Consider the following 70,106-nt stretch of genomic DNA (forward strand, 5'->3'; position numbering starts at 1 on the left):
CAAAGACCTTGTAGCTTTTCGTAGGTGAATCTTCATTGCAATGTTATCGATGTTTAAAAAATTCTAGAGTTGAATAAAAATAGGACTCATCAGAAAAACATTAACCTAGGTATGTAGGAGCAAGTTTATGAGCTCAAAAAATATGGGATTTAAGAAAAAAGAGTCCTAGAAAAAAAATGACATGACCATTGATTTTTCAGTAAAGCAGTCTGAGAAAGCAAGAAAGAGAGAGAGGGAGAGAGAGTGTGTCTCAAAACCATTTTTCTGTGTTGCAGCCCAGGGGTTAAAAGGGACACTTTTTTTTCTTTAGTCTCAGGTTGGTTCCCCCGCTGGTCCCACTGATCTTTTCCAGTTTACGTTTCAATGCACGCATCAGTATGACCTGGCCAGGGAAATTGCTGCCTAAGGCTTTTTAAACAACCACCCTCCCCTGCCCCAATAGTAATCATGTCAGGTTAGGATGTAGAAATTACCAAACATTATTATGCTCCTTACCGAGACGTGCCATTGGCTGAAGGGTTGGTGGGGTTTAAGGGAGGATATTGACCAGTTGTGCCCCTAAAAATCTCTTCGGAAGGAGAATAGTTGCCTGCTGCTTGGCCCTTCACCATCCTTATAACCAGGGGCTCCTCTGATGTAACAGGGGACTTGGGAAGCTATCTGATGAACCGAGGGGAGGGGTGTTTATCCCTGGGGACACTGCCCACAGTTGAGACAGGGCTTGGCAGGGACCTTGGATTTTGACAAGCTTTTGTCCGATGTCCAGTTTGTCCAATGTCCATTGGAAACAGGACCCAGAAGATGCCTTAGAGGGTCTGATGGGGCCGTGAACAGCAGTGGCTTTGGGTCTAGGGATGGCTGAGCCTGGGAGCTGATGCTTTTCTTTCTCCCACTTAGCCTTATCTTCCCCATTGCTAAAGGTCTTAAAAGCAGTATTTAGAAATTGCTTCTGGAAAGCTTTGACCCTTCTTTCAGTGTCTGAACTTCTTGTGGATGTCAGGTGCAGATCTGCTGATAAAGCAAAATGTATAGGGAGACTGCCAGCAGGGCCGTTGGCTTCCAAATTTGTATATTTGGTGATTACCTCAATAAGTTGGGCCAAAAATAGGGCAGGGTTTTCATTACACCCCTGGGTGATTTCCTTTATCTTTTCCCAGTTTACTTGGGTGTGAGAATTTTTTGACTTTCCCTTGAGGAGGCAAGTGACCCTAGGCTATAACCTGATAACCCCAGGGTTGTGGGGTTGGCACCCAATCAAGTTCAACTGAGGGAACAGCAGTGTCTGCCGCCCGGTAGATGGGGTTTCAGCCATGCAAGAGATTTGCATGATCTCTAGCTGCCTTCCAAATGTGGGCTCGTTCATCACTGGTCAGGGTGGAAGTTAATTTATAATATGCATCTGCCCAAATGAGGTGATTTACCTGAGTCAGACGGTGGATTCCTTCCTATACTTGGCAGGGTTTTCAGAAAATGAGCCTAATTTCTCCTCTATTTGGGACATATTTGTCCTGGAGAAGGGGATATATATGAATTCAGACAATTCCTTCAGCCCTGCTACTTCCCGGAGGAGAGGGAACATATGTCTTGCTGGGAGCGTTTTGTGACCCTGTATGGGGGAGGGGGTGACAAAGGGAAGGGAGAGTGTGGAGTTTGTGAGGGGGAGTCTGAGGGGGGCTGTAGGACTCTGGGCAGGAGGATCTGATGGGGGAGTGACAGGGCTTTGGGGGAGCCTGCAGGGGAGGGGAGGCCTCAGGAGAGGCTATGGGGCCCGGGAATCTGTAAGGAGAGGGGTCATCAACTGTCTCCGGGGCTGTGAGTGAGGAAGGGGATTGCAAATGTGTCCCCAGTAACTGTGACAAAGTACAAGGTGGCTATGGGGAAGGGTTTGTGTGGAGGAGGATAAAGGTCTGAGGCAGGGGAGGTCCAAGTACTTGCCATTTCAGGTTAAATATTTTTCTAAAGCCCGTAGAACCTTTTTATCGAGAGTTCCATATTTGGGCGACGGGTGCTCGCTATCTAACTTGTACCGTGGCCAGGTTTGAGTGCTGAGCCTAATGAGGCATTTAATTTCGAGATCAGTATGGGAATAAAGGGTTTTAAAAGTGGTGGAGAGACAGCCCAAGTGGTTGTCCCTGGGAGTTGATTGGGTAGTTCCCATGTTGGGAGAGGCTGGACAGAGAAGGTGGCAATGTTGAGCAAAGCATCCCCTGCATGCTTTATGTCACCGGAGGTGCCAGTCATGGACTGAACTTCCCCAAGAGGGACTGGGGAAATGCCTTTCCCTTAATCCCAGTGGTAAGGGACAGGGTCCCATTTAGCCTAAGGGCAGCATCTCTGTCCAGCAGAGAGGAAATGAGTGAGGGCCAGGGTCCTGGTTGATGAATGGGGTCTTGCCTCTCCTAAGAGATAAGGCTGGTGGTGGATGCAGAGGCGAAATGACAAGTAGGTAGGACCTGGATTCGTGAGGCCTGCTGGGTGTGCAGGGGAAGGGAAGATTGGGGAGAGAGCGGAAGAAGCCTCTTTTAACGCCAACAAAGGGTGTGATATAAGTACCTTCACTGCTCACGTGGCATGAAGCCACAGCAGGTTAGGAGGCGGTTGATGTCTGGTACCCTGGGGGCTGTCGGAGTCAGGTCCCGGACTCAAAGCCCTCATGCAATGCTGGAAAGTCCATCGCCCCAGCCAGGTGCCTTCAGCTGCGTTTGAGCCTCCCTCCCGTCTCACGCACCAAACTTCCCCACACAGCAGTGGACCTCTGGTACCCCTAAGGGCTGTCAAAGTTAGATTTCAGACCCAAAACCTTCGTACAGCACCAGAGAGCTGCCCCGGCCGGCTGGACTATTGTCTGGGTCCCTCCATCATCTCTCACACCAAAGGCCTTCCACCTAAAGTGGACAGCAAAGGGCCCGAGAGGCCCAGGTTCAACGGGGGGGGGGGGGGGGGGGAGGCGGGGAACGCAGTCAGTCTGGAGATTCAGCCGTAGCTCTGGGGCTTCCACTCTCCAAGGCTGGAAAGGCCCAGGGCGTGTCTGTAGTCCATTTCCTTGAAGAAGCCCAGGGTGCAAAGCGATCCAGGTGACCTGAGTCCAGAGCCCACGACCCTACCCCCGCTCGCTGTGGACTTCTGACACTGGGCCAGGGGACCTGCGACCAGAGCTGGTGGCGCTCTTGCAGGAACCCCAGCTCCTGGTTGGTCATGGGCGCCCCCCGCTTCTGAGAAAATGCAGCTTAGGGTACATCACAGTCCTCGTAACGATCAAAATAAATTTTCGCTATTACAGAGAGAGGTTTCCCCCTCGGGGTGAGTAGGCTGCACAGAATGGGGTAGGCCCAGATTTAACATGACATTAAATGCTAATCGGAATACACAAAAGTAAACTGTGAACCGAGTGATTGGCGTCCTCAAAATCAAAGTGCCGCACTCTCTTGAGTGTCCTGCTGTGGAAACGCCTGGTCCCTAATCGTAGTTTATATTAAGCTTAAATTCAGGATCCACGGAGTCGCCACATCTTAATTTGAAAACACGAGGAGGCAAGCTCTGTGAGCGTAGCGGGAGACTACCGGGGGCAGTTTGCACTGAGAGGCGACTGGGGAGGGACGTCAGATGAGTGTCCAGCGCAGGTCAAGCCAAAGCTGGAGAGAGCGGTTTGACAGGGTTGAGCGGGAGAGACCCCTGAGCTCAGGTCCGCCCTGCTCTGTGACAACGCCTCTCCTGGTGGCCATGGGTTTCCTGAGCAAAGGATCTGGGCGTGCCAAGCCCCGATGCCATTCTCCTGTCTGCATTAGACAATGTCACGACCCTAATGTCCATCTCGGCAAGATGCAGGGCTCAGGGGGAGGGTCTGGGGAGGCTAGTGGCCTGGCATCTGTCAGATGTCACATCAGCTGGGGACCGCCTCAGAACAGAAGGAAAAGAAGCCACCAACACAGCACACCTGTGCCCCAGGGCAGCGAATGGCCAGAGTGGTTCACGCAGGATCACATCCCAGATGTGACAAACACCCCCAGGACCGCGTTGCAGAGGCCACACTGACAGAGGCTTACCTCGGGGCTTGCCAGGGTTCAGAGGAGGCCTTGAAAACACGCTGGGGCTTCTGGCAGGCCAGGCACAGGACCTAAATGATTACTTCTGCCCGCCCAAGCACAGGGGCGCCTCCGAGTCCTTGATCTACGCGAAGAGGAGTATGCAACAGGGATCGGGACCCCCTCCCCACCGCGAATCCCCTTATCTGTCTCAGGAAAGAAGGCTGGAAGGTGGCTGCCCCGGACAGATGTCCCTTACAAGATAGTATCTGTGCCCGGGGCTCATTCAGATTCTAAGGAGGATGCAGCCCTGTGGTCAGATGTGCTGGGTTCCACACACACACACACACACACACACACACACACACACACACACACACTTCTAGAACCATTCATTACCCAAATAATCATTTATAAGTCCTCAAAAATGCCTACATTCTACATTCTCTTCCTGCTTTTTAGAAAAAATGACATATAACTTTATGGTGGGAACACCTGTAATCCCAGCAGCTGGGAAGGCTGAGGCAGGAGGATGGCACGTTGTGAGGCCAGCCTCAGCGACTTAGCCAGACCCTGTCTCAAAATAAAAAATAGAAAGAGCTGAGAGTGTAGCTCAGAAGTGAAGCACACCGGGTTCAATCCTCATTGCCAAAAAGCAAAAGCAAACATACAAAAAACAAATCAAGAAACCCAGAGACCACTCAAGTGAGACTCCAGGCAGAGATGCCAGAGGAGGCCCAGCTGGGCAGCCAGGGAAAACGGATCCTGTAAGCACAGCACAGCCCACGGCAGCCGGGCTCCCCTGGCGGGGACAGGGAAGTGGCCCACCCACCCTCCAGGGGAAAGGAGGCCTTTGTTGCCAGGTGGATCCAGGTGCAGTGCAGCCCCCATCCTCTGTATTTGGAAAGTTCCAAAGTTCCAGCTGCATCTTCATTTACTCAACCCCCGTCTCCCCCACCCAGGGTTGGAGATGGAACCCAGGCCCTGTGCATACTGGGCCTCTCCACACTGAGCGCCCCCGCCAGCCCTGCCCTGTCCAACAGGAGTCGTGTGGAGCCCCTGGGTACGGAACTCAGGGCCAGGGCTGCCAGTGTGAGGCAGGAATGCTTCTTGTTTCCCCTTCTTTTCCTTTTCTTCTCCTTTTAATTATTTCATTTCTTCTCTGGGGCAGGATTGCTCCCTGGCCACCTCCCACCCTCCGCTCTACCCACCCCCCAACACTATCTGTAGTCCTCACCCAGCAGAAGGGAGGGCAGGGCTGGGGGCACTGCGGTGACTCCAGTTGTGCCTGTCCCTTCCCGAATCTGCTGTGACTTCACATTGGTAGCTGGACATTGGCCAAGACACAGAAATGGTCCAATGCTACAAAGCAGGGGCATTTTTTGCCCAGCGCATCCCCGTGGGAAACGGTGTTAGTTAGCCTTGGTGGAGGCTCTGTTGGCTTGAGGGTGAGAGCCAGGGAAGGAGGCTGCCGGGTGCACTGTTAGGCCGGCCAGCGATGGCGGGCTGGGCAGAATCTGAGCCATGGGAAGAGTCTCCTTTTGCCAGGCAATGTGGCCACTCTGGGGAGGCCAGTGCCCGTCTCCCTAGCTGGGACCATGCAGTAGAGGATGCCTCCTGCCAGAGCCTGCAGTGCAGCCCCCATGGCAGAGACTGTGTCCCCTGTGGAGAGCAGGCAGCTGAGGGAAGGAGCAGCATCCCTCCTGCAGCCTCCTGGCTGCCCCAGCCTGCTCCTTGCCCCACTGTCCCGAGCTGGTCAAAGCAAGCACTCTGAGAGATTCCCTTCCTGTCCCAAGGCACTGACTGCCCTGTGGAGTGTGGTTGAGGACAGGGCCACATCCACGGAGAGGCTGGGATGATAGGGGCTGGAAGACTAGTTGACCTTCCTACCGACTAGATTTTCCATTGAAAGAGCCCAGCGCACAGCCACAGGCCAGGAACCAGGCAGCTCTGGTTACCTGCCCTCCTGGGAGCTCCAAAGGTGGCAGTTCCAGTGAGAGCCCGGGCTGGGAGCTGCTCACGGGCTCCTGAGGCCTTCTCCCCTGGGCTGGGAGCTGCTCACGAGTTTATGAGGTCTTCTCCCCTGACCTTGGAGCTGCACACGTGCTCCTGAGGTCTTCTCCCCTGGGCTTGCAGCTGCTCACGGGTCCTGAAATCTTCTCCCCTGGGCTTGCAGCTGCTCATGGGCTCCTGAGGTCTCCCCTGGGCTGGGAGCTGCTTACCGGCACCTGAGGTCTTCTTCCCTGGGCTTGCAGCAGCTCACGGGCTCCTGAGGTCTTCTCCCCTGACCTTGGAGTGGCACACGGGCTCCTGAGGTCTTCTTCCCTGGGCTTGCAGCTGCTCATGGGCTCCTGAGGTCTTCTCCCCTAGGCTTGGAGCGGCTCACGAGTTTATGAGGTCTTCTCCCCTGACCTTGGAGTGGCACACGGGCTCCTGAGGTCTTCTCCCCTGGGCTTGCAGCTGCTCACGGGCTCCTGAGGTCTTCTTCCCTGGGCTGGGAGCTGCTCACAGGCTCATGAGGTCTTCTCCCCAGCCCCCAAGAAGAGTTCGATGACAGCCTGCTACCTTCCAGGTCACAGCATGCCACATGCCACCTCATACCCACAGAGACAGGCGAGTCATAATCACCAAGTCCACTGAACACATCAAGAAATCGGAACCCTTGTCTATGGCTAGCGGAAAATGGTGCAGATGGGTTATTTCCAAAGGCAGTTCCTGGAGTCACCAGGGGATCCAGCGATTCTGAAGCAAGAATCTCGGACAGACAGTTAGTGTAGAACAGGGAATTCGGTCAAATCGAGGCATGGAGGCCATTAGAGTCTGGGAAGGTGGAGACCACCCCTGGGCGAATGGATGGTCCGTGTCCCTTTTGATCACCAAGGTTACCTGTCTAACTGCCCTTCCCAAAAAGCTGCAGGCAGGGAGATGCTCATTAATGCCCCCTGGGCCCCTCCCTGCCTGAGCACACCCTGTGTCCCTTCCCCCTGCCATCTGCAGCTCACCTTTTTTGTCATGTCACCGGGATCTCCTGGGCCTAGTCATGTAGGCAGAAGGAGATATAAGGGGCAGTGAACAGAAGGAAGGAGACCCTAATCTATGAAAGGTGCGGGGTGCGCCCACTCCTGGGGGCTCCAGAACATCAGCCACGGCCTCTCCTCCCAGGAGAAGTCTGGGTCACTACTCTCAGCTCAGCACATGCTTGCCTGGCCTGCTTCAGCGTCTGAGGACGCAGGCCTCACCCGAAGCGGCTGTCCGCATTCCACGCTCACAGAGGCCCCCAGAGGATTCAGGAGCAACACAGGCACAGGGCCTCATGGCAGCACGTCCCCCAGCCGCCAAGGAGCAGAGGCCTTCACTTCCAGGCACCATGAAGGGCGAAGGAGGTGTGATGGTCACAGTGACCCCGTGGCCATGGACAGCGATGCCCAGGAAGCTCGCCGCTGAGTGAGAGAAGCCAGACACCACAGGCCGCATGCCGTGTGAGTCCCCTCATGGGAACTGTCCAGAATAGGAAGTGGACCCAGAGGCAGGGTCGCAGCTGGTGCAAGTAGGGTGAAGGAGACCTGGGGGTGACTGACGGCCAAGGGGCATGGTGGTGGGACGTTCTGGAGCTGGGCAGGGTAGACGGCTGCGTGGCCCTGAAGGCTGCACAGTTGGACAGGGTGAGCTCAGAGGCCACAGCCAGCCCCGGGGTCTGGGCGCCAGCCCCAACGCCACCGCAGACCAGAATGAGCTGTGCAGCGCGTGAGCCACATCCCAGGCTAAGGGAGGGGAGCAGCCACGTGGAGGCATCCTCTTGGTCTGCAGAGAGGGCTGGACAGCCCAGAGCAGCCCAGCAGGGAGGGGCCGGGACACCGGGAGAGCTGATCCCAGAGAGCTGATCCCGGAGAGAAGAGAGAAGCTCGGGGCGGGAGGTGCCCAGTGCCCCCTAGAGGACATCATGGGTGCAGGCACAGGCTGTCCCCACAGGGCAGGGGCACGCCTTGTGCTGGGAAGGACCACCCGCCCAACGACGCCTCCCCTTTCCACTCCGGCTCTCTGAGCCCTCTGGGTTTCCCTTATCCTCCCACGTAGCCTGGCCAGCCCACGCTCCGCTCTGCAGCTTCAAATCCAAGGGCGCTCTGACAACATTAAAGAGAAACAAGAACAGACGACAGACAAGGCAGCGAATGTGGATTTTATTGTGGGGCAAAAGCTGACCTCCACTCTGGCCCGTGCAGGGGTCACTGGGCATTTCATTTTATCTGTAGTGCTGGGGGTTGAACCCAGGGGTGCTCAGTTGATTATTATAAGTCAGGGTCTCACTGAGTTGCCCAGGCTGGCCTTGAACTAGCAATCTGCCTGCCTCGGGCTCCTGAGTGGCTGGCACCACTGGGCATTTTAGAGGTAACACAGGAAGGAGGGGTCTAGGGCTCAGGGAAGTCAAAGAAGCAAAGAATCACACAGCCTTGTCCAGGGACAGTGTGATCAGCCCAGCGCGTCTCTAGCTGGCAGTGACGGAAGTTAGGGTTCCACCGTCCCCCGAGACTTGGGGGCAACGGCCCCACCCTTCCCGATCCAAGTCAAAGGAAGGGCCCCAGGTCCTTGAAAGGGACGTTCCTGAGTTGCAGGCGTGAGTTGCCCACACACCTCACAGGGACAGAGTGGTAATCCCTTTCTGTAGACGCTCTGAGGGAGGTCAGCTTCCGGGGCAGGTGCTGTCTGAGCGGTCAGTGTGTCCACCATCCCTGGGTATGGCCTCCTGCTGCTGGAAGCCAGGCTGGAGTCCGGCCGTCTCACAGACATTTGAACTAACGCCTTAGTGACGAGTGTTCCACAGTTCTGACCAGAGACTCTTTGACCCCTGACCTCTGACCCCTGACCCTGGATGGCTCCTGCTCTGGGACCCCTGACATGATTCATGCCAGTGACAAGTGGCCATTCCTCTACTGTCTCCATGGTGGGTGGAGGCCGTGATGGTCCTGCTTGCTGCTTTGCTGCGTGACCAGAGCTGAATGAATGAGTGAATGAGTGAATGAGTGAATGAATGAGTGAGTGAGTGAATGAGTGAGTGAATGAGTGAATGAATGAGTGAGTGAGTGAGTGAGTGAGTGAATGAGTGAGTGAATGAGTGAGTGAGTGAGTGAGTGAATGAGTGAGTGAATGAGTGAGTGAATGAGTGAGTGAATGAGTGAATGAATGAGTGAGTGAGTGAGTGAGTGAATGAGTGAGTGAATGAGTGAGTGAGTGCGTGAGTGAATGAGTGAATGAATGAGTGAGTGAGTGAGTGAGTGAATGAGTGAGTGAGTGCGTGAGTGAGTGCGTGAGTGAATGAGTGAGTGAATGAGTGAGTGAATGAGTGAATGAATGAGTGAGTGAGTGAATGAGTGAGTGAATGAGTGAATGAATGAGTGAGTGAGTGAGTGAGTGAATGAGTGAGTGAGTGAGTGAGTGAATGAATGAGTGAGTGAATGAGTGAGTGAATGAGTGAGTGAATGAGTGAGTGAGTGAGTGAGTGAATGAGTGAGTGAATGAGTGAGTGCGTGAGTGAATGAGTGAGTGAATGAGTGAGTGAATGAGTGAGTGAATGAGTGAATGAATGAGTGAGTGAGTGAATGAGTGAGTGAATGAGTGAGTGAGTGAATGAGTGAATGAGTGAGTGAGTGAATGAGTGAGTGAGTGAATGAGTGAGTGAGTGAGTGAGTGAATGAGTGAGTGAATGAGTGAATGAGTGAGTGAGTGAATGAGTGAGTGAGTGAATGGACGAGTCTTCAGTGGGAAGCCTCTAGGGTAGGGTGGGCTTAGGCAGGAAAGATGGGGGAACGAGGGGAAAGGACAGACCCAGAGAACCTGCTACCCGTCACACCCTCTGCGTCAGAGGAGCAGATGTTCGAGGGGTGATAGGAGCTGTGGGCTTCTGTTCTTATAAATGTGTGTGTTTTGGGGGGCGCTGGAGACAGAGCCTGTGCATGCTTGGCAAGTGCTCTACACCGAGTGACCCCGGGTCCAAGCTGTCCCGCTTAGACTTCCATCCCGGGCAGGCAGCCCCAGGCTGGCCTTTCCCTGGAGTCAGAGAGGGACCACCAATAACGGAAGCAGTTCATTCCACACTGCTTGGTGGACAGGGCTTCGTCCCTCCCTCTCCCCCTTCCCACTGTCACGCCCGCCCCCCTTGGACAAGCAGTCAGTCACTTTAGAAGACACAGGATTAGCCGGAGAATCGGCTCTTTGTGGGAACCCATCAAAAGGACAGACGACCTCAGGCTTGGCTCCGAATCTGCGAGAATGGATCTCTGGGGTGTGGAATAACCTGAGCTGTGCCCGGTCTCCTCCCTCTCCGGGCAGGTGGTGGACAAGGACAGATGAAGAACACCCGCTCCCACTTCCCTGGGTTTTAAGCTCTTTTTGCATGGAAATCCTGTCCAAGTAATTAACAGAAGTAATTAGGGGTCAGATGGTCACAAATGGAAACCACTCAGTACCCAGCGCTGGTGCCAAGGCCAGCCGTGCCAAGGGCATGGGGCTGGCCTGGCAACATGGCGGTCGGACCACGGCTCTAGGGGGGAGGCCAGGTGTCGCAGGAGCCCAGGTTTGACAGAGATCGGCAACTACTGAAGAAGGAAACGTAGGAGCTCGCAGAGCCCCGGGCTCAGGGCTGTGCCCTCCGGAGGGCAGAGGGGGGTTTTCCTTTAATGTACCGGGTGTGACTCTCCCGTCCATATTCCTCACACTGAACTGTAGATTTAATTCCTTGAAAAGGGTAGGAATTTATCACCCATCCATTCCCTACCCCTCACCTACCCATGCACAACCCACCATCCGTCCATAACCCACCCACCCACTTACCTACCATCCATCCATAACCGACCCATCCATTCAGCTACAACACCCACCTATCCAAACCAGAGAGAGAGGTGTCAGCGGGTTTGTTAGGGGAATCGGCTCAGGTGATTATGCCCGTGACAGGCAGTCTGAAGCTCAGAGTCCTGGAGCCACCAGTGCAGGTCCTGGGGTCAGGATGCTGGAGAACCTGGGGTTCTGATGTCCAGGGTCAGGAGGAGGGGGTCAGCTCCAGAAGAATGGGCCGGTGAATTCTGCCTTTTGGTTCAGTCCAGGCCCTCGACAGATGGACCAGGCCTGTCCACACTGGGTGGGGGCCACCAGCCACTGACTCACACGCCAGGCTGCTCCAGACACACCCAGAAAGGACGCCATCCCAGCCAGCTAAGCGCCCCTTAGCCCAGGCGAGTTGATGCCTCAAACTAACCAGCACGGAGCGGGGCAGGCTGGGACTGGCAGGGAAGCCTCTCTGGGTGACCTTGAGAGAAGACCTGGGTGCCAAGACAGAGGAAAGAGCTGAGGGAAGCATCCAGACAGAGGGACAGCAGGTGCAGCAGCCCTCTGGCTGGGACCAGCTGGGGTTATGCAAGGACCCCGAGGTGGGTGGAGGGACTTCAGGGTGCAAGTGATGGGCAGAGGGACAGGAGCAGGTTGGCAAAGCCTAGGACCCTCAGGGCCGGTGGAGTGAGCAGCAGGCCCCCAAAGCTTCGGGTAAAATGGGATACTCTTCTGTGCCTGGAATGTTACTCTAGCACCTAACATTGGGTACAGAGTCCCCACTACCAGACCTTCACTGTCTACAGCTTCAGTTGACTGTAGTCAACCCTCGTCTGACAATATTAAATGGAAAATTCTAGAAATAGACACTTCAAAAGTTTTAAATAGCATTTACTTATTTATTTTTTGTACTGGGAATTGCCAGAAGTGCTTTACCCCTGAGACAGGTCCCCAGCCCTTTTTATTTATTATTCTGAGACAGGGTCTCGCTAAGTTGCTTAGGGCCTTGCTAAGTTGCTAAGACTGGCCTCAAACTTGTGATCCTCCTCCCTCAGCCTCCTGAGTCTCTGGGATGACAGATGTGGAGCACCATGCTTGGCTAAATAACTTTTATGATAGTATATTGCTAAAATTATTATGTCTTATTAGGAGTATGGCTAATATCATACTGTGCCTAGTTTATTTGTTTACAGTCCTGGAAATTGAATTGAGAGCCCCATACAGGCTAGGAAAGCACTCCACTGAGCCACGCTCCCAGCCCTTTTTATTTTATTTTGAGACAGGTCCTGCTAAGTTGCCCAGGCTGGCCTTCAGTGTGCGATCCTCCTGCCTCAGCCTCCTGAGTAGCTTGGGTTACAGGTGTGCGGTCACCGTGCTGGGCGCTGTGACTGATTTGTAAACTAAAGGCTGTCGTAGGTATGAACACGTAGGAACCTACGTGGAATACGTAGGGTTGGGCACCAACCCAGTCTCAGGCCTCCTCTGAACAAGGGGGCTCCTGCGATACTTCCCCAGATGCCCTGCTGGACACTGTCGTGGGCTTCCGGGAAGGACAACTGCGTGAGCTCCGCCTGGACCCAGCTGCCCTCAGCCTGCCTCCTCGCTCCCTACAACTGTGCCCTCCAGGGGGCCACGTGCCGCAGCCCTCTTCTGCCTGGGAACCGTGTGTCTGCCTCTTCATGTCACCGTGGTGGCCTGCCCGCCAGGCCGTGGCCAGGGTTGTTATTCAGTGATGAGTGACACCCTCAGCTCCGGCCTCATGGGGCTTAGAGTCTCCAGGGCGTCTGTGGGGACAGAGGATTCCACAGGATGGAAGGGACACATCCCCGGGAGCCAACATAGAGCCCCTGAGGAGGTCCCTGCGTTCCCCACCCTCCTGGGTGATAGCTCAAGGAGCGTGCAGTCCACAGCCTCCCTGGGAACAGACAGAACTTTCCGGCTTCTCCGTGTCCTGCCTGATCTGGGATCTGAGGCTGCTGCTTCGCTGGCTGGTGGCAGTGTCAGCCCTGCCCTGGGGAAGCTGCTCAGGTTTCTCAACAGAAGTGGAGGAAGCCCGAGGAAAGCGAGGTGTATTGTCCAGGGAAGAGGTGGAGGGAGGGGGCCTGGTCCTCCGCCTGGCCGTGGGACTAGGTCTGGTCCCCATTTCTGTGGGGAGCCGTGTGGCCCTGTGGTGTGGTGGGGCTGGAAGGTGCTCACTGTGTGAGCGCCCCCAACAGGCAGCTTGGGACTCAACTCCTGGGCGGGCAGGGCTGGACTGAGGAGGGGGCCCCACGGGGCCAGAGCAGGACGGTGGCAGCCAGGCTGACCCAGGCAAAGGCAAACAGACCTGATGGCCTCTCAGCCAAGAAGTTGGCGTCACTGACCTCCAAGGAGGTGCCTTGGCTCCAAGAGGGTCTGCAGCCGGCCAAGGCCACTGGGGTGGGAGGACAGGTTGGTCACTCCCTGGGAGCTCCTCTGGAGACCACGGACATTCATTTACTTCCCTGCGTGATTCCACTCTGAGGCCGATGGGGCCGGTGGTCTGTGCTGAAGGATGATTTCCTGGAAAACCAGCTCTGGCTCAGGTTCCAACGGGACTCAGAGCAAAGTGTCCGCGTGTCCGCAGTGAACAGTCCTGAACGTGGGTGTGAAGATTTCCCAAAAAAGGACATGGTATTTTTCCAAGGCCAAAATATACTAAGTCACATCCTGGGAAGGTATGTTTATAAAGAACAGATCCCATTTGTAAACAGCAGAGAACAGTGTTCTTTCTCCTTTGTAAATTCTTTTTTTCCATGGAAAAACCATTTACAGTTTGGACGTGTGTTTCTCAGCCTGGGGGCTTACAGAGCAAAGCCACCTTGTGGGTTGCAACAGAGGAAATTCCCAGGGCCTGCAGATGCGGCTCAGCGGTAGGGCCCTTGCCTCACGTGCACAGAGCCCTGGGTTCCACCCCCAGCACGGCGAAGAAAGAAAAGGAAAGAAAACCGAGGGGTGTGAGCAGATCGCTTACGCAAATGATAAATCACTTAACCCTTGAGGCCTAAAAAGGAGTTTATGGCCAATGTACCCAGCTGGTGGCTATCTTGGTAGAGAAATTTTTTGACTGAGAGATATTTTTCTTCAATTTGTCATTGTTTGATGTAGCTCTTCCCCTGAGCTCCATCCCCAGCCCTTATTTCTTATTTTGAGACAGGGTCTTGCTATGTTGCTGAGGCTGGCCTTGAACTTGGAATCCTCCTGCCTCAGCCTCCTGGGCAGCTAGGATCATAGGCGTGTGCCACCGCCCCTGGCTGTGAAGGATAGTTTTAAGACAAAATACTAGCACATTTTTAGAACACTGGTTTGTTGGCTTGGCATTTTCTCTGTCTGCGCCAATTGTTATTATAAAAATCATAAAAGTAAAAATCCATTACAATATCTGCACTGTGTAACCAGCAGTCACCTAAACAAAAGCTAATTTCTATGAAACCATTAACTGCATGTACTTCTATTTAGAGATTCAAAATTGCCTCAGTTAATTGGATATAAATAGTGGCATCTATATGTTAAAGCAGAAAATCCCCCCAAAACAAGGGGAAATGTTATATATTTTGGTCTAACTGTTCCGAATAATAACTTCCACTGCAGATAAAGGAAACCATTCTTGCTGGTAAAAACTCTACAGAGCAAGTAGAAAATGGACTGAGTAAAAACACAGTTAATCAGAATCTGCCACATGCCACTTCATTAAGTGGGGACACCATTTATGCCCCCAGACCACTGGGTGCTACCGCTAACCCTTTGCTGCAGGGCCAGCTGCAAAGTTTCAATGAAAAGACATGAAAAGAGACCAGTGCTCTTTGTTTCCCTTTTTTTTTTGGAGGGGTGGCGGTTGGAACTGGTGATTGAGCCCAGGGCGCTTTACCACTGAGCTGCGTCACCAGCCCTTTCTGTTTTTTATTCTGAGAATAAATGGGTCTTGGAATGTTGCTTAGGGCCTTGCTAAATTGCTGAGGCTGGCTTTGAATTCATGATCCTCCAGCCTCAGCCTCCCGAGCCGCTGGGATTACAGTGTGTGCCACCGTGTCCAGCCATCTCTGTGTCCTTTTTATCTTTCCTGTTTTTTTTTTTTTTTTTTTTTTTTAGAGACAGGGTCTCACTAAGTTGCAGAGGCTGGTCAGGATCTTACCATCCTGCCAGCTTCCCCAGGTTGCTGGCATTACAGGTGTGCCCCACCTTGCTTGGCTGGAGGAAGCGACTTTACTCAGACCTCAGAGTCAGGAAAAAAAGTGAACTTGACTCGAGCACTTAGCTCTGCTAATACCAGGAACCTGCACTGTGACCCTCAGGCTTGTCTTCAGTGCTGGCAGGCTCTTGGCAAGAAATCCAAGTGTGGATCTGAAGATTCTTCTGGAATCTGTGAAGCCACCTAAGTCACCTCTTTCCCCAGAACTAATACACGTGGAAGACCTTGAACCTCAGCTTTCTTCTTCAGTAATAAGTGAAACCAGTGCTGAGATTGCCTCTCCTCGGGACTTAGCCTGCACTCTCCCCTGAGTGACTATTTCTTGCTTTACCCCCAAGGCCTCTCTCTTGGGATTTCACCTTCTCCATCCACCATGGCGCATGATGATCCATTTCAGTGAGCCTGTAGGGTTTCCTCAACAGAAGTGCTACCTTCCCCGCTGGCTGGAGCCTACTGGGTGGCTCCCTACGGTGCTGAGGTTACCATGGAGACCAGGAAGATGCCGCTCACTTCCCCCCTTGCCCAGGGACTGAGAGAAGACAGCCCCTCTGAGCCAAGGATCCCTGCTCGTGGCCATAATGCTGGACCGAGAGTCTCCTCCAGGTTGAAGAGGGTAAAGAAGAGAAGACAAAAATAGCAGAAGAAGAGGAAAGCAAGGAGGTGAGGAGGTGAGAGAGGAGGGAGGCAGAGGCGTTCTGGAAGGGGACGTTCAGTTCTACGTGTTGACTTGACTGGGCTGCAGGGTGCCCAGATATTTGCTTAGTTCTACGTGTCCACTGAGGGTGTCGCTGGTTGAGATTCACATTTGAGTAGCGACTCAGATGACCCTCTCGTGTGTTGGACGCCATGCATTCCACTGAGGGCCCAAAGGACACACAAAGTCGAGAAAGGGGAACTTTGCTCCCCGTCCCCCTGACTGCTGAGCTAGGGCTTCTCCTGCCCTTGGATTCAATGTCTCCATCGGCTTCCGGCTCTGCAGCCGTGGATCATGCTTCTCAGCCTCCGCAGCTGTGTGGACCGATTCCTTAGAGCAAATCTCCTTTCATATCTCAGAGACCCCTGAAGAATACACCCTCTAGCTGCTCTGGAGTGCTCCCACCCTGCTCTCTATCACGGGAGCTCACTGATTTTCTTCATGGAGAGTTTCTCTACGTGTGATGATAATTTTGGTTCCTTGTCCTATGTCCATAAAAATATAAGGCCTGCCAAAGAGAGCAGGGACTGTCTTTCTTAACTCATGCAAATCTACAGTGCCTAGGCCAGTGCGGGTCATTTAGCAGACGCACGATAATTACTTTTGGAAGCAAAAATAGGGAGCAATGGAGGAGGAAATCTCACAGGTTATTATGAAGCTAGGTGCGGTGGGCACGCCTGCAGTCCCAGGTCCTCAGGAGGCTGAGACAGGAGGCTCACAAGTTAGAGGCCAGCCTCAGCAACTTAGAACCTTAAAAAAGGGGTGGGGATGTAGGTCAGTGGGAGAGTGTTCCTAAATTCAATACCCAGTGCTGCAAAAAAGGGGGGGAAAAAAAAGAAGATATTTATTATGAGAAACAAAAGAAAAATGGTTCCCCAAAACCTTCTAGAGAGCCTCTAGTCCAAGACTCTGCTGCAGCCCAACCCAGTACCGCTCGTGTGACAGCCTGCATCAACCCCTGGGACACACGACTTGTCTCATATTGTCTGCGACCGAAGTTCTGCATTCCACGTCCTGGAAAGCGCTGCCAGTCACAGCACACGCCAAGGAAAGTCTTCCAAATATCCCAGAGAATGCGTGAGGCTCTGTACCAGCCTGCAGCGTGTGCAGCCGGACGGGCTGAGGAGGGCTCAGGAGGGGCTGCGAAGGGAAGCACCTTGACTCCACTTCAAAGGGAAGAAGAGCGACTCTCAGCAAAGCCACCCTCACGACAGGACAAAGGGACCGTCCCTCCTCTGCAAGTAGCTGCCTCTCAGGACGAGGATTGAGATTTGAGTCGTACCAGTGAAGGTTTTCCCAGTGAACGCCCTTTGGCCAGTTCTTATCTCTTTCCTTGATACCATTTTTAAAATGTATTTTTCAGGGTACTAGGGATTGAACTTGGGGTGCTTTAACACTGAGCTACATGCCCAGCCCCACCCCTCTTTTTCAAGACAGGCTCTCATGAAGCTGCTGAGGCCGGCCTCAAACTTGTGATCCTCCTGCCTTAGCCTCCCGAGGAGCCAGGATTACAGGCATGCACTACTGTGCTGGCTTCTTGGTAGCGTCCTACTTGAGCACAGAGTCCCAGTCTGTCCTAGATGAGCAGGGTGTCCCAGGCTGGGCCCCTATAACAGAGCACCACACACTGGAAGGTTTATAAACAACGCATTTATTTCCCACAGTTCTCAGGACTGGAAGTGGGAGAGTGGGGCGCCAGGGTTGGGCTCCCTTCCTGGTTCATGGAGGCTGACTTCTTGCTGTGCGCTACCTGCTCAGGGAGTGAGGGGTTCCCTGGCATGTCTACTCTGAGGGTGTTCAGGAGAGCCCCACCCTCTGACATCCCCAGGCCTTCACCTCAGCGCCCCCCGCACACACTGGGGATGAGGAATCCACACACGGACGTGGGGGGCGGGGACACACTCGGTCCATTGCACGCAGATTCACGTGTCCTCCATACAACGTCCCGAAGTCGCTGAGGCCTGCTGCTCTGTAGAGAGAACCCTGCTTCCCTGGAGAGTGATCCACAACCCAAGTCCCTGTCTGCGCAGCCGCCCTCCCTTGGGGAAGAGGATGGTCCTGGTCTCCCAGCACGGGTCCCAGAAGGAAGGCCGGAAGATGTAGTCTCCACCTGGCCTCCGCCCAGCGGGGTCCTCCGCTCCACAGCCTCCACTGGGAGTCGGCCCTGCTCAGGAACGCCCGCCCATCCTCCCTGGGCTGCTCTGCTCTGCGGGTCCTAAGCTCTGCGCTGGGCGGTGCCCGCGGGCGCACCTGCGTCCCCGACGTGAGGAGGCGCGGTCCTGTCCACGAGGGTGGCCCCTGCGTCCGCGTCTCCGAGATCCCCCTCCCTGCCTTGGAGAGGCGCCTCCCGCCCCGTGCAGGCCAGCGAGCCGCCAGGGCGGTGGCTCAGTCGTCCTCGTCCTCGTCCTCGTCCTCCCCATCCTTGCTGGGGGCGCATCTCTGGAAGCACTGCACCACGGTGGCCAGGAAGAAGCTGGAGATGATGGCCGCCACCGAGACGGCCACGCCCGAGAAGATGATGATGAGCAGGTCGGTGAGCGACAGGCGGAACTTGCACTCGCTGAAGCTGGCCTCCGACAGCTCCCGCAGCGCCACCCTGCGGTGCTCCGGGGGCACGGAGCACTGGATTTCGTCCAGGCCTGTGGAGAGGCAGGGGCGCGAGGGTCAGCGGCGGCACCCCAGCCCGCAGCCTCCCTGGCCTCCCGTCGGGTTTGCAAGGTGAGGCTTGGAGTCAGGGTGGGCGTGGAGGGGCGCTGCGCTCCTCTTAGGGCTGAGGGCCCCAGACCTGGTGGCGGCCAGCCATGGGGGAGCAGTGCCCACCGGGGCGGACCCTCCAGGCTGCAGGGACGTCCCCTCACTGGACGCCACGCCTCTCCATCCTCAGGGCAGATGACAGGAGAGGCCCCAGCATCCGCCCCAGGAGTGGGGAAGAAGAGGTGGCGGCTCAGGGGGCCTTCGGGTGGCATCTGGTACTGGGTTTTGTTTTGTTTTAGTACTGGGGACTGAACCCAGGTGCTCCCGCACTGTGTTACAGGTTTCACCAAGTTGCTGAGGCTGGTCTTGAACTTGGGATTCTCCCGCCTCTGCATTCCCGGGATTTCAGGCGTGGGCCCCCGCGCTCAGCTAGAGTACTTGGTACTTGGGAACTTGGGTGAAGCTTCCACGTGCTGAAGAGTCACCTGGAGACTGCTTAGATGCAGGTCCTGGTGGGCCCCCTACTCTGCATTTGGGGGGAGGGAACTGAGATGGGAGGGCGCTTAACTGAGCCACATCCCCAGCCCTTTTGTTTACATTTTATTTAGAGACAGCGCCTTGCAAAGTTGCTTAGGGCCTCCCTAAATTACTGAGGCTGGCTTTGAACTCACAAACCTCCTGCCTCAGCCTCCTGAGCTGCTGGGTTTACAGGTGTGTGGGCCCCGGCCCAACCCTGCATTTTCTAATAACCAGGTGATTGTGCTGTGGCCGAGGCAACTTTGAGAAGCTTCACCATCTAAAGGTCCAAGGAGGGGGAGGGGCCTGAGAACTCAGAGAGGCCCACCCCTAAGAAGACCACAGGAGGCCTCCTAAACTCTGCTCCGGTGCCGGGGTTGACTGTAAGATTTCACTGAAGAGTGTTGGACTAATTTCAGAAGGAGCCGCAAACCCTGCAGTCTAGAAACTGCAACGGCTGAGCACGCGCGGAGCAGGGTTTTCTAATAAAACCAGCAGCACCACCATCTCCACAAGAAATTCTGCCCAAACCCGCAGATGTCTGTTCTAAGCACCCGACATAAATTCATTCATTGAATCCTTACAGCATCTCCGTGGGCTAGGTCTCAATATCACCCCCACTTTTCCATGGGGAAACAGGATCAGACAGGTGAAGTCACTTACCCAAAGTTGCACAGCGAATAAATGGCTGAGCCTGGATTCCAACTCTAGCAGTCTGGCTCTGGAGTTACTATGCCTCCAAAAGGAAGAGAGGGGCCAGGGGTGAGAACATGAGACACTGACACTTCCTCCCCATGGCTGCCACCATGTGGTCACCTGGGGTGAGGGACACAGGGGCTAGGGTCAAGGATTCAGAACGTTTTTAGAGACACCTCCGATGACCCTCCCATTTTGGTGAGCTGTTTCTCTTGGGGGACCCTGTCCGCCATCAGTGAAGTAGGAGGTGTGTGTCAGAGCGGCAGGCAGGTGAATTCTATCCCCGCCCTCGATTTATGTGAGTCTAAGGGGGACATGCCGAGGCACTGGTCGCTCTCTAGACACCTACTCATTGATGCAACAAACACATGTTGAGGATTTTGTCTGTGACAAGGGATTGATGACAAGCAAGGAAAATAAGGACACCCCCCCATCCAAGAGCGTAAATTCTAGTGGGAGAACAGGCGCTCATCCAATCACTCAACAAAAATTTTTTTTCAAGTACATAGGAATGTGCTAGGTCCCGGGGCTACAGCAGAGAACCAAAGCAAGCCTGGCTTCCGGGCACCTGATTTATGCATGTATGAATGTATTTTGAGACAGGGTCTTGCTGCATTGCCCAGGCTGGCCTTGAACTTGCAAACCTTCAGCTTCAGCATCCCAAGTAGCTGGGATTACAGACCTGTGTCACCGTGCCTGGCTGCAGCTTGTGGTTTCAATGACAACGGAGTAGATCAAGAAGTACATCAAACTGTTGAGATGCAACATCAGCGGGAAGCAGTCGAGAGCGAATGGGAGAAAGGACGTCTGTGAATGAGGGTCAGGGGCACTGTGTGAGCTGCCGTCTGAAGAATGGGTGGAACCAGCCGTGGGAGATCCTTCTAAGCTGAGGCTGGGACAGGGCTCAGCATCTGAGAATCATGGCTTAGCCAGCAGAGTGAGCAAAGGAGAATTCAGTATGAGCTGAGCTGGGAAATGGACGGGTATTGAGATGAAGCCTCTGACAGTCAAGGCCTCTGAGTGAATATTATGAAAAGCCTTTGTCTCCACCAAACCTCACTGGACATGAACTAGAGATATAGTGAAGTGCTGAGCCACTAAGGACCACTTGTTACCAAGCACATTCTACCCATCCTGACTGACACATGCACAAAATGAGCTATGTACCAACCCAAATGGCTGCTGTGATTCCACAGACCTCAGACAGAAGGGAACATGTGATATTAGAAAATGCAAAGAGCCCAGAGCTTGGTTCTGACCCAGAAGAGGAAGGAAAGACACACAGAGCAGTCGTAGCATCTGCACTGCCCTTACCCTCTGCAGGCATGTTCTATGCGTGGGGGCAGGGTGGGGTCATAGCTCCCTGGCAGAGTGCTTGCCTGGGATCCATGAGGCCTCGGATTGGTACATAGTTCATCTTGTGCATGCACCAGTCAGGATGGGTAGAATGTGCTTGGTAACAAGTAGCCCTCAGAGGCTCAGCACTTTGCCAGTCTGTCTCTGGCTCATGTCCTCTGAGGTTTGCTGGTGGAGATGGAAGGCTCTGTTCATTAAACCCAGGACTGCCAAAAATGGGAAAAAATTCCCAACCTAAATGCTACCCATCTATTAACTCAATTCTACAGCAACACTGTGAGGTAGGTACAAGCACTAGGCCCATTGTACTAGGACAGCATGATGACCAGGCTTTCTCTGGCAGCAGGGCTTCATGGTGGCAGTGGCAAAGTCAGGGTCTGAGCCTGGCGTTCCGCTCCAGAGGCCCACTCTCACCCTTGGGCTGTCTTTCGCAGCGAGATGTGAGGACATCATCCTGACACTGAACTCACCTGCCTTCTGTCACTACCTCCCAACTCTCAGGAGAAGCTTCTCTGGCTCTTTTCGGTACTTCCAGATTTAAAGAGCTGAGCCTCACCCTCTGCCCACCACGCTCTGAAAGTCAAGATGAGCCTTCCCACCCTCTCATCAGCCCCCTTGAATCCTGCCAGGAGCAGCCTTCTAATTGCCCGGTGTCCCTGCGACGCCCTGGAGACTCCTCACGGTGTCTTTTCTTCTCCAACTCAGAAGCAGAAATGAGGGGAGCGGGTCTGAGCATCCTCCTTCCTTCTGTCCTGGCCAGCCCACCAATGCTCTCCTCCCCTTGGGAACTGTTGCCTAGCAACCCAACTCCGCCCTCTCTCCTCCCCAGGAACTGTTGCCTAGCAACCCGACTCCGCGACTCCGCCCTCTCTCCTCCCTGATCGGCGACTGGAGCAGACCTCCGTGGACTCCCCTGGCTTGCGCCTGACCACAGCTTCTGACCGTTCCTTTTTCTTATTTTTTCGATCCTGGGGATTGAACCCCCGGGTGCTTCGCCATGTCCAGCCTGTGTCTTTTTCTTAAAGAAGCCGAACTGATCCAGGTACAGTGGCGCCTACCTGGAATCCCAGCGGCTTGGGAGGCTCACAAGGGAGGATCCCAGGTTCAAGGCCAGCCCCACCAACTTAGTGAGGCCCTCAGCAGCTTAGCGAGTTGCGTCTCAAAATAAAAAATAAAAAGGGCTGGGGGTGTGGCTTGATGGTAGAGACCACCTGGTTCAATCCCCAGTACCAAAAAGGAAAAGGAGCGAAACTTAAGCCTACGTCTGAGCATTTTAAATGCTTTTGAATAAACAACAGAGCCGTGAGCACCTGCGTCGGGGTCCCTTGCAGACATTGATTCTTCCTTGGAAAACCAATCGCCGGCCTCCTAACACCCACCCCTGCCAAAGATGCAAGAAGAGCAGATGCCAGGGACGCAGGGGGAGGCGCGGAGCCCCGCGGAGCTGGAGGCCGAGATCTTTTGCAGCCCTCCAGCTGGTGACAGGCCTTGATTCAGATGGAGGGACTTCCTAGAAATCCTCCTCCCGGTGACCTGCTCTGGGGCTCCAGCGTGCGTGGGCCGTGGACTCCCCAAGTCAACTCTGATTTCCACGGTGTTCCCTGTGGCTTGAGATTGGTCTTGGCGTTTTTACAAAGTGACGATTTTAGAAATGTCGCCTCACATTCTCTGTGGCTGGAAGAGAAGGGCTGGTTTGGAAAACGCCACGCCAGCCCGGCCGATGCTCCCTGCAGCCGTCACCATAAGATGCGCTGACTTAATGGCTTTCTGTGGCTCACAAAGGGCAGAGAAATAAGATGATCTGGACAGAGTCACTGGGTAGACGGGCCCCGCGGCAGGGGTCAGGGGGCGGCTCCTAGGGCCATCTGCAAAGGCACCCAGACTGACACAGAACTCCGGGGGTGGGTCTCTGACCCTGGGGTCCCCTCTCCTCTCCTGCAGGACCTCACTGCAGATTGGGTTGCTGGACTCCAGCACTGTGAATCTTGGTTTTGGGGGGCTGTCCCGTGCCCTGTGGGATATTTGGCAACATCCCTGCCCTTTACCCCCCAGATGCCAGAGCAGCCCCACCCAGAGTACCAGTGTCCCCCGGTTGGGGACAGCAAAGCTCTCTGCTTAAAACTGAAATGCTCTGCTAAGCAGGTAATTCTTACGTACAGGGAAAAGGGACTCTTCCCACCCCGCTCTGACCCAGCACCCTAACGGAGGGCTTCTGTGACCCCGGAAGCTCAGGGCTTCTTCCGGCCAGCAGGCTGTGATTCTGCAGGGGACATCAGATGGCCATCCTCACACTCAGGGTTCAGTTCTGACACTACCTTCCAGGAGGCAGCAGCAGGTCCCAGGGTTGAGGCTCAGTCCCCAAGTCTGCCCTGAAGTCAGGTGCCAATCTCAAGCCCCAGGTGGCTCTCCCCGTGCTTCCGAGGGGCCAGCTGGGAACCGACCTCCTGGAACGCCCCCCTCAGGCTGCGCGGATTTGCCCCAGAACTTGGGGCAACGCATTCCCCCCACAAAGGATTTTATGCAGGATGCGGATGCAGAGCTGCAGAGGGAGGTGGGGAAGGAGCGGCTCATCCCTACCCAGAAGCTCCTGGACTCTGACCTCTGGGTCACAGAGACCTGAGGGATTAAAGCCTCAGCCACTGGCAGTCAACTTGACCCTCAGCCCCAGGGCCTGGGGGGTCAAAGTCCCAACCCTCAGATCCGCCTTGGTCTTTCCGGTGACCCGTCCACATCCTGCAGCCCCCTGGGGGCTGCCAGCCAAGGTCAGCTCACTGGCATAGAAAAAGACACTCTGGCTTCAGAGCCCACAGACGGAAGGGCCGCGCCGGGAGTCGGGACCAAGAGAAAAATGTCTCCCAATATGGCAGTTGCGTCTCCCCAAACCCGTGGGTTGAAGCCCTGACCCCCAACGCGACTGGTGCTCAGAGAGGTCACGTGGGGCAGGGGGCTGGGGCCCCACAGTGAGATCGGAGCCCAGTGAGGACAGGCCCGGGGCTCCCCTCGGGCTGTCTGACGGTCTCCCCGCACGGGAGGACGGTGAGGGGCGGCCCGCGCAGACCCGGAGGGAAGCGCCCCAGAGCCCCACGCTGCGGGCCTCCTGAGCTCGGCCCTGCAGCCTCCGGGACGTGAAGAGCGACATTTCCTTTGTTTAAGCCCCTGGCCTGTGGCCTGGTTAGGCAGCAGCCGCGGCGACCAGACAGCAGCAGGGGACGCAGGTGCGCCTTTGCGCTAGGTGCCAGGCAGGGTGCAGGGAGAGGGGGAGGCGGGAGGCCTGGGAGGCCCTGGGGCAGGGAGGCTGGCAGGGGGCCCTGTGGTCCCCTGTTGACTTGCCCCTCCCCAAAGCTGTCTGAAGTACACACAGATCAAAAGGTCACACTGTTCCCTCTCCATAGACACTGTTATTTGTTGATAGAAGGAAGACATCTGAAAAACAGAACAGCCACAACAAGGAATAGCCCGCAGACACATCCTACTTCCTTCCCCTCACCCCATATTTTTCGGCACACAGCCAGGTTGGGTGGGTTCCTCATTATCTGTGGCTGCTTCTCGCCACCAGCAGCAGAGGTGAATAGTTGTGACCAAGCACAGACCCCCTCCAAGGCCTAGCGTTGACCCTCTGGTCCTTTACAGAGAAAGTATGAACTCCTGTTTGACACTCAGCTCAGAAAACACCTCCTCTGGGAAGCCTGCCCGGATTGTTCCTGGTCTCCCCCTGCCCCTGACTCAGACCTCCTCCAAGCCTGACCCCTTCTCCAGGGAGGCCTGTGTCCCCCAGCAGTCAGGGCACAGGAATGGAGAAAATCCAGAACAAGTCGCAGCAGTCCAGCCAGGGAGCGGAGGCTGGGCCAGGAGTCTGAATGAGTCTGGGTGTCTGGTCCAGGCCTGTCTGTGGCAGGCCACCCGGCTGGCTCCTCACGTGCAGTTTGTTTTGTAGAAAACTCTCTCAAACCTGGGGAGGTGGGGCCCGTTGGCATGGTGGGTCTGAGTGGCAAAGTGTTGGGAACCCTCCGTGTTCACGATTCCTCTTCAGGGAAGCGGGTCCGTGTGCCAGGTGCCCGTCCCGCCTGTTTACTGCAGATTGATGCGTGGGGTCGGTAACGGTCCCAACTCTCAGAACTGAACTGAGTAAGAGAGGAGCTGGGAATCAGGAGGAGGGGCCAAGCTGCCAGTCCCTCTACTGGGGAGACTGCTAGAGCCTCCAGCTGCCTTCCAGCCTCTACCTTCCAGATTGCCCGGATTCCCCTGGGCAGCCAGGTGGATCTTTCACAAAGAAACCTACATCCCTGTCACTCCTCTGCTCAACACCCCACCCCTGTGGCTCCCTATCTCTCCTCTAAAAATAAAACCCACCATCCCCTCCTCTGTCCCCAAACCCCTCCCCACTACCTTGTCTGCCATTCCTCAAACGCCGCAAGTACGGGTCTGCCTCAGGCCCTTTGCACCTGCTCCCTCACCTGACACGCTATTTTATTTTTTTATAGTACCAGGGCTCTCTACCACTGAGCTATAACCCCAGCCCCTTTTATTTTTTTATTTTGAGGCAGGGTCTCACTGAGTTGCCCAGGCTGACCTCGAACTTGTGAGCCTCCTGCCTCAGCCTCCCAAGTTGCTGGGATCGCTGGCATGTGCCACTGTGCCTGGGTGCACCCCACTTTCTTCAGGTCTCTGTTTGGATGTCGCCTTATGGGACAGGCGTCCTCTCCTCCATCTGAGGCAGCCACTCTCCCAGCCTCCCCTTGTTCTCCGTCCCCACCCCAACCTGGCTTTACCCACACCAGCTGACATACCTGCAGGTATTTATTTCCGCTTCCCTGCCATCCCACTCAAATGTCAGCTTGCCCCGGCCCATGCTGCAGGGCTGAGCGCTCGCACACGGTACAGTGGACGTTTGAATAAGGGCAGCTCAGAGCACGTGGCTCCCAGCCCTCCTCCCTGCAGAAAGCTCTCCCGCGGCCCAGGGTGCGGGAAGGCACAGTCCCCTCCTGAGGACAGAAGCCCTTTCCCCCAGCGTGGTCAGCGGGAGGAGGAAGGCGCGGGGGTGCTTCTCCCCTGCTTTTCCCTCCTGGGAGGTGGGAATCCTCTTGCTCTTCAGAGGCAGGTGGAGACCAGCAGAGCTTGCGGCCTCTGGCAGCCTCCCCTCCGGCAGCCTCCCATGAGCTCACCTCTCCCGCCGCCTTGGTCCCTTCATTTCTTAAAACACACTCTGTGGCTGGACTACAGTGACCCTGGGTCACAGAGGAGGGGACGGGACAGGTGTGTGACTCACTTAAAGCTGTCCACTCAGGTGGGGCCCTGCGCCATCTCTCCCCGATGGCCTGGGCCCGGGTTGCTCACGCTGCCCCTGGGAGGCAGGGACCCAGGGACACAGGACTGCCCAGGGCTCTCGTCCCCCTGAGAGCAGGCTTGGCCCCACCACCCCTGGGCGGCCTGGGCTGGCTGCACCCGGGGCACTGCCCGGCCTCTCTGAGGGTGTCCTCGCTCTTATTTGCTTCTTAGGTAACTGATTGCCACCAGCTGGTGGCTTAAGGCCTCTGGAGACCAGAATCCTGAAATCAGGATGGAGCCGTCAGCCAGGCTGTGAGAGTCCGAGCTGAGGAAGCCCCGGCCCCTTCCAGCTCCTGGTGCCCCAGACGATCCCTGGCTTGTCCCCACCGCGGTTCCGCGTGGCCTTCTGCTCTGTCTTCTGGTCTCCCTCAGCCTCCCTCAGAGGCCGCCTCCCTGGATTTGGGCCGCGCCCTCCAGATTCCCCACGTTGATCACATCTGCAAAGATCTCCAAACAAGGTCGCCTTCATGGGTGCCAGAGGCTCAGCCTTGAGCCAGGCTTTCTGGGGGACACACGATTCAACCTGCTACAGGGACACCCAGGTGACGGTCCCCCTTGGCCCTTCGGCCTCTCACCATCCACCTCTCCTCACTGGGGGGGCGGCTCCCAGGTTTCCTGGGGGACCGTCACCGCTTCCACTGAGCAGGTTTGGGACGACCTTTCAAACACACAGCCCCTTCCTGGCCGGGGTCAGCCGGGCCCCACCCCGAGAGCTGGCAGGGGTGCTGCCCCGGCCGAGCCGCCTGGTTCTGTCTGAGCCTGCGCCCCCGGCGGCTTAGGCTTCAGAGGAGTGGGAGGACCAGCCGACCCCCGTCCTGTCCGCATGGCCTAACGCAGCCCGGCGAAGCCGCGTGCTTGGTGGCTCGAGGGTCCTGGAGCCCTGGCTGGCGCCGGGCAGCCCGCCTCCCCTCCTGGGGGACAGCTCCCCGAAGGCCCCCCGGTGGACGTCCCTCTGCCTCCACCCTGAGACGGTCATTCTCCAGCCCTCGCCAGGGAAACCACAGTGGGCTCCGTCTGGTTCAGGCCCCAGAGGGACGGAGCCCAGGCTCCCTCCTTTGTGACCGCCCGACCTTCCCCGGGCCACACTCAGACGGGACGGGGTGGCTGGGGGTCCTGCCTGTCACCCCCGCCCGCCTCGCTCCCCTTGACTGGTGGCTTCTCCCCGGCGGCTGACAGCTGAGCTGGACAGGCTCAGGAGCCGCCACCCTCCAGAAATAGAAGGTGACACAGCAGATGGAGGACTGAGATTAAGCTCTCGCGCCGCCGGCCCCTCGCCAGGAACAGCCTCGGCCGGGGAGCCCCAGGGGCCTTTCTCCGGGGGCCCACCAGACCCGCAGCAGCCCGGGGAGCATGCGTGCGCACGGCCTGCCTCCGCCCGAGAAGACAGAAGCAGGAGGACGTCCCAGACCCGCCGGGAGGAGAGCCGCCCGGGCTGGGAGCGCCATCTCGCCGTCCACACACTCACGAAGGACAACTTTTTCTTTTTCTTTTTTTCTTTTGCACCAGGGATTGAAGCCGGGGGCGCTTAACCCTGAGCCACATCCCCAGCCCTCTTTATTTTTTATTTTGAGACAGGGTCCTGCTAAGGGGCTGAGGCCGGCCTTGAACTTTCCATCCTCCTGCCCCAGCCTCCCCAGTCACTGGGATGACAGACGTGCCCCACCGCCTGGCTTCATTTCTGCGTCTGTGAACTGCCTGCCCGAGGTCTGTGCTGTGGCCTTTGCAAGTTTTCCTGTGGTACGAGAGGGGCTGAGGGGCAAGGAGGGCCGGGCAGGGGGCAGCGGGCAGGGAGTGTGCTGACCCAGGCCCTTCCTCCATGGCTGCGTTCCAGGGCGGCGGCCCATCCTGAGGAAAGGCGGACCTGGAAGGTTCTCCTGGGAGCCCTGGATCCTGCTCTTGGCAGGAGCTCACACCTCCCATGACTTGCCTGCCACCCCCTGGGCTGGAGAGACTCAGCCCGGGCGGTGAACCCCTTCCCCACCCTCCTGCCTGCCTTTGTGTTTTGGTTGTTTTGTTCGTTTTTAGAGAGGCCCAGAGAGGCAGGGCATTTGTCTGCGGTCACCTGGAGGCTGGGCTGGAGCTCAGTCGCGGACTCCTGTTCTGGGCACCAGCTCTGAGTGCTCTCTGACACCCGAGAGGGTGTGTGCGCTCTGGCTGCAGCGGCAGCCGCTTCGTGCCGCAGAGGAACTCCGCCCGGGAGACGGGCGAGCCCGCGGGGCGGCTCCTGCTCCTGGGGACACCGCCGTTAATTTCCTATAGTGCTGACCTTTGTTCTCCACCGTCACTTTCATTAAATATCTGCGGCCGCCGGGAGGACAATTCCCAATTATCCTCCCTGTCTGCGCGGCAGACACTTGGTGTGATTAAGTAATAGGCTGATTTCATGAAGAGCACGCCTCCTCTGCAGCCTCAGGACAAGGCCCTTGCTCACCACTGCTCTGCAGACGGAGGGACTGTGCGGCGTGGGTCACACAGGACACTGGCCTCGGTCACACAGGAGTTTGGGAAAGGCCACAGACCCCCACGCAGATCTCCCGGCGTGTCTTCACCTGGTGGGAGATGAGCCGAGGGTAGTCACGGGGGGCCGGAGTGTGGCCCCCGGAAGGCAGCCTGAGTCCCCACCACGGCCACCAGCCTCAGGTGGCAGCCACCATCTTGACTCTTGCTGCCGCCACCATGGTGTGGTCCACCTCCCCATGTCCACTGCCACCACCGCCTGGTCCAGATGGTTCTGCCTCCTCCATTCTGACCGTGGCCACATTTGCTGAGTTGGGTGCTGTGCTGAGTACTAGGGTACTGGCCCGTGTCCAGTTATGATTGGTGATCTGGTTGGAAGGAAGCTTCGGGCAAGACCAGTGTGGGTGCTCAGACCCGGATTTGCCATCACCTGAGGTCCCAAGTCTGTCCCCCGAGGAGGGCTCGCTGGCCAGCCGGGAGAAGGGACACGCCAGGTGTGTGGGGAGGAGGGGCCGAGCTGCGGCCCCTCCCACAACGGTGTCCTGGTGAAGTTCCCTGGGCGGAGTCCTCACCGAAACTCCCGTCGATCCGGAACCACGGCAAGTCCCTCAGCAGTGGCCAGCTCCCTGAAGCTCTTCCCTTTGACCTTTTAGAGCAGTGGTTCTGAACTGCAGTGACTTCACCCCTGGGGGACATTTGTTAATGTCCAGTGGCACTTTGAGTTGACACACCCGGTGCATGCTGCTCGAACCCAGGGGGCAGACGACAGAGATGCCGCTGACACCCAGACGCACAGGGACCAGCCCCACGGGGACGAGCCAGCCCAAAGCGCCGGCAGTGCTGGGAGGGAGACACCCTGCTCTGGGCTTTGCTTTCTCTCTTCTCTTCTTCTCAAAGCCATGCAGCACCATTCTATGTCCTGTCTCTATGAATGTGACAACTTCAGGGACTTCATAAGGGGGACTCTACAGGATTTGCCCTTTGCTGACTGGCTTACTTCACTCAGCCAATGTCCTTAGAACTCATCCACGTTATAACATGTGGCAGAATGTCCTTCCTCTTTAGGGCTGGGTAATATTCCATTCTAAGTATAGAATATTTATATTTTTTGGGAGAGGGTACTGGGGATTGAACCCAGGGGTGCTTAACCACTGAGTCACATCCCTGGACCCCTCTCTTTCTTTTTTAAATTTTGAGACCAGGTCTCACTATGCTGCTTAGGGTCTCACTGAGTTGCTGAGGCTGGCTTTGAACGTGTGAACCTTCTGCCTCAGCCTCCTGAGTTGCTGGGATTATAGGCGTGCGCCACTGTGCCCAGCTCTCCAGCCTTTTTTATTTTTTATTGAGAGACAGGGTCTCACTGAGCTGCTCAGGGCCTCACTAAGTTGCCGAGGCTGGCTTTGAACGTGTGATCCTCCTGCCTCAGCCTCCTGAGTTGCTGGGATCACAGTCGTGGGCCACAGTACCCACCCTGCAGCTCCGTGCACTCTCCCCGGACCCACTCAGGATGGGTTTGGCTGAGTTTATACCCCTGATGGTCTCAAAATGTGGACAGGTCGACACCAAGCAGATCCACCGTTCTCTTCCTATAAAAGATGCAGGGCAGGGTGGGCGGGTGCGCAGGGCAGAGCGCTTGCCTAGCACGGTGAGGCCCTGGGTTCCGCATCCAGCAGCACAAAATCTGGACGCTCAGTGCTGCTGCCCCCTCACTCCTCCAGCCTCCCCTCCCCTCTGGCTGGGGTAGCCTCCCTCAGGGCCCTCCATCCTGGGCCGAGCAGTCCCCACGGGTGCCTCCTTCCCCCCAGCGCCGGCCTCTCCCCCTGGGCCCCCGGGTTCAGCTCCAGCTCACCGGGGAGAGCAGCTGGGGACCACATTGCTCTGGGTTTCCTGCCTGTCCACCTACGCTTCTTCCAGCAGCAGGACCAAGGGGAGGCCTGAGGTCCCCACGGCAGACGGCACACCTGGTGGCCTGGGTGGGTCCTGGCCGTGTGACCAGCGCCGTCACTGGGTCCAGGGTTGTGGTGCTGAGCAGGAGGGCCGGCAGGGTGGCCGTGGGAGCTGGGGTCTGTGAGAAACGAGGCTGTGCAGGGGGAGGGGAGCCTCGCCTCGCCTGCCCCTCCTGGTTCCCAGGGGAGGGACTTCCCAGCAGCAGACAGAATCAAGGCCCCCGAGATGTCCACAGTCGAATCCCTGGAACCTGCGAATGTGTCGCCTGTTAGGATCTCAAGAGGGTGAGATGATCCGGGGCCACCCAGGGAGCTGACTGTCACAAGGTCCTGGGGAGAGGGTGGCAGGCAGGTCAGAGCTGCAAAGGAGACGTGACCAGGGAAGCAGAGGCAGAGGGATGTGTCTGCGGGACGCAGATGGCCTCCGGACCCCAGAGAAGACGCAGAGGGTTTGATCTTAGCCTGACAGGCCTGTTCGGACGTCCAGCCTCTGGACCTGCAAGTCCACTGATTTGTCATTTGAACCCCTAGGTTCATGGCGGATTGTTCCAGCAGCCAAAGGACATCATACAGAGAGCCAGTGGCAGAGCTGCGTGTGCCCTGGAGCCAGGTGTCTGTCCACGCTCAGTTCCCTTCACCTTTGGGGATACCACATGGAGACACTGGCTCAGAGCAAACCTCGGGACGGGCCCCCTGAGTGGCAGTGTAGGTGTGGGTTGATCAGGTGCCATGGTAATAACAGCAGGGCACTGATCACGTGCCTCCTGTGTGCCAGGCTCTGTGCCAACCACTCTCCAGGGGTTCTCTCTTTGACCCTCACAATAGACTTATTATCATCCTTGTTTTATATAGTAGAAAACTGAGACACAGAGAAGTTAAGCCATCTACCCAGGCTCACACAGCTAGCAACTAAAGGAGCTGGATTCAAACTGCGATGGACCTAAATCCAAGACCATTGCTCTCAGCCACCGTGCTAGGTCCCCATAATGATGGCCATGCAATATAAGGGGACTAATGTTCGCCCAGAAACTGGGGGGCTTGGTTCTGGTCTTGGCTTTTCCCTAGTCTCCTCTGTGGCTTTGGGCAAGTTACTCAGTCTCTCTGAACCACGGTTTCCTCCCTGAAATGAAGAAGGGCAGACGAGATAACCCTCCAGTCTCAGCTTTTCTGAGTCTTCCAGAACCTTCCCTCCACAGGAGCAGAGCTTTGTGTCCTGAGCCCTGAAGCTGGATCTGCTTTCAGGAGGGGTTTGCTCTGCTCTGGTTTCTCTTATTACCTTCAGGGCGCCTTTGGTCGACACCCTCCAAGGCCAGGTTCGCACGCAGAGGCTCCATGGCCAAGCCTGGCTGGGAGCCTAAAGCCAGTGCTATGGACCCCAGAGGGTGGGCTTGCGGCTAAGGGACTCTAGTTCCTGGCATGAGATTAGAGACGCTGCAGGATGGTCAGTGACGGATTCCGGGGTCTCCCTGCTCCGAGAACTCCAGCCTCTCTGGAGCCAGACAAGCATGACAGACGTCCGTGAATGAATCAAACAGCCTGGTGGCGCGGGCCCTGGTGCGTCCAGAAGCCCAGGTTCCATGGGCCCACAGGGAGGCCACTGGGAGTCAGTGTCCTGGCCCCGGGGCAGCTGGACGTGAACTGGGTGTACGCGGTCCACGTTTAGAATCCGATCTGGTTGCTGGCAGGTGATCTGGTTTCCAGCCAGGGTTGGGCGTGAGTGAAGAGAGGCCTGAGAGGGACGGGGGCAGGTGGCTTCGCCTTTCCTTCTCAGCTGCAGGCCTGGCGGCTCTGTCTTCTCAGAAAGACGCGCGGCCGAGTGAGGGAGGGAAGGTGGGCGGACAGCCACTGTCCTGGGCAGGGGCAGCCCAGAGCCTCCTAGGACCTGCTCCTTCAGCCGGCAGCACCAGGATGGGACGAAAGGACCCCAGAAGGTCAGGACCAGACGGAAGCATCCGGGGGAAATCTCACCCAGACCCGAAGCTCTGAAGCAACGCTGAAGGGTGGCCACCTGGCCTCTGCTGACTCCTCCAGTGGTGGTCACCTCCCTTGGCAGCCCGACAGCCTGCAGTTCCCAACCACAGGCCAGTCTTCTGAGGCCAGTAACAAGTCTCCTGCGTTCAGTGACTGCCCCTCAGGCTGCGGAGACAGGACTGTGCTCTTCCAAATCTCCACTTTGGACAGTGAAACATGGACTTTCAGAAAGACCCGCATGTTTCCTGTCTGGACGCAGCGAGCCGCTGCCGTCTCCCAACAGACAGGAAGCTCAGGCACCTGCTTGCAAGCTGTGGCTCAAAGGGGCCTCGACCCTCTTCCCAGATGCCCCCCACCCATGCCCTGGAGATCAGGAGCCCGGAGATGCATTAGACTCACAAATCCCCCGGGATTCGGGAAGACGTGCCTTTCCAAGCCCGGATGTCTGGGCGCCCCTGGGAAGGGCTTCCTCTGTCCTGAGCGCACCGCCCGGCAGTGCTCAGCCGGCCCCTCCCCCGAGGCTGCCAGCGAGGAGTCGCCTGGCATTCCACATCCCCGCGATCTACGCTGGTCAGGCAATAAAGGTCAAGGGCAGGGAGTCTGGACCCTGAGAGAGCCATGAGCCACTCGGACCAAGACAGTCCTCAGAGACCAATCCGATTCAGAGCTAAACATGGTGGTCCTGCCTTTGACTAAAGGGATCTCGGGCCCAGGGATGTCAGAGACCTTCTCCAGCCACAGATGGTTAACCAGAAGCACAGCCATGGCCGTGGATGCCTGGCGAGTGGCTGGCTCAGACTCCCCTCTAGGTGCCCCTCCCAAGCCCAGTGACCTGACAAGCTCCTGGCTGCTGTCATGCACAATGTCACCCCATCCATCCCCCAAGTAGGCTGGACCCAGAGAGGAACTCCCAGAGAGCCAGAGCTCCCTGCAGCCCCGGGGGACAGTCTCGCGGGGCCTCAGCTCCCGTGAATGGAGCGGGGGCAGCTGCAGCGGAAGGTACACTTTTTGCCAAGTGGACAGGAAAACAAAGAAAGCCCATCAGGACCCTGGGGCGCCGCTGTTCAGGCCCAAGGTCCCTGGTGGCACGTCCACAGCCTTTTAAAAGCCCTGCCATCTGCTCACACCCGGTGAAGTTGGTTTGTTTCCGGGATTTGACAAGTAAAGGTGTCGGACTTGGCCAGAGTTCACCTACCACCTGACCCATGCCCCGCGTGTCCTGTGCCCCTCCAGCCACACCCCCTGCCAGAAGCAGGACCACAAGGCCTCAGTGTCCCCACCCAGCATTCCTTCATTGGCCAGCAAGGTGCTGACGGCCAGGCAGGAGCGGCTGGCCCATCCCTCCTTTCCAGGGAGACCTGAGGCTCAGGGTCACCACGGGATCTGGCCAGGGTCACAGACCTGGGGAAGAAGCCAGGGAAGAAGCCAGGGAACTGCTTTCCCAGCTCCTGCCCTTGCTGAAGGAGATCTGGAAATGCTCTGCTGGCCAGAATCGGGTCAGCCTGTCCCTGGATGGCCCTCCGGAGTGTGCAGCCACCTGCTCCCTGATCCCCACTTTCCACCAAGAACCATCCACCCAGGGCCAGGCCCACAGAGTGCTCACCTCTTGGAGTTTTCCTGTCTATAGATAGTGCCAACCTCAGCATTATGACGAATGTAACAAGGACAGGTGACAGAGCGGTGGCCGGGTGGTGAGGGACAGCCTCTGGGGGAGGCAAAGTCCCCTGGAGACCTGGCAAGGGGGACGATGCAGCCATCTGGAGACCTGGGGCTGCATGTTACCAGGTTCAGAGGCTGGGGCTCAGCTTGCTCCAGGGACAGAGGTCAGCTCTGGTGGCCGGGGATGGAGGTGCCGGGTTTATCCTGAAATGCAGGGAAGCCCTCGGAAGGCGTGCAAGCTCCACTCTGTATCAGCCACTGGGGACACAAGGAGGGACGGGATGCCTCTGTCCTCGAAGAGAGCCAGCCGTGACCTGCCAGTCAAGCAGTGGACCTAGAGGCAGAACAGGACCCGGGATCACACAGGACGGGCTCCTGACCCAGCCCTGGAGCCCAGAGAGGGGAGCCCGGAAACTCGGTAGGGCCAGAGAGGTAGAGAGCGGAGGGAGGGAGGAGAGGAGGACCCGGAAAGGTGACTCCAGGGACCCCAACTGGGCACAGGAGGCAGGTGACCCAGGACTGAGAGCAGTACACGTGCTGTGTCCTCATGTTGGTCGTGTCTAGGACACAGAACCTCGAGGCCCCAGCCTGCACAGCCTGGAGGTCCCGACGCACCCTGGTGGCCACTGCCTGGCGGCCACTGCCTATCTAAGGGCTAAAGAACTGGGTTCAATTCACAGCATCACATATAAATAAATGAATAAAATAAAGATCTATGAACATCTAAAAAAATATGTTAAAAAAATAAGGCTCGCCAGCCACGTCCTCTCTCCAGACCACACTTGAGACCACAAGACTGGGGGACAGCAGTGACCAGGTGGGGATCTGTATCCGCTAGTGAAATCCCCCACTGGGTGCCCCTGGGGCTGTCCTTCCACTGTCCCATGCTGTTTAACAACAAGAGGTCCCTTGGAGTTAAGTGACAGAGCGACGTGACAAATGCAACATTTCTAGAATGTTCCGTGTTTGGGAGCGGAAAGCGGAACTGGGGCCTCTCCAGAGGGAAACCAGGAGGGCTCACTGGGGTTGCCTAAGGCCACGTCTGCAGGTGGCTTTCCGCTGGAACTCCAGACCACGGTGCCCGTAGAAGCTGATGCCAGTGCCTGGGCACCGGTAACAGTGAGAAAGTTGACACCCAGTGACTCACCTCTCAGGGACAATTTGAAAATGCGGCAGCCCGTGACACACATGACATGTCCAGACAGGTGACAGGCAGGGGAGAGCCACTGGCAAGAGCAACTGAGACCACAACCAACCCTGGGCGGGAACACGATTCCCAAGGGATATAAACACACAGAGCATGGCTGAGTATGGGGGCCCATGCCTGTAACTCAGGAGGCTGAGGCAGGAGGATCATAAGTTCAAGGCCAGCCTCAGCAACTCGGCAAGACCCTAAGCAACTCAGTGAGACCCTGTCTCAAAATAAAACATAAAAAGGGCTGGGGAGGTGGCTTGGTGGTAAAGCACCTCTGGGTTCAATCCCTGGTACCAAAAATTAAAATGAGAAAATAAACAGTGTCCACTCGACTGAATAAGTAATGCAGGTTAAAGTGACCAGAGAGCATTGTGCTGCTATCCAGCGGGGGAACATTTGTAAGACCAATAACAAGCAAAGCTGTTTGGGCTCCGACCTCAGTTCTGGGCTCCACTTACAGAGAGTTGCTGTGGCTGCTGCAGATACGTGCGTTTCCAAGGTGCATGGATGCAGAGATAACTGGGGGACAGTGAGCTTCTCTTCCTCTGGTGTTCAGTAAGGAGTTCTCAGGGGGGTAATTCTACAGCCTTTCCTGAGCTCCATGCTCCTCCTGTCTGGGCCTGGGAACTCTGAGCTCCAGCCTCTTTTTCCAGAGCCACCATGTGAACCCAAGACCTCACACATTGCTAGGCAAGTGCCCCACCGTTAAGCGACACCCCCAGACTTCTAAAATTTTATTTTGAGACAGGCAACTTGTTAAGTTGCCCAGGCTGACCTTGAACTTGCCATCCTCCTGCATCAGCCTCCCACGTAGCTGTGATGTCAGGTGCCTTCTCTGCCCTCTGAGCTTCTGTGTCTAGTGTAAATGTTCCTCAGAAGGACCTCTAAGGTCCAGCCTTCTGAGACCTAGACTCTGCTAATGGTCTTTCCGAGCAAAAATGCATCTATGGCTTTAAAAAGGTCAAGACTGTCACCCTCTGTTTCCATCCAAAGAAACAGCAGAGTTACTCACATACCTGAGGATGCTCAGCTCCCCACGGTTCACATACAAGAATCACATGGAAACAATCACCGTGCTAGCCCCAGCCCGCAGGGGTCTCTCATCTCACCTCCATGAGATGACCTAGCTTCAGGGCCATGAAAGTTAGGTTTGCAGGGCTGTGGATTTTATCCCGTGGTAGGTAGAGTGCTTGCCTAGCATGCACGAGGACCTGGGTTTAATTCCCAGCACCTCCAAAAAAATTAAAAAAATGCAAAGAACTGTAATGAGTTCTTATTTCAACTCAATAAGAGAAAAAAGTGAGTGTGATATCAATTGGTCTAAAAATACACGTGAGTGTAAGAATAAAGCCAGGAGAAAACACAGCAGAACTTTAATAGAGATGGGATTCTGAGTTTTCGCTTTCTTCATGCTATTTCCCTACAGTTGCCCAGCTTAATTACAGGAGCCTGTTATTTTTATAATCTGGAAACACAAATTGCTTTTATGTTTTTAGAAGAAGGAATAGAGGCACCTCGGAGTCACCGAGAAGGAAGTACCGGTGTGACTTTCAGGCCATTGCCGGCTTTTGTCTCTTTGGCTGAAAAATGGTTCCTTGGGTCAGTGTGACAAGAAATCCCCGCTCATCTGACCACGGGGCCCTCACAGCGTCCAGCATCAGAAAGGGAGGCTGGCGCGAGGAGACCCTGACCCTGACCTAGCCCCCCGTCAGGGCAGGTAAGCGGGCAGGGCTGGTGACATCGAGCCTCCAGGACTGTCCTGCCTGCCATGATGTCCCTTCCTAAGAGAACCCTGCCCAGAGGGTGTGTCCAGTGTGGCCCCAGCCCCTGAGTGATCAGATGCTCCCGGCAGACCCAGCGGATCCTCACTAGGAGGTTGTCCCCGCCGGGCCAGGGCTAGTCCACCTCCCCAAGCCTGCCCCCTGCCCCCCATGTGTCAAGGTCGCAGGGAAAGACCCTGCCCGTCTCCTCCCTGGTGCTCTGGGGCTGTGACCACCAGCCACAGAGGGCTGATGCTGGCCAGTGCCCTGGTGAGATCCGCTCCCAGGCCTGAGGTGGGCGTGTCCCGGCCTCACCCACCTTCAAGCCAAAGCACAGAGCCACGTGCCCACCAGCTACGGCTTCTCAAGCCCATGGCCTTTTCTCCCTGTGGCTCCAGGACTCAGGCTGGGGACAGCGTGGGCAAAGTCCTTCCATCTCAGGCCAGCGAGCTCTGAGTCCCAGCTGGTCTAGATGCTATGCCTGTGTCCCCACTCCAAGAAACTACAGTCTTCCAATTCCAGCAGAGGGGTCTTCAGAGGGCCCCTGGCCTTCCCAGCCTCAACTCCCCAGCTGACCAGGATAATATCCCCTTCAAAGCACAGAGTGTTAGACTTGGAAGGCACCTCCCAATCCTCCTACTACTCATTTGATTGGAATAGAAAAATCTAAGGCTCAGAGACAGGCAGCAACTTACGTAAGATCACACAGCTAGTGAATTTCAGAGACAGAGACCCAGCCAAAAGCCCCTCTCAGTGCAACAGCAGTCCTCAGACTTGTGCATGCGTAGGAAACCCCGAGGCCTGCCTTGTCACAATGCAGATGCCCCGCCTCCCAGCAGGAAGCTGCATTTTGACGAGTGCTCAGTGGGTTCTTACCCAGGTGGCTCCCAGGCTCTCTGGGCTGGTAGCACTCTGAGAACCACTATGAAGCTCCTGTCTTTGTGGCACTGTGGCCATCCCACTCTGGGCTGCCGTGAAGGGAAGATGGCCTGACTCGGGATGGCTTTAAAGAGCACCACACCTGTGACAAGGGTCATTACTGTCATCGCTGCTGGCTCCTGGTCTCCTCCAGACCCTCCCCCTCATCCTTCTTGGCCCTGGCAGGTCTTCTGAGTGATTTCCAAGGTCTCCAACTTCCAGGTCCAGAGCCCTTTCCACTTAAAGAGAGATCGTCACTGTCCCCTTGGGGACCACTGTCCCCAACTGCTTGGGACCCCATGATCTTATGGGAGAACCCACAGAGGCTGGGGCTGGAAAGAGGAGGCAGCCCACCATCACTCCAGGGAGCCGAGGGCCGGGGAGCAGGCCATGTTGGGGTGGTCTTGCTCTCCCTCCCCACATCTGTGAGAGGGACCAGGCGTGGGGGGACACCCTGGAGTCTAAGCTCATCTCAGGGACCACCTACCAGATCTCGTATAGGCCACTTCACTTTATTGGCTTCTTGTTGGGCAGGCTGTGCACAAAGGACCCGCCAGGCGGGGCTGCCGTGAGAACAAGACAGCGTCTGCACCTTCCAACGTGACTGACGTCAGCGGTGGCAGAGCCCTCAGCCGAGGTGCAGGACGCCCCACTAACGTCGACTTCCAGAACAACAACACATCATTCTTTGTATAAGCATGCCCCAAATTTTGCAGGGGATACATTTCTGTTAAAATATCATCTGTTGTTTACCTGAAATTCAACATCCATTGGGCGTCCTGGGTTTGGCTGGTTGTGGCTGCTTGGGTTTTGCTAACTGGCAGGCGGGCACGCTGGCCTCACCCAGCCTCTTCCCTCCAGGAAGGCAGTTCTTTCCCGGGCCTCAGGCCCAGGCCCTGCTCCTGAAGGAGCCTGGGCAGAGGGGACCGGAGGGTCTTGCCAGCCCCCCTTCCCTCCCCGGCTGGCTCGGTGGCTGAACGCTCCCCTTCAGTGCTGTGGCCACCAGGGGAGGCTCACCTGGCAGAAGAACGCATCTCTGTGACTGTCAGAGCTAGTCAAGGTCACAGGGAGAGAGCGCCGGCTCCCTCCTGCTTCTCTGGGGGAGGAGGGTGCAGGGGAGGCGGGAGGACATTATCCTCTCTGCTCTTTCTTTGAATTCTCTCCCCTGGAAGATGCAGATCACCTGCATAGAAAGTCCTGGAACTCGTCCCCCGTGAAGCTGATTTCCTTTGGTTGAAGTGGGTGGTCAGCACGGCTGTGGCTCGAGCCGGGAGGAGCAGGGGGCTGGGCACCCCGGGCTCCGTGTGCTCTTGGGTGACAAGCAGACAGCAGCAGCGGCACCACGGGACCCAGCCCCTGCGGGTGCCGGCACTATTGTGAGCTCTGCATTAATAAGACCCTTTCTGTCTTCCCCACACCCCGTGAAGCGGGTCCCCAATCACGCCCATCGCACAGACGAGGAAACGGGCACAGAAAAGCTACGCAACCCTTCTTCTAGAAGGGTGTGAAGCTCAGTGCCAGACGCGGGGCTCCCTCACGCTTGACCTTGGCCTCTGTGAGGTGGGGGCTGGGCAGGGGCTGCGGGGTGGAGGGCCCCCCGCACGGTTGACCGGGAGAGGTCCTGGTGCTCTGCAGAGCAGGAGCTGGCAGCGGCCGCAGCTGGAAACGACCCACTGTGTGTTTTCTAGAGTTAGCAGAGAGGAATTCAAAGTTTCCCGGGACAAAGAAACGATAGGTGTCAAGGCAGAGATGGGAAGTCACCCTGACGTGGTCGCGCCGCCCGTGAAGTGCACCCGCAGACACACACAGTCACCACGGATCCACACGGGTGTCCTAGCGCTGTTCAAGAGGCAGGGGTGACAGCGCCCAGTGAGCACCCCATGGCGCTGGGCACTGCTGTGCCCGCCCCGCTGACCTGTTCAGACCTCACAGCGGGCAGGATGCCGTCGCTACGTTCTGAATTAAGAGGGAGAAACGCCAGGGCTCAGAGAGGGCAGGGGCTTGCCCAGGACCCTACATCTGAGTCCAGACCCGAACTTGGGTCTCTCCCCCCACCCACACGCTGCCTCTGGTTCCCAGGGTGGGGACACTGCACTGGTGACAAGAGGGCAGCTGCAGGGAGACCAGAGCCACCCTTGACGCTGCATTCTGGAGATGCGGCTTCCATTCTCCCATCCCCTAGCCTACCCCGGCCCCAGGGCCTGGGACACTGTCCTGGGCTCTGAGCCTGTCCCTCCTTCTCCCGAGGAATGACAGGCGGTGGGGGAGGGACTTCATACTCCCCTCACTGCCTTCTCCCTCTCTACCTGGTTGGGTTGCTGCCAGCCACTGGGTCAGACGGACGCACAGCATTGTCTGTGTTCCAATCCCAACCACAAGCCAGGTGAGGCCCAGACCAGCTAGGGACCCACCCCCACCAGCTAGGGACCCACCCCCACCAGCCCAGGTTTTAAGCAGGACTCAAACCCATGACTTCAGACTGGAATCCAGGGCCCTGTGGAGATCTTGGAGGTCAACTAGGTACTCCAGAGATGAGGAAACTGAGGCACAGAAACTGAGTGGGTTGTTGAAGGACCCGGCCGCCCCCACCCCTGAATACCTGGCCCTGCCCTGCAAGAGAGCGGGCGCCTGTTCTGTCAAGCAGACCAGCAGTGGGGTAGACCAGCTAGTCCCCCCAGATGGAAGGGCCAGAGCAACCCGCACCGAGCTGCACCCCCATCCCAGGGAGCTCTGCTGCCCAACCTGCCTCCAGCACAGACTTCTGGTGGATCTGGGGAGCCAGGCAGGAGAAGGGGCACAACGTGTAAAGTAGGGGGACTCTGTCCCTCACAGGCCCCATCTTTTCAGGAACTGTGTATGTGGTACAGCTAGCCCGGAGCCAAAGTGCCAGCTCAGGTGCTTGTATCTACAGGGAAATGACCACCCAATACCCAGTGTGTGCCCACGGCAGCCTGGAACGCACAGGTGAACGCAGGAATTCTGCACACAGGTGAGCAGCAGCTCCGAGTTCTCAGCAAATGGAATAAAAGATAAACGGCAGCTAAGTCTGCGTCTGGATCGCCTTCTCTAACGTGTGCCTGGCGGCACCGGTCCCCAGTCCTCCACAGCCTGGGGGCAAGGCGAGAGGCGGGTTCTGGCTCTGAGAGGTCACTGTGAGCATGGGGTTCACAGGCTGGAACCACCCGGCGTGGGGACATCTGCCTGCTCCCCACACCCCTCCTCAGCTGGCGTCCCTCCTCAGCGCTGCCCTGGCTTCCCTCCCCTGACCTTCCCAAGGCCCCTAAACTCTGGGCACCCTTGTATTCCCAGCTGCCAAGTGGGGCACCACCCTGGAAGGGGCAGCGGGACAGCAGGGGAGCAACCAGGCTCTGATATTTCTGTTCAGCTTCTTCACATCTGGGCTGAAAAGCCACAACACCATAAATCATGGCTGCATGACTGGCTGGCGCAGGCTGCCTGTCTTCCCCACCAGGACTGCTCCCAGCCCGTTAGGCAGAGCCGCACACTGGAACTGAGGAGCTCCGCGACACCATCAGCCCTTAGAACCAGTGGGCTCTTCTCCAAGGTGCTGGGAATGTTGCTGTTTCCCATCGACCCGGAGCCTTCCACTTAGGAAGGACCCATGAATAACTGGAACCCAGCTGTCCTGGGCCTGGTGAGATGATATGACTGAGAGGGACGCAGACCCGGCAGGAGAACTGGCAGGTCCCTAACTTGGGAAAGTGAGTTGATGGAGAAAAGGGGACAAAGCACAGGTCCCGAAGCTCCAGCGCCTTCCGTGTGCTCCCCACTCTTTCCCAGGAGAAATCAGGGAAAGTTCGGGTGGGGAACCCTGGGGAGGGGCACCAGAGCCCCCCTCCCCGCGCCCTTGCCGCTCAGCCCCAGGCAGGGACTCCCGGGCTGCCGGGCTGCGGTGGCCTCCTCCGGCTCCCGCTCCCGCCCGCCCGGCCTGCCCAGCTCACCTTTGGGCAACTTGGACGCGTTCTCCTGGATCCAGGAGAAGAGGTGGGCAAAGTCACAGTCGCAGAGCCAGGGGTTCCCGTCCAGGCGCAGGGTGCGCAGCGCCGGCAGCGCGTCCAGGGCTGCCACGTTGAGGCGGCGAAGGTTGTTGTCGTTGAGTTCCAACACCTGCAGCGACTCCAGGGTCTCGAAGGCGGCCTCGTGCACGCCGGCCAGGTTGTTGTTGGCCAGGCTCAGCTTGACCAGCCTGCCGGCCGAGCGGAAGGCGCCGGCGCCCAGCTGGGTCAGGTTGTTGTAGCTGAGGTCCAGGAAGGCGAGCTTGGCGGAGCCGCTGAACGTGCCCTCCTCCAGCGAGCGCAGCGAGTTGTTCCTGAAGTCCAGGTAGACCAGGTCGCCGTAGAAGATGAAGAAGTCCTCGGGGATCTGCTGGATGCGGTTGCCGGCCACCAGCAGCTTCCGCACGTCCAGGGGGAAGGGGTCGGGCACGCTGGGCAGCCCGCGATCGCGGCAGTCCACGGTGTGCGGGTCGGTGCAGGCGCAGCCCGCGGGGCACGCGTGCCCGGGCCCGAGCAGCAGCAGGAGGCTGCAGAGCCGGAGCGCCGCGGCGGGGCGGCGGGGGGCGGCGCGGGGGCGCATGGCCCTGGGACGGGGCCGGCCGGGCGACACGGACGCGACTCTCCGGGAGCCCTGGCGCGCGGCCGCGCAGCAGGGCCCCGCTGCAGGGCGCCGGGAGCCGGAGGGCGGCGGGGCGGGAGGGCGTGCGCCCGGGCGCGCGGGGGCGGCGGAGCGCGGCGCGGACGGGCTCGGGGAGCGGGCGGCGGGGTGCGGGCGGCAGCGGCGCGGAGGGAGCGGCCAGGCGCTCGCGAAAGGATTTGCCGGCACAGGAAATCAACCCGCTGGAAAATCCCGGGGGGAGGCGGGAGCTGCGGGGGTGGCCTCGCGGCCGTGGCCAGTGCGGCCCCGACTCGGCCCGGGAAGTAAGTCTGGGCCAGCGGCGCTCTCGACTAAGTTCAGTTACCGAGCCCCGGAGCGGCTTCCATAGGGCGTGTCTGGGGCATGCGCCCCGCACCCCAGAGCCTGCCTGGTGTCAACGCGCTCTCCCCGCGCGCCATCCCGGTCGCCAAAGGGAGTGTGACCTGGGACACTCTCGCTCTGCGCCCGGGACAATCCCCACAGGCTATCCGGGCCGCGCCAGGGGCTGCCGATCTGGGTTTGGGCGGGGTTCCCGGGTGACCGGGCTTCCCTCCTCCCACCTGCGCTTGACCCATCTCCGTGAGGGCAAGAGTGAGCGAAGCCCGCGGTTGCCAGGGCCCCCGCGGTGGCCCGAAGGGCGGCCAGGACCAGTCAGCACTTTCCGTGCTGGCTGCAGCTTCGTGATGGAACTGGCATCCAACCGGCACGGATCTGCTGAGGGTCTAACAAGAGGCTCTGTGGCCCAAAGTCAAAGACATGTGACCTGGGACGAGTGCCTTCACCTCTCTGAACCCGGTTAGCCCCATCTGCGAAATGGGAAAGGATAATATGTATCTCGCTGGCTGTGGAAGGACTCGGGAGCCAAGGAACCATGTTCAGCCATTCTCACTTCCTTTCCTCAGCCACCCAGCCCCAGCTTTGATGGCTAGGTGGGTGACCAGGGCCATCCAGAAGCTAAGAGGACGTAGGAGTTGATAAAGTTCCCTCTTGGCCACCCCACCCCCATTTTAGAAACTTCATGAGGAGGTCCCCAGGAGTCACCAGAAGATGGTCCCACTATTGTCTATTTTGGTCCAAATACCCGGGAATTGACAAGCTCCCCCTGTACCAAAATAGCCCAGGGAACAGCTGTGGGGGCAGCAGGCTCCCAGAGCCCCAGCCCCGGCCCCTGGCCCTGCTGGGATTGGTGGAGCCTGAGATTCTGAAGCCACAGAGTTAAGCCCCCAGTCTTTTTCCAAAGGTACAGGCAGTTGATGCCGCTGAGCCCTGGGATCAAACAACTGAGCCTCTGGGACTGAGCCAAGGGCTCCAGGAGAAGAGGGTTTTCAGGAGCGCAGAGGAGGAGGTGGAACCGGGAGCTCTGACGTGCTTATACCCAGGCCACCAAGGCAGACCTCCAGTGTCCTCTGTGTTCCCACTCTTCCAGGGTCCCCAGCCTGCCTCTGTTGTCCCCAGCCGCGGGGGCTCAGCCTCCTTCTCTGGTCTCACTCTTTTGGAGTGGAGTGCTGGAGAGACGGGTCTGAATGCTCCTGAGTGGGTGAAAGATTCAGTGACGCAGTGTTCAAGAGTCACATGAAGTGCAGATGGGTAGCAGAAGAGCCCCTCCTGCGTCCCTCTCCTCTGCAGAAGCCCCTTCAATGGACCTATTTGGCTTTTCCCATCTCGGGCTTGGTTCTGGTTGCTCAGTCCAGCACTGAGGTTGGCCCATTCCTGGTCTGCGCCCCGAGCATGCTTCAAGACGCCGGCATTTGGGTGGGCTGCTGTCCCGCGCACATGCTCCCACGCACCTGTGGTCTGGGGACCCACGGCCGTCCCTGCCAAGTGGGCTGCTTGGCTGCAGCTCTGGCCTGAGAGCCAGGACTAGCCACAGTCTTTCTGGGGGCTTCCCAGCCTGGGTCTGTTGGAGAGGAACTGTTTCTGCAATTTCAGAAATTCTGGTGAACAATTGGGCTGCAACTCGAGGCGGTCACCCAGCGTCATTGCTGTCATTCTTGGCAGTGAGCTCCAACACAGCCCTAGTTCTGTGCCCAGCAGAAACTTAAACTGCCGCTCACGGGTGAGTTTGATGGACGAAAACAATGAATTGCTACCTAATAAATGCAGAGTATTTAGTCGGCGAGGGCCTGCAAAACTAGCAGGGTGGGTGGCAAAATAATACACGGGGATCCCAGGAACAAAACGGTTGTGAAATCCTGCGAGACAGCTTTGAGTCCCTCATCCCGCAGGGTGGGAGAAGATGCTTCCCCTCTCCCGGTGCAGAGACGATGCGAGGGCGACACTGGAATCATTTGCCCAGGACTGTGCTTTGGAAAACACTGGAGAAACATCACAGCAGAATCTCCACGCCTCTTGCCACAGTGGGAACTCTGGTCTTTTTGCTTTGAGTGCCCCCGCCCCATCCCTTAGATCCAAATCTACATTTATTGTTATTATATCAGTAGGACCAGACATAGCTGGGGTCCTTGGGGAGCAGGAAGTCCCCCATATTCTAGGCTCCTGTCCGTGGAGAAAAGGCAAACTTTGCCACCTTGGATCCCCCTCGTGGCCCCCCCACAAGAAACACAGAGCTGTGACCCAGCAAGGTCACACCGTGAGTCAGTGATAAGAGCTGGAAATAGAAGGCAGGCATTGTGAGTCCCCACCTGTGCCACCTACCCACTCGCCCTGCACGCTGGGGCGGGGGCTCTCTTAGGACTGGAGGGCAGACGCTGCAGGTGAAGCCATCGGGACCTCTCCCAGACCCCTCGCCAGCTCTGCTCCTGTGTTCGTGCTCAGAGGCAACGCTCGCTGCCCTTCCTCACCTGGGCTCTGACCCACAAGCTGTCCTGATGTTTTAAAAATCTGGTTTTACACCTTCCCCAGCCCCCTCCCCGAAGGCTTGTGGCCCCGCCATCTGCCAAGCTTCAGAGCACTTCCGATCTTGTCTTACCCCACCCCCGTCTGTTTTCCCACATGGTGGCACCTTCCTCCAAGCCTTGTGCATGAAGGTCCCCAGGAAATTCCAGCCAGCGCATCCACCCCCGACCTCGAAATCTGGACCCTGGTAGCAAAACAGTCCGGCAATGAGGGACTCCCTGCGTTATCTGAGTGACTTCTAAATTAGCCAAAGTCAGAGGCCCTGAGTCGTAACCAAGGTGATGCCAGGGTGTTATATGCAGGAGTCAGAATTTAGGTGCAAGGCTGGGTTTGAATAAGAATGTGGTGTTTGGTGATGTCATTTGGGTTACTGGTGTGAATCACTTCTGATCAGTGCCTGGCTGCCTGGGCAGGAGGCAGGAGGACATCCCCTGGGCTCTGGGAGAGGACACATGTTCTAGCCCTTTGCCTGGGGCAGCCTGACTCTATGGAACCCCTTCTGTGCTTCCTGGGACACTAAAGGGCCAAACCCAAGCTCCCACCCCACTGGTCTTTCCTCACCACTACCACCAGGGGGCACCACCTGCCGCCTGCCTTGGTCACAGCTCACAGTCTCTGGCAAGCAGCCGCCACCTGATTTCCCCTCTGCAACCAGGAAATTAATCTCCCACCAACCCAAGCCAGAAGCAGGCAAACAATAGCTGGGGTTGGGAACATGGGTTCCAATGGAGTCAGACAGTCCAGGGTCAAACCTGTGATAGGTCACCTTGAGCAAGTGGCTTAACTTCCCTAAGCCTCAGTTTTCCTATCTAGGAAATGGAATAATTTGAGTGTCAACTTCCCTGGGTTATTATGAGGATAAAATGAGATATCAATCAACTGCTTAGCAGTGAGGCTGTCTGTCACATGTAGTCATATTACAAATGGCGACCAATCAAACAGTGGTTCATCTCGATAGGTACAGTAGACATATCTACAGGGACTTCCTGTAGAGTCTTACCTGAAAAGTCTTGTCTCTGGAATTTGTTAGCGATGCCCTAAGATTCTTGGGCCAGCTTTAGTGGTTCCCTACCCTGGACTATTCCCCATTCCAACCGCAGTCCACCTGAGACAGACACACACACACACACGCGTGCATGGGAGCGTGTACACACACACCCCTGGAGCCTCTCCAGTTGTGGGCACAGGTACAGGTGAGTGGCCTCCCTCCCTTGCCACGGGCTTGGCTGGTCTGAGTACAGGTGATGAGAGTGGGACATGGGTCCGTCACTTGGCCGGACACAAGGAGACATCTGTCCTCTGCTCATGGCGGGTCCTCCTGATGCTGGCCAGCCACCCAGCAAGTGTGTGGCCTGGGGTAGGGCAGGAGGAGAGTGGGGGTGACATCACCCTGTGTCCAGGAGAAACACAAGCGTCCAAGGCACCATCGTCCCCCAGGCAGGAGGCCCTGGTGTCATCCCCAGCTCCTCGCACCCACCTTCTCTGCTCGCCACTGTCACCTCCTCTGGCAATCCAAGGTCCTCTCTCCCAGGAACCCCTAACTGGCATCTGCCTTCCACTCTTGCCCAGCCCCCACTTATGCACCCAGTGCCCAAGGAAGCTGAGGTGACTCCTTGAAAATGCAGGACAATCACATCACCTCCCTGCTCAGACACCTCCAACGGCCTCCTGTGTGCACCAGGCAGACTTTTTTTTTTTTTTTTTGGTGCTGGGGATTGAACCCAGGGCCTTGTGCATGTGAGGCAAGCACCTTACCAGCTGAGCTAGGACCTCCACCCCTTCAGACTCTCAGGCAGACTTTTAAGATGACCCTGGTGATCCCAGCTCCAGGCATTACTTTCTTTACCTTTTTTTTCTTCCTTAAGCAATTTTTAGGACACTCAAGGTATTCAGACAAGTACAATGTCACCTTGTCATCAGGATAGTGTGTCAGTCAATAAAAAGGGACAGACCACTACAGGAGGAAGAGATAAGCCAATGACTAAAGTATACAGCCCCCATGGTTAACAGACAACTTGAAATGGGGAGGTTGCTTTCTTTTAGAAGTGTGAAATTTTCTTGAAACAGGACCATTGAAATATAGTGCTCTAAATATGCATAATCATGAAAACCAAGAGCAGTCTAACTCTGATACTATTAGCATGACAGACTCCATTCCTTCTGTTTAACAGCCTTAGCCAACACATGCCCATTCCCTTTCCTGGCTTTAAGGACAGTTTCCTCTAAGGAATACTAGTGCAGCATAACCTTAAATAATTTATTTTTAAAGTTACAATCTACAGAGAAAATTCACACCTTGTCAAGCTCCATATAACAATGGCGACCATTCTTCACAAGCTCTTCTCTTAGAATAAATCCCCTTGACCAGTGGGATAAGGTTATGCTATTGGACCTTCTCCCCAATGCCACAGATCCCCTTTTATAACCTGTCCCTGCTACCCTCAGTCCCCTCCCTACACTGATATTCATCCAGGTGTTTCTTGAGAGGAGGGATCTGTGGCCTGTTTTAACCAATAGATAATGGCAAAGGGAATGGATGTCATTTCTGTGACCAGCTTACCAAAGATGGCGACTTCTACCTTGCAAGCAGATTCTGTCACCTCCTTGGTTTGCACAGTTGATGAAGCAAGCTGCCATGCTGGAGTGGTTGGCATGGCCAGAACTAAGGGTGGCCTCTAATCAGTGGCCCACAAGGAACTGAATCTTGCCAATAACTTCAGGAGCTCAAAGTAGGGTCTTCCCTGGCTGAACTTGGGCTGTCTACAGGCCTGCCAACACTGCACCCTGCACAGTAAGTACCCTTAAGTAGATGACCCAGAGAAGGACTGCCCAGATACCTGAACCACGGACACTATTAGACAAAAAATGTGTTTTGTTTTAAATCGCCAAATTGGTGGTGGGGTGATTTGTTACACAGCAATAGCTAACTAATACATCAAGGCACCTGAATAAAATCCCACCAGGTCCTGCATAGTGTGGCCCTAGATGCCTTTCCCACCCCTTTTTGGACCCTTTTCTCTATGATTCACCACCGTCCAGCATTTTGGTCTTTCTGTACATCTGATTTCCTGTTTGTCCCCAATGGCAGGATCTTTGTCCTTTCTCCGTCTTCGGTCTGGACTACCTTCCCCCAGCTCTCCACAGGGTTGGCACCATTTGGTCATTTGGGTTTTCTCAGCCCAACTCTCAGTTCCTCTGACTGGCCGTCCCTGACTCCTTTCTTTGGGATTTTCCTGTTTGTTTTGTTTTTAAAGCACTTATACATCACCACCTGACAGGGCCTCGCTGACCTGGTTCCGAACTTATTCCGTCTTCCTTCCCCACTGTGAGGACCAATGCTTGATCCCACTTCTAGAATCAACCTCCAAACATAACCGACACTCAGGAAATGTTCAGTTTACTAACTAATTGCCACCTGTAAACAGTGCTTCTCCGCTAGGCCCCCGGTGTCTCGCCTGGAGGTCCTCACTCACCTTTTCTGGTGGGATGAGGGCCTTTATCCCTCCAAAGGCAGCCTCGGCTCCAGTCCTGTGGAAAGCAAGAGACTCACACAGGGAGCACAGAGTGCTTCTGCTGTGCCCCAGAGACGGCCCAGGAGTTTAGAGGTTCTGCAAACACACAGCTGGGTCCTCGAACCCCCAGGGAAGCAGACAGCACACATGTTTCTACCACCCCCTTCTCCTCTCAGACCTGAGCTTTCACACACACCCTCCCGCTGGCTTCCCTCCCACCACCTTCCAAAGGGCTTCAGGAAACTTGGTCTCCTCCAAGGTGTCTTTCCAGAATTAACCATGAACAATTCCCTGGTCCTCTTTATTCTCCATTTTGGAAAATAAGTGACATGCTAGGGGTAGACCAGGCAGAGCCCCAAGCTCAGGAGCCCGGGCTTAGGAAGGAGCCACAAGAAAAACAACCAGGGTTTGCTTAGAGCTTGGGATGCACGAGTTGGTCTGTAAAACTCACGTGTGCTCTGTCTCACCAGGCGCACTGACAGAGCAGGAAGCTTGGGTAGAGTGGAAGCTCAGAGCGTAGGCCTTGGACGGCTGGGTCTGCACCCAGAGACTAGTCCTGTCACTTCTAGGTCACTCCTCTTCTGCAAATGAGGCAACCTCCCTGGGCCTCTGTTGCTTCATCTGTCAAGTGAAGACTCTGTCCACTTGGCAGGTTATTGTGGGATTACACGAGACAATACTGTACTAATCTGCATTTGGCACAACACTGGGGGGTACTCGGGAACTAGTAGCATCCTGAAGGTGGGAGTGTTTTCTTCCACGTGGACACCTCCCACCATAATGTCCCTGACCTGCTTAATATTCCAAAGGAAGGTGCTGGGCTGGATCCCTGGGCACCAAGATAACACAGCCTCAGCTCTCAGGTGACTCACAATCTCCTTGAAGAGCCGAACATACCCAGCAGCAGAGGACAAACCATTCAAGGTCTTGCTGTATATGGTAACTGCCAAATAAGTACTGAGGGTTAATAAATGTCACAGGCGTCTGCAGGAGTTGGGAGGCTGGAGGGGGTGAACCGGGGAAAGGTACCTCTCGACACCATTGACCGTGTTTCCCAAAGCAGGTCTTGGAGCACGCGACCAAGTGGCTTCATGCTTCTGTACCCTGGAACACGGTGTTCCTTCTGCTGGTCCACCTGGCAGCCTCCTGCTCACCCTTGAAGACACCACGCATCCTTCCACGCGGCCTTGACCTGCCCAGGTGCAGTCAAATCCTTCCTCCTCTGAGTCTCTCGCTGCCCAGGCTGCTACGGCTGCCTCTTGCCTGGTGGGGTGGTGCTTAGTGACCGCAGGGTGGTCTCCACCGCTGGACCGTTACTGAGCTCCTGGGTGAGAAGAAGAGGTCCTCATGATCAAGGACAGCAGGAAGAAGTCCTCGTGAGCAAAGATGGAGTCTCCTCTATCTTTACATCCGGGCATGAATGAATGAATGGTGTGAACAAATGATTCTGCCATCTGAAGCGATCACTGAGCCAAGTACTTGACGACTGAACTGTTCCTGCCGAACCACCTGATCACCCCCCGGTACCCAGGGGGCTTGGCGGCCTCCCTTCACGGCCTCAGTGCCTGTCGTGGGGTGATGGGAGAGTCACTGGTGGCCGATTGGAGGTAGGGCCTGGGAGCTAGAGCTGGGCAGCTGATTTTGGCTCTGTCACATCTGATCACAGAGCAAATTCAAGTCGTCCTCACCAGCCTCCTGTGCCCTCCCGCCCCATTGGCAGAATCGCACGCCCATGGGCCACCTCACCTCGCCCCTTCCAGGTGCGCCTTTCTGAAAGAGCAGAAAGCAAACCTGACTGAGGGTGGAATAGCATAAAGCCACCGGAATTCTTTCTAGTAAATGCGGAGGCACCTCCAGGGCCATCTTTAGATGCATTTGCATGTGATTTGCATACTTTTGCATGTTTCCCAAAGCCACTACACTGAGTTCATGGCACAGACAACTCCTGGGAGCCCCACGTCATCTCTGCCAGCCAGTGGCAGCAGCGGGCGCATTTACCCTCCCAGCAGCCTGGACTTCCTTTCTCTCCGTGTCTCCGTTAGTGCCTTGTGGCTGTGCACAGGTCCGGAGTTTGCTCCGCAGCGTCTGGGTGCTCCCTCTCTCCCTCTCCTCCACTTCCCCCTGCTCCTCCACCCTCCCCACGGCTCTTCTCTCCTTTATTCACAGATCTTTTTGGATCAGTGTTTACAGCCATGCACAGCGGCGAAACCCCAGCTGGGCTCTTCATCCACGCGCACAGCGGGCGTCGGCCGTTTTCATTCTACCCATCCTTCCGATCTGTCCTTCCTCCCTCCTCCCCCAGCCTCCTTTCTCTGCTCTATGGTCTCCTTCCAACCCTTCTAACCTGAAGTTCTTATAATTTGCTAAAAAATCTTTTCAGTAGTACTGAAGACCCTAGAGGCTGCAGAAACTTATGCAATCATAAAAATAATTATACCAGTGTTTCAGGCTTCCTGGCTACTTCTGTGGCTGGCTCTGCTCTGTGAGCTTTAAATGCAGTACCTTTACCTGGTCATCCAAAAGATAGGTCCTGCTGTCATCCCCATTTTACAGGTGAGGAAACTGAGGTCCACACGGCTTGTCAGCGATTCCAATACGGGCATTCTGGCTCCACCCACGAATCAGTATTAGTTTGCACACTTACTATGAGCCAGGTATTGTCCTAGGCACTGGACAGACCGCAGTAAGTGCAAAGGACAGAGAATGGTTGTCTCGAGGTATCCATGGACACCAATCAGGGTGAGGCTGGGTCGCTGTAAGAGACCCCAGAATTCATTGAGTTAAAGGACGTGGAAGTGGAGGCAACTCAAGGTGTGTGTCCCAGGCCTGGGCAGCCCTGCTCCCCCACATGGTCACGTGGAGGACCCAGGTCCCCTCCACCTCATTGCTCTGCAAAGCCCCGGGGAGAGTCTTCACCTGCATCCTGGGAGCAACGGGAAGCAAGAGGGAGGCTGGAGGGGCCTCACCCAGCCCACTACAGCCCGGGCCTGGGCATCTCTGTTTCCTTTCTGTACATACAAACTGGGCCCGAGGCCAGGTCCCATTTCGAGGGGGCTAGGGAACCCGCCAGGCCAAGAGCTGAGGAGACGGGAGAATGGATTTGGGTGGCAGCCAGCGCCTTTGCCAGGGAGGCAGCACTAAGCCAGTGGATGCTGTTTATTGGATGACGTCAGGGAATGAAGAGTGCAGGGGAAGAAAACAACGGGAACAAGCCGGGGGTGACGGGGTCGCGTGTCTGCATAACGCCACCAGCTCCGAGGCACTGTCCCTAGCTGACCCCAATCACACCCATGTGCACAGTGCCCATGCCAAAGGCTTAGGAGAGCCTTGGGCACTTCATGAACCAAATAAGGTCACCTTACATCCAGCTGAGCAGCCAGGTGCTCTGGCCAAGCAGGGCCGCACTGGGCTTGACCTTCCTGGGGTCGTGCCAGCCTTCAATTGGGGTATTTTCATTTATTGGTTATTTTGTTCTCAGTCTTAAAAAAATATATTTTAAAGCAGTCAGGGCAGGTACTGCCATCTCTTTTCAATGAGAAGGGAACTTGAGGCTTGGAAATAATCAGTTCAGTTAAAAAAAAAAATACATTATTTTGAGCCCTTCTGGGCCAGGGAACTCTGATACCAAAGCAACTTAACTTAGGTGGTTCTCTCAGACAAGTAGTTAGTGTGGTAGGCAGACACACACACACACACACACAGCTTGTGCAGCAATGATTTTAAAAAGTATTTAAAAATCCAGTGGCACAGAGTAGTAAAGAAAGTATAATTCTACCAGGGTGAGATGGTCAGAAGGTATCACAGAACAAGTGATGACTGACCAGGATTTTGAAGGATGAGTTTAAACAGATAGAGAATCTGTTACAGAAAATATATTCCAGAGACAGGGAACTACATTCATAAAGGCACAGAGGCCTAACAGTATGAAATCAATTTGGCCATGAACATTTAAGAAAGCCTCATTAACCTTTAAAATCAACAGTAGGGTGAGGCACAGTGGCACATACCTTAATCCCAGTGACTCAGGAGGCTGAGGCAGGAGGATTGTAAATTCGAAGTCAGCCTCAGCAACTTAGTAAGACTCTGTCTCAAAATAAAAAATAAAAATGACTGGAGATGTGGCTCCATGTTAAGCATCGCTGGGTTCAACCCTAACAGCAACAAAGAAAAAAGACAAAGAAGAAGAGGAGGAGGAGGAAGAAAGAGAAGAAAGAAAGAAAGAAAACAAATTTTGTTTCAAAAGACTGATAACATGAAAAGTTGCATGTTCATTGAAAAATAAGCCATTTACAAAACCTTACAGGTGGGGGCCTGGCCATGTGGCTCAGGGACAGAGCACCTGCCTAGCATGTGTAAGGCCTTGGATTTGAATCCCAGCAGAGCAAAAAAGGGAAAAAAGCAAAACTCTGGGGAAAATCTTACAGGCGGCAGAGCCCCAATTTTGTTTTACAGACACAGAGATAACTATTAATAGAGTTTATTCCAGAGGTGGACTTTGGTAATCCAGAAAAAGAGGCTGAAATGGAAGTACGAACTTCTAGAAACTCACCTTGGCCCTCAGAGTAACTGTGAGCAGGGATGGCGGCTTCCAGGTCCAGATGTGGCTCTCCCTCCTTCTCCTGCTCCTCTGTCCTGCTGGCTCTCCACGCAGGACGCTCATCCCTCCTCATGTCCTCTCTGTGTTCTAGAGCGCCTGGTGCTAACCTGGTGCACCCCACCTCCCTGAGCTGAGGGTGGGCTAACCCGGTGCACCCTACCTCCCTGAGCTGGGGATGTCTGCTATGTGTGTCTCCGGCCCTGTGAGGACAGGAGACTGTGACTGGCTCTGTGCCTCCGTCCCCAGCACAGCTCTTGGCACAGAATAGGTGCCCAGTGAAGCCCTGTTGTCCTAGCATCACGGGCACCCCAATTATGAGCCGGGAAGACATGCAAAGAGTCTCTATGGTGTCAAGTTCAAAGAAATGCCACCTTGTAACATAAAGTCATTAAATAATAAATCCTACGTTTGCTTTGAATGACATCAAAGAAGATCTGAGCAACAAGCCACAAGGACCGTCAGACTCTCCGTCGCTCCAAGGCCCTCACTGAAGCCTCCTTCCACTCACCTTCCCTGTCCTTTCCTGTCCTCTGTCCCGCATTTCTCAGCTTATTGTTCCCATTTGGCATCTCAATGGCCTAGAATCCGAGCAGGGACAGACAGAGCTGTCCTAGGACCATGGAGGAGGCGGAGTGAGCAGGAGACACACACATGCTCTCGGCTCCTGGGTGAAGGGGCACAAACGGCCTGCGGGTCACGGCCACAGCCAGACACCCTCAAAGGGCTGGGGTTCTGTGGTGGCAACTTCCTGCTCTGGAGAGGGCTGGCTCTTGGCCTTTCCCACATTCCTCCGGGGGACAGGGATGGGGAGGGACAGGGATGGGGAACTGAGTCAGTGCAGCCAGCTCTGCTCTTTTCCTGTGGGGTTGTGGTCCTGCGGGCGGGGGCTTTGCAGAGGCGGCTCTGCCCGAGGAGTCAGGAGACCCAGGCTGGCCCAGCCCTGCCTCTACCTGGGCAGGTGCGTCTGTCCTGGTCGCACGTTTGCCCTCAGATGTGAGCCCCCTCCTCTCGCCGGCTTTCTCAGTGACAGAGAGCAAGTCCAGTCCTCTGTCCTCTTATGCCTCCATCGGCTCAGGGCCAGGTAGGGATGAGGGATGCTCCCTATGCCCCGCACCCTCCAGTCCCCAGCCATCCCCAACTACCTAGGCTGCATGACCTTATTCTCATTTCTAAGCTACATTGTTACCTGCTCCTCCGGTTTGTTTCCCATTGTTTCAGCAACTCAAATTCAACCTGGTCTGAAAGTGTTGCATGGAAAATTCCAGAAACAAACAAGTCACAGGTTTTCACTGTGCGCCTTCCTGCTCCATCCCACCCTGGATGTGGATCACTCCTCTGTCCAGCTCATCCACGCCATTCGCCTCGCCCACCCATTGGGGACTTGCCAGCCCTCGAAATCACCTGGTTACTTGTCCTGTTTCCACGGTGCTTGTTTCAATCACCTTTTGGGGTAACTGTCACCGTGCCACGTCACCCACGGGGCTTCCTCTCATCTTGTAGGCATCGGTTGTCTCATGTGGTCACAAGAAGGAGGAATGCAGGACAAGAGGATACTGAGAGAGAGGGAGAGAGGGGAGAAGAGGGAGGGAGAGGGAGAGGGAGAGAGGAGAGGGAGAGGGAGAGAGGGAGAGGGAGAGAGGGAGAGGGAGAGGGAGAGAGGGAGAGGGAGAGAGGGAGAGGGAGAGAGCACACATCCACATAACTCACAGCATCGCATGTGATTATAACTTCTATTTTGTTACTGGCCCTGGTGGTTAGAAAATTCCCAGCCCTGCTCCCTTTTCCTGGGATGGCTTAGTTGGCCCTTGCTTGTTTTCTGACTGGAGTGCAGATCCATTTTTCCTAAAGTTGTCTGAGTCTCCCTACTGGGAGCCTGGGTTTCCTACCTCCTGTAGAACATTTCAGTATTCTAATTCCATTTCAGTATTCTCAACATCTTCTCAGATTTGCTGCAAGGATTAGGCTGGATGATCTGCAAAGCTTCTGGGAAATTCTAAAGTGCTTTGCCACCCTGAGATGCCCTCCGCACGCAGGAGGATGAGACAAGGCCATCCTTCACCCGAGGACACCAGGGCAGAAAAGCAGGACACGCCGTCTTCGACCGTCCTCCACCTGGGATGGCCGAGGAAGCAGGATGAGCCCCAGGGGCTGGAAGGGAACAATTTATACTGGGGCTTTTGTGTAAATCCCACCAAATCACTTACCCGGAAGATCATGTGCTTCCTTGACGAGCAGCCGGGAGCCTGGGGTGATGCGGGGGCTGAGCTGTTTTGCGGGGTCTGAGCTGACCAAGGGCAGGGATGATTGTCCTCATCCATCTAAACATCGGACGCCGGGTCCCTGATTATTTCCGAGATCCGAAGACTACAAACTGCACGCTGGCCCTGAGAGTGGAAATGAATTCATTTCCTCTGGCAGATGGAAATAAATGGGACTTACTTTTCCCTAAAGCGTCATTGACTTTTGTTCTCAGTGTTGCCTGCGTCCTGTTCCTAAGTCTTGACAGCGATGGTGACAGTTTTAGTGGGATCGTCACGTTTGGGGGGATCCCCGACACATTGTACCCATTCAGGTCAAGCCCTATGGTGCCTACAAACGTGTTGCTACTGTCCAGGTGCTGACAAGTGTTTTCAGGCTCGTGTGTGTGTGTGTGTGTGTGTGTGTGTGTGTGTGTGTGTAGATTTTGCAGATATATAGCACAATTTCAAAATAAATATAAATTCTATTGGAAATTTCATATCGCCAATGGATTCTCACAGAATGTTCTTGAATTTTTTGCAGAACTCATGTCTGTGCTCAACCTACGGTTGCCGTGCAACCACATCTTGGCGAAGCTGGGCTACAGGTGAGTCCTGATCAGCACCCGATTCCGCCAGGAAGCGAGGCTTCCTTGCCTGGTGAGTGTGCAGTACCAACACGCCTGCTGATGGACCTCTTCGTCTGCGTGAGCGAGGAAGATGAGGAAAATGTGTGTCAGGAATTCATTACCGATGCAAGCAGCTTTTCTGCTGAATCAGATAACAGTTTTAAAATGCTAGAATATTCCTTTTTGTGTGCTAATCATAATGGAATAGCTACAGATACAACATACCTTCTGTTTGACCTGCATTATTAACGTTGTCTCCATCATTTTCTCAAATCTATACCATTTTTTAAAAAGAGCGTGTGTGTGTGCATGTGTGTGTGTGCGTGCATGTGCACGCAGAGAGAGAAAGAGACAGAGAGAGCGGTGCAGAGGGAGCTAGAGTGGGCTCTGGATCCTAGTGTTTTCCCGTATCTGGGTGTAAGTATCGCCACCCTGGCTGATTTCAGGCTCCTAACATGGTGTCGCCCAGCTGGAGTTGGGAAGTGGTGTGCACTAGCTCTCCGTTTTACGTAATGTCTACCTTGCACGTACGACACATACAAATAGCCTCAAGCATATGGACAACGCTAAGCTGGGTGCGGTGGCGCATGCCTGTAATCCCAGCGACTGAGGAGGCTGAGGCAGGAGGATCGCAGGTTCAAGGCCAACCTTAGCAACTCAGCGAGACCCTGAGCAACTTATGAGAACCTGTTTCTAAATAAAAAAATTAAAAGGTCTGGGATGTGGTTTAGTGGGAGAGCATTCCTGGGTTCCGTTCCCAGGGCCAAGGAAGAAAGAAAGGAAGGAAGGAAGGGAGGGAGGGAGGAAGGAAAGAAGAGGGAGGGATGGAGGACAATACTAAAAGTAGTAAAATAACCAAGAAACAATGAATCTTGAGGTTTCATTCCCTTTTCTTTTTAGCTGTTTTAATGTCTACCACCTGGTATCAATAAGTCCATCCACGATGTTGTATAACCATCGCCACAAACTTTTTATCACGTGGAACGGAAACCCTGGTCATGAAGTGGTCACTGCCAGCCTCCTTTCCCCCTGGGGAACTCTAATCTGCTTTCTATCGCCACAGATTCGCCTATTCTGGATATTTCGTACAGAAGGAATCACGGGATTTGTGGCCTTGCCTATCTGCGTCTTTCACCTAGAGTGCTCTGAGTCTGTCCCTCACCAGCCTGGCCTCCCCTGCTCTTCTGGCTGAATGACATCCCACCTTCCCTCACCTGCTGGTGGGCAGCTGGGCGGTCTCCACCTTTCGGCTCTCACCAACAGTGCTGCTGGGAACCTTTGTGACTGCCGTTGTTTTCAAGACAACTTACTTAACTGTAAGTTACGTGACTTAATTTTTTATAAGGACTGTACTTATCGACAGATGAGTGGAACTCCTGACATGTGCCGACAGGCTCCTAGGGTGGACAGCAGTGGGCTCCAGCGCCTGGCCAGCTGTCACCACCTATCCAGCTCTGAGCAAACGACCAAGCCCTGAACTCAGCAGATCTGTCCTGGGGCTGCTGCAGCCTTTAACTCATTCTGTCATTTTGAGCAAATCACTAACCTCTCTTTTCTTCATCTCATCTGTAAAATGAGGCTCTTGGATTAGGTGATGCCCAGGGAGGCTTCCTGCGGAAACTTCTCTCTACTAAGTGGCTGTACTGGGTCCAGGGATTAAACAATCTCATGTTAATTTGCCACCTAGCAGATCAGGGGGTTGAGCTCTGTCTTAGTCTGTTTGGGGCTACTGTAATAGAATATCCGAGACTGAGTAATTTAAAAACCACAGAGGTTATTTCACACAGTTCTGAGGACTGGCAAGTCCAAGGGCAAGAGCCCAGCATCTGGTGAGGACCTTCTTTCTGAGCCATCCCTTGCTGGAAGATGGAAGGACAGGAGAGCACATGTGTGTGCGTGGGAGGGAGTAAGGGCCAGCAGCCCCTCTTACCAGGATGAGAGTGGTCTGAAACCATGCTCAAGGGTACAGCCCTGATGCCCCATCACCTCCTGAAGGTGCCATCTTGCAACACTGCTGCATGAACTTCAGGGACCACGTTCACCCCAGAGCAAACGCCTCCTTCTTCAGTTCAGGGTCCCTGATCCCCTCCCCATGTGGACACCTCCATGGTCTCCCCAGCATTCCCACAGTTCACCTGATGGCCACTTCAGCTCTGCCTGACCCTGAGCCCCATGTTGTGGGTAACATTTTTGGGTGACTTTATAGATTCTCTCCTTGGCCAAACTCCAGCAGGCTCCTCTGGGCTCCCAGGTAGACCCTGAGCTTGGCACACCCGCAAGAGCCCAGTTTTATCAAGAACCCTGCTGAGTTGATTCAGCTGGATTCCCCACCCTGGACATCTGACCAGGTTCACTGTCTCCCACGTTGCCCAGGTGGCTTCTGGTCGTCCTGACCTGCCTTTGGCAAGAATTCCCAGAGGTCACTTCAGCCAGAGTTCCTGCTTAACCTGATGTTTCCTTTTAGTAATTTCCCGTCCACTCTCACCCTGTTCTTTGACTAGAAATTCCCACTTTCTTACTGAGTTAGGAATTCAGGCATTTTCTCCCCCTCCTGCAAAATCCCATCATGGTAGTCCCTATGCCTATCGCTACGGACCTGAACAAAGTCGACTTTACCAATTTTGGGGGGCTACCAGGGATTGAACTCAGGGGCACTTAACCAGTGAGCCACACCCCCAGCCCTGTTTTGTATTTTATTTAGAGACAGGTCTCGCTGAGTTGCTTAGCACCTCGCTCTTGCTGAGGCTGGCTTTGAACTCACCATCCTCCTGCCTCAGCTTCCCGAGCCACTAGGATTACAGACATGTGCCCAGTTTACCCCTTTTAATATGCATAAGTTTTCGTTTAATAGACCCACCTCATTTCCAATTGGTTGCTTCAGTCCCCAGCATAAGACCCAGGCTACTCCAAGAATTGTACAGAGCTGTTTCCTGGGGCTTCTGACAGCGAGAAGCATCCTTATCTTCCACTAAGATGCATGGTGTGAGGGTAAGGTGCTTGCAGCCTCCAAGGTCATTTTGTGACCATGGTAAATATTTATTCAAGCACCACCTGTGTGCATGTAGGGCCCTGAACCAGCATGGAGCCCTGGAATAAACTGGTGAGGAGCACAGTGAGAATTCCTGAAAGGGCTGATCCCTTGGGCTTGGGGAGTCAGGCAGACCTGGTCTCAATCCTGACTGTCACTTGCTAGTTGTGTGCCTTGGGCAAACCAATCTCCCTATTTTTCTATCCCCTCCTCCACACAAAGGAAGCAACATGCTCCTCAAAGAAGCATCAGTGAGAAGTGTATTAGTCTGTTCTGTGTTGCTGTAACAGGATACCTGAGGCCGGGAAACATAAAGTAAAGAGGTTCACTTGGCACATGGTTCTGGCAGCTGCACAGTCCAAATGGCATGGCACTGGCACCCTGGCAGGTGTCCCCTGGCTGCATTTCAATGTGGCAGAGAAGCAAAAAGGGAACTTGCTGTGTCCAGAGGGGCGCGTGTGCAAGCAAACACACAGGAGACCCAATCCCCTCCCAGGGGACAGATGTTAATTCCCTCCTGAGGAAGGAGCCTACTGACCTTCCACTGGAACTCACCTCCTAAAGTTGCCACCATCTCTCCAGTGCATGAATCTCTGGGGGACACCCCATAGGAAGAGGCGTCGGCTGGACTGCTTTGTCCCTGTGCCCACAGCACCGTCTTCTTCCCCAAACCTCCACCATCTGCTTCATTCCAGATTCCTCCCCGGCCCTTCTTCAGAGTCGGCAAGTTTTTCAGAGCCTGCAGGGGACAGTGGTCTACGGCCTCTGCTGTGGTCCTCAGGCTAGCTCAGACTAGCAGCCGAGGACACAGATCCAGCCTCAGAAGTGCCAGGAGGCACTGGGGCCTGGGCAAGCCTAACGTCACCCGAGGAGAGAACTCGACTGAGCAAAACGAGCCAATCATATGTGCAAAACCCATGTCAGCCAGCATTTATCGAGTACCTGCTGTGTGCACATAGGGTCTTGAATCGGGTGCTTAGGAAGGGAGGAAGGCAATGAGAGAATGGATTTCGAGCACAGGCCCGAGTCCTGGTTCTCAGCAGCCCCTGAGCCAGCCTAATCTTGACCAGGCCACTCACCACGGAAATACCGTTAGTCACCATTGGGCTTAATGGGGAAGAACAGGAGCCTCTGGAATCAGACTGGAAAGGCTGAATTTGGAGCCTCCAGTGTCTAAGAGGAGGCCAGCTGTCTGATGCTTTAAGAAGCAAATGGCTCAGCAGAGGTGGCTTTCCTCACCTGTGGGGGGGAGGCCTCATTGGGAGGGGTTACCTAACAACCCACCACCCACCTGGTTTCCAGCCCTGCAGGCAGTCCTCCTTCTGGGCATCTGGTCTACCCTCCACCCACAAATGCAAGAGAAGGTGAATCAGGGCCTTGCAGCTTAATCACGAGCCCTGTTGGAGCAGAAAATGAGCTCCGCATCGTGACGCTCCATTTCCCTGTCCTGATTAGTTATTCGGGAGCTGTGGATGGGTGACACTTGCCTTGGAGTTGCGGCGACTTTCAATATCCTGAAGTGTGGAACTTAGGGATGGCGTCCTCTGTGCGGAATGACAATGCACATTGGAAGGGAGAACAAGAATGTGTCTTTGAGGAGCAAGCATGGCAGGGACGAGGCCCCCGGAAAGGAAGCCCGTGGCCTCCGTTTCCAAGAGATCGTACGAGACAGGCAGTTATTGGGCTAGAAAATACTAGTTGCCTGATTATGAAGGGATGAGTGAACAGAAGGGGTGAGGGGACTTTCCACCTCATCTGGGAAGCACCTGCTCCTCACTCTAGGGACAAGGCGTGGTCCTGAAAAATTAACTGCAGATTGGAATTTTTATAGCCCAATCGTCTTTTCCCCATTACTTTCCTTGCAGAAATGGGTCCTCAGAATCTTCTCAGGCTCTGGGCTGTAATAAAACCTCAGCAGAGGCTGCACAAATCTTTAAACATTATCACTTTTATAGCGGATACTGACCATTTTCTTATATTAAAAATTCACATTCTGGAAAAATTGAGGAACATAGACTCGAAGAGCTCAGGTTGTTTCTTTATGAGGCGTGAGAGTTTTGGTGCTAAGGGCCGTCGACTGGGTGGCTTCCAAGTTTGGGGCACCAGGCTACCATTTTCAAATGGCATCTAATTTAACTTTCCCCAATCTTGTGAGCTAGGTATTATCTCTCCCCCTGCCTTTTTTTAATGCAGTAATCAAGTTAGGGAGATAAGTGTCTTTCCCAAGCTCAGGAGCTGGAAGTGGCAAAGCTGGATTTTGAACCCAGGCCCAAATGGCCTTAGATTTGGTAGACTTTAACCTTCTTCACAGCTGCTGGTTTAAAGATCCAACATAAGAAGTCAACCTAACAAAACACCCAAACACAGCTACCGTACTTGCTAAATGAAGAAGGTAGGCCTGGTTTCCAGCAGGTTCCTTTCTCAGAGGTGTCCTAAGAGGGTGAGAAGGCTTACATGATTTGGTGTTCAGACCTCAGGTTCATCGCATGCATGGAATCTGTTGAGTTTGGCTCAGGCTAAAGAGGAGATAAGACAAACGTTCAACCACTCAAAGCCAATCTAGAAAGGGCCACGAGGGGCACACGAATAGCTCACCTATCAGGAGTCAGGGAGCTCAGTGACTGAAATTCCAGGAGGCCTGAAGAATCCAGGACACCAAGATGGTGGATCCAGGCACTGGCTTTGAAATTTTATTTTCTAAGGATGTTAGAGTTCTTATTGGGTACTGGGTGGTACCCAGCTTCCAAGGTGGTCCTTGCTTCTGGTATTCACACCCTGTGTAGCCCCCTCCCCCACTGTGCTGAAGTGGTCCCTGGAACCAATAGCCTAGGTATGTCAGTTCTGATGCCAGGTCATAAAAAGACTGCAGCTTCCATCTCGGGCACCCACTCTTACTCTCTTCCATCTCTCAAATTCCTCCCTCTGGGAGAAGTCAGCTCCTATGTGCTAGAAACACTTGGCAGTTTTTGGAGAAACCCATGTGCAAAGAGCTGAGGTCTCTACCCACATGGAGAAACTGAGGCCCCCACCCAACAACCATGAGTGAGTTTGGATGCAGGTTCTCTACCAGAGACAACCCCATATGACATCTTAACTGCACTCTCAAGAGAACCTGAATCAGAACCACCCAGCTGAGCAGCAGCTCCAGAATTCCTGACCCACAAAATCTATGGGATAGTAAATGTGGCTTTAAGCTGCTATCCTGGGGGTCATTTGTTACACAGCAATAGCTAACAAATAAAGTTGTCTTCTTTCCTATCGTTGGCATTGAACCACACCTGGCTTGGTTGTACTTGTCCTTGATCATCTTTCTTCTCCTCCCTCCAGCTCATTTCACCCTCTCCCTTTATTTTGAACAACTTCACTAAGGCAACGAATCCCCACTGAAAGCCACTGCATACAAGAGTGCAATCAGCCCTTGTACAACCATAGGAGACAGGAGTGTATGTGAACAGTGTGTGCTTTGGTTTGAATGTGTCTCCCCCAAATTTGTGTTTGAGACCTTAATTCCCAAGGCAGCCGTGTTGGAAGATGGAGCCTCGTGGGAGGTGTTTGGTATGTATTAGTGCCATTCTTACATAAGTGGTTTGTTATAAAAGCAAGTTGAGCCTTCTTAGCTTTCTTTTGCCCCTGCCCTCTTACCCCTCTGCCATGTTGTAATGCAGCAAGAAGGCCCTCACCAGAAGCCAAGAAGATGCCAGTGCAGTGCTCAGAGACCTCCCAGCCTCCAGAACTTGAGTCAAATAAACTACTCTTTATAAATGACCCAGTCTCAGGTCTTCTGTTATAGCAACAGAAAACTGACTAAGACAGATGTGCATGTGGTCCACAACCTGCACATCTCCACGCAACAGCCCAGCCAAGACGATGCCGGGAAAAGTACCCACTGGCAGCTGCTCTGTTGGGTAGAGCAAATGGGGAAATCCCTCCAAAGGCAAGAGAGGTTAAGGCGGTTTGTTTTCACGGTGGCTATTGGACCCTACTTGAGGTTGCAGGCAAAGCCCAAGAGTTTAGGTCACTGTCTTCCTTCCTGCCTCAGAAAAGGGGGTGAGGGGCATGATGGGTGGTGCTCAGGAACTTGGACACTGGAGTTGGACAGACAGGTCTGTCCTAGGGATGCATACATTAGCTGGGTATATTAATCCATTTCTGTTACTGTAATGAAATGCCTGAGGCTGCATACTTTTAAAGAAAAGAAGTTTATTAAGCTCACAATTCTGGAGGGTCAGGGCATGGCACCATGTCAGGTGGCCCTGCAGAAGACCTCATCTTGATGGCATTGCCATGGCAGGTCACTTAAGCAAGGGATCACAACACCAGAGAGGAAGTTAAAGAGACCAGGATGTGGTGGGACTTGTTCTGCTATAACAAGAACCAACTCAGGGGTCCCCTAAGGATGACCTTAGTCCCTCCAAGGATACATCTCCAGTGACCTCAGGACCACCCACGAGTTCCCATCTCTTAAAGGTGCCCACCAACACTACCACCCTGGAGGCCAATCTTCCCACACATGCATCCTTGGAACGCAGACCGCATTCGAACCGTCGCACTGGGTGACTGAGTCTTTGGCTCCACTTGTCTCTAGGATTCAAATCCTCTGCTATCAAATGAGAATAATAGAAACACCCCAAATTGGTGGTAGATACAGTGAGTTCACACACATGCCCAGTTCAGTGCCTGACACCCAAACAGCAATTATTCTCCTCGCTCAGTTCCCCCCAAGTGAGCCTCCCACGGGGCTTGTTACAGTTGGAGGGTCAAAAGGGACTTGAATAAACAGGATAGGCACCTCCCCATCACCCAGCGGGAGAAGCCCTGCCCTGCAGCCCTGGGAAGTTGGCAACAAGAAGCAGCGTGGGTATAATAAAGTCACATTTTATCTTAGCACTACAAAGTGACACAGGTTGAACACTTCAGAACACTTCAGAAGCCAGAGGCTTAACAGAGCAATTTTTTTCCATGCTGGAGAAATTTCAGAAGAAACCTCATCCGTTAGCAAAACACAGACTCCAGGCAGCAGCTGTGCGGCTCCAGATGCCCTTCAAGGGCCCCGCCCAGGGCCACTCCAATCTGGAGACGGTCGTGCAAATGCTTAGTCAGTAACAAGCCCAACTCCATTCCCATTAAGCTGCAGGGACCTGGGAAGCCCTGAGCAGTCCTGCCTGCCAGGTGGACCCTCCTCCCTGTCTCCGGAGGCCTCTTAGCAGCTCCCAGGGGGACGGGGAATGCCAGTCATTTCTTCTCCTTCTCTGGCTTTGGGACTCGGGTGTGATCAACAACTGACGTCAGAGAGGAATTTGCTCCCTCTGGTTCTGGTCTAGAATATCACAGCTCATCTATGCCAGGGAGGTCTGTGCTCCAGAAGAGGACAGACAGACAGCAATCTGGCACGGGACTGGGGAGCTTCCCAGCCTCGGCCTGCACACTTGTGCTGAGCAAAGAGAAGAGCTGGGCACAGAGGACACAGGCACACAGGCCCCTGCCCCAGCAGACTCAGCCCTCTCTCCTCCCAGGGTGTGTCTCTGCACTCAGCTCAGGTACCTGCACTCTGCATGGGGACAATCGTGGGCAGACAGCAGACAAGGAGAGAGCTGATGGACAGGCCATTTCACACAGGGATGGCTTCACAAGGAGAACAGAATAACTCCAAGAAGTGGGAGACCCAGGGACTCCTTCAAACAGGGGTCCAGGGAGAGTCTCTCTGGGAAGGTGAGGTCTGAATGGAGAAGACGTGGTTGGCTGAAGGATCCGGACTGCAGAGCATTTTGTGCAGAGGCAGGATCCATGACACCATTCACAGGTCCCAGAGCGAAACAAGAAGGTGGGGCCTCAGTCCAAAGCTACTGAGCATTTCAAGATGGCACCTTCAGAGAGCCAAGCCCAGCAGGCGCCCTTCCAAGCTCAGGGCCCAAGGGGCTGCATGGACTGCCTGCCGAAGAAGAAGGCCGCGGGAGAGTGAAGAGTGATCTCAGAGTCCCCAGGCATGGAGGAGCTTGGAAGTTTCCGGAAGGCGGCATGCCTGGAAGGCACAGGGCATGAGAGGCTGTCAGATCAGGGTGTGTGCAGGAGAGAGGAGGCAGAGTCGGGAGCCCTGGGCTGGGGTGTGATGAGAAACCATGGGGGGCCTTACATGAGGTGCAGACTTCATCTGATGGATATTTTCAAAGAGCCAGTTGTCACCAGGTGGAGGCTGATGTTTAGGGGGATCAGAGGAGAAGCAGGAGCCAGGTGAGAAAGCCCCGGTGAGGGTGGCTTTGGCCTGGTGATGGCAGTGGAGGTGGACAGGCCTGGACAGCGTAGCCACCACTCTGGCCCTCCCCCCTGCCCCGGGCTCTGCAGCGTCTGCATCCTGGACCTTCACCTTGCCCCCCAGTCCCACCCCACTCCAGGTGTCTTTGGCCCTCGGTGGCCCACAGAGCACCTGGCACCTGGGGGCAGAGGCGCCATCGTTGCTGTCACGTGAATGGACACATTTATTAATTCCTGTGAGGAGGAACAGGCGCCGCTCCAAGCACCAAATGGGAGCGGAGACCTTGGCCTGGAAAGGAGACTTCTATTTCCAAACAGCCAGCGCCTCTCCCTCTCATTAGATGTTAAAAAAACAGTCACAGAAAGAGAAGAAGCTGACATCTGAAGCTGTGGCACCCAAATTGCAGGCTCCAACGATTGTTTACTCTATATTTGTCCTGTCTCCAGGCGTCATCCTGGGGGACAGGAAGGAAAACGGAAGCGTCCCTGCCTGGCCCCGGCACCGCGGGCGCAGTGCTGCCCTGCTGCCCCCTCGTGGTCTAAATGGGAATCGCATGAGCCCCTAAGCCATTATTTTCAAAGACTGAAGAGCCGGCTGGGTTTTACTGGGCAATGATTTAGCGGTGGCCTCCATTAACCTGGGCTATTATTTATCCTGGGTCCTCTCATAATCCCAGGACTGCCAGACTGCCCCATAGCTGGACGGCAGCTGCCCAGACAGGCGACCTGCAGCCCTGCCCAGGGGGATGGAGACACTGAGGCCTCACAAGACTTCATGTTTCCCCTACAGGGCTGTTTTATTTACCTGCTGCACAGATGAAGCCTAAGAAAAGCCCAGGTCCACCATATAATTTGGAGCTAAGTACATGATGGATGCCCAGGGGTTTAAAATTAGCCAAGTAAACTCAATACTGGGGTAGCAGCCTTGCTTTCAAGCGCCTGAATGTCTGTCAAGGACGCATCACTTGGGGGGACTCGATAAAATAATCAGACTCTATCCATCCTGGGAGAAAAATTTAAAAGGCCCATTCCGAAAGGGCCTAGTTGTCCCAAATATCCTTCCACCCAATGCGTGAATGGAGCTGCTGTATGTGCGCTCACGTCCCACCTGGGATTATTTTGTGGTCCGTCCAAATTAACATGAGATTTAGGATGACTTCCAAAAGGCAAATCTGCCTTTGCCATTTTGCAAACATATCCCACTGAGCTCTCAGAACCAAGGTCCTCCTGTCTCCCCACCCCATGGCCCCAGCAACACCTCTGTGACTTTATGAAAAGGTAGCATCAATTGCTAACAGCAATTGGGTGAGGTGGCTCTTGTCTCAGGTCCTTTGTGTGCAATTTCCTTTCATCCTTAGGACGGCTTTGCATTATCCCCTCTTCCTGGGCTTAGAGAGGCTCAGTGACTCAGCCATGCCCATGCTGGAGGTGGGGACTGGCAGAGGCAGGAGGCCCACTCAGGGTAGCTCAGACACCCTGCGATACTTCTCCTGGTAGTGGAATCCACCAGCTGTTACACCTCTGCTTGTATCATCCGTGGGACTTGCGGGGCGCAGATCAGTAACACCCCTGTCTCCCCAGGAAAGTGCAGATGCAATAGAGAAACAAGCCATTTTTGTTATCTGTTGTTGAACAAGACATTGTCCCCAAATTTGGCCTCACAGGTTCCCAGGGTCAGGAGTCTGGGAGTGGATTAGCCAGGTGACACTGAGGCAGGGTCTCTTATGAGGGTGCAGGTCGGGTGTCAGCCAGCCAGGGCTGGGGTCAGCTCACAGCCCAGAGGAAGCTTCAGGATTTGCTCCTAAATACGCTTGGCTTGGAGGAAGCCCACCTGGGCTCCTGCAGAGGCCTGCTCACAATATGGAAGCCGGCTTCCCCAGAGCAATGGACGGGATAGAGAGAGGAAGAGTGAACACACTCAGAAGTCACATGCCAGGAGACCAGGATTATTGGATGCCATCTTGGAGGCCACCTACCTAATAGAGAACAAACTAATGACTTTTAAACCGAAAATGTGCTATCAGAGGACATGATACAAGATACACAGCCACAAAGGGCTTCTTAGCACTTCAGCCCTGCAACAGACACACTTGGCCGCCTGGCCACAGGTGGGGCTGGGGAGCCACAGCAAGCCAGGCAGGCTTGTGGAGGACATGGTAGTCAGCTTTCTGTTTCTGTAACAAAATCAACTTAGCAGAGAGAGACTTACTCTGGCTCACAGGGGTTTCAGTCCGTGGCCACCCAGCTCCATTGTCTCTGGGCCCTGGTGAGGCTGAGCATCACGGCAGGGAGCATGTGGTGGAGGAAAGCTGCTCACCTGGAACATTCCAGACCCAGACCAGAGCAGAGGAGAGAAGACTCATGCTGAGCACAGGGCACCCGCAGGTCACACCTCCTTTCTCCAGAGGCTGGGGGCCCCTCCTGCAGACCTGCCCTCCTATGAACACACGCCAGGCGGACCCCTCACTGTCTTCTCTCCGTGCCACCACTGCCTGCTACATCTGTCCCCAGAACCTACCGTGGTGCATGACATGTGCATCACCATCGTCACCTTCCTCTTCCTTCTGTCCATCACCGAGCACCAGGACCTGCTGAGCAGGGCGCTAGCCTCCATGGGGACCTCAGCCGACCACCATGCCCTCTGGGGCAGGCGCCCGTGCCATCCCCACCCAGTGGCTACAGCAAGTCAGCTGAGGGACGTGGTCACACAGCAGATGGCTGAGTGGGACTTGAAGCCAGCCAGTCTGATTCACAGCCTGGCTCTTAAACCCCACACTGGGGTTTATTTGTTAAAACTAATGAATTAAAAAAAAATAACCATTGACTTGAAAAAGGAGAGAAAGACCAAATAAGGGAAACTGTTGGACCACAGCAAATTCCAGAAAGAACATAACCCCCCGAGTGCTTTCCCAGGTCTTAGGAGCAAACTTAGAATTGAAAAATGGAACAACATCTTGCAAATAAATATCAGTTTCTGAAAGGCAGGGGCAGGGACCAGGAAGCTGCTTCTTTTCCAGCCAGGGACTCCATTCACTTCCGAGGGCGCAGACTCCATGTTGAAATGGGGCGGGTGGTGACCTCAGGGGCAGGCCCAGCTGTGCACGGCCCCTCTCAGTGCCCCTGAGAGGCTCGACACGGTGGTCAGAGCTGGTCGCGTGCTGACGCTGAGCCCCAAGAGCTGGGGGTTTACACTGTACCCCGCAAGGAACAAAATTCCAGTCACTGAGGCTCTAAATGCTGCCACTCAAATGATCTGCCTGCCTGGAACCACGTCTCATTTGCTGTCACCCCCTGGTGGATGGTCTGCCTTCTAGGTCACTTACTCCCACCTCCGCTTGTCCCCCTGATGATGCCAACTCATTTTAATGTTCAACTCCAAGCAGAGTCGGCCGGCTGCCACCCAGCACCAATTACACGGAGACACAGGGCAGGGTTTGCAGGGCCAGGAGGCCTGTAAGGGGGCACAAGACCAGGGCAATGAGGTCACCTAAGGGGACCAGCCTGTGGGGGACACGAATAGGTGTAAGGGGCGCTTGTCCCGGGGGAGCAGGCCTGGGTTCGTATTTGACCAGAAGCTCGTTTCAGCCCTTAGGCCGTGGGCCACCAGATAAAGGGACAGGCCACAGGAGGGGCTGGGAAGCCCTGGCCACCAGGCGTCCTCGGGTTGCTCAGGGGGCAGAAGGAGCTCTGCGTTTGGGCTGCAGGGGACATGGGCCTGAGGGCCTGGGAAGGCGCCGACCAGCGTTCCCTGACCCTCGTTCTCGGACGATATTTGCAATATTTGATAGCAACCAGCACGACTATTATTTAATGATTTCTTTAGATCAAATCATTTTTCATATAGATGTTAATTCCTCTCTCAAGGGCATGTCGTGTTGCTGTGGTAAATCGAAAACTACTATTACTTGCCTGGATAGAATATGACCAGGTTATAAAGAGGATGAAAGCAAAACCTTGATATCAAATTCTGGGGCCTGCAGGGCTGGGGTGTGGCCAGAGCTAGAGCTCTTACCTAGCACCCAAGAGGCCCTGGGCTTCCATCCCCAGCACCAAAACTAAACCAGTAAATGAATTAATGGATTATAGCTGCATACGATTGCTGGATACGATTAA

At 55.3% G+C, this 70,106-nt stretch overlaps 1 protein-coding gene across 3 annotated transcripts; it reads right to left on the reverse strand.

Annotated features, from left to right (window-relative positions):
- Window positions 1-17,374: 17,374 nt before the first annotated feature.
- On the reverse strand, window positions 17,375-43,663 carry LRRC38 (leucine rich repeat containing 38). Of its 3 annotated transcripts, none has more exons than XR_013764321.1 (4): window positions 42,195-43,663; window positions 20,328-20,452; window positions 19,613-19,685; window positions 18,245-18,378 (listed from the first exon to the last, which is right to left on the reverse strand). XR_013764321.1 is itself a non-coding variant. In XM_079143303.1 (2 exons), exons 1-2 carry the CDS (start codon window positions 42,826-42,828, stop codon window positions 18,125-18,127), a joined length of 888 nt encoding a protein of 295 aa, XP_078999429.1. In that variant the 5' UTR covers window positions 42,829-43,642; the 3' UTR covers window positions 17,375-18,124. The 3 variants fall into 3 exon arrangements, 1 of the variants encoding a protein (XP_078999429.1); XR_013764322.1 differs by having other exon boundaries at window positions 19,613-19,765; window positions 42,195-43,662; XM_079143303.1 differs by lacking the exons at window positions 19,613-19,685; window positions 20,328-20,452 and having other exon boundaries at window positions 17,375-18,378; window positions 42,195-43,642.
- Window positions 43,664-70,106: the final 26,443 nt, after the last annotated feature.

The sequence above is a fragment of the Sciurus vulgaris genome (assembly GCF_902686455.1).
Source record: "Sciurus vulgaris genome assembly, chromosome: 1".
NCBI classification, from domain to species: domain Eukaryota; kingdom Metazoa; phylum Chordata; class Mammalia; order Rodentia; family Sciuridae; genus Sciurus; species Sciurus vulgaris.

Coding starts and splice junctions, on each gene's coding strand:
- LRRC38 (XM_079143303.1), bottom strand. CDS start 42,828: ATGCGCCCCCGCGCCGCCCCCCGCCGCCCCGCCGCGGCGCTCCGGCTC. Junction 18,379..42,194: donor CGCGTCCAAGTTGCCCAAAG/GTGAGCTGGGCA, acceptor GCCTCTCCACAG/GCCTGGACGAAATCCAGTGC.